Genomic DNA, 58,741 nt, shown 5'->3' with positions numbered 1-58,741 from the left:
ATAATTGTTGCTTTAAATTAAATATTTTTATTTTAATTCAATCAATTTAATTTGTATTTTCATAACAACAAAAATAAAATAATAATTTTTAAAAAATAACATAATTTTGATCACCGAGTTTAAATAGAAACTAATATTTTTGAAGAGTCAACTAATTCATAATCTGTTTCTATATAAATGTTCAAGAGATAACCTAACTAATAATTTTTTAAAAATGATAAGAGAAAAAATAATATGTAACAATTTAAAACCTAAATTATTAAAAGGATATTTTCTCTTTTCATAGTAAAAAAACAATTTTTTAGAGGTGATTCCAACCCTATTACTCTTTATAATTTTTTTTATTGTAATTAATCATTACATAACTCAAAAGCTTAGGTCTGGTTATGTTTGGGTTATTAAAATAATATAAAAAAAATAATAATAATTAGTGATAATTTTAAAAAAGTATGTATGTATAAATAAATAAAAATAATTTGATTAATTTTATAGATAAAAAGGAAAGTGAAATAATGTTTGAATTTTTTTTTAAGTTATCTGAATAACCTAGAACCGAACAAGACCTTAGATAATTTCATAAAATTAAATTACCTCCGGTGCAACAAAAAAAAAACCTTTACACTGAGCTATTTTGTGATGAATTAAAAAGTATCTATATTTATTAGGCTAAGAAAATAAATCACAGTTCAAAAAAATACTTTACATCATAATCCAGGAAAAATAATTGTTTTGTATTAAATTAAGCAAAAAAATGAACTTTATCTAGATCATAATATAAAAACAATTTATATAACATATATAAAAAAAATTCTAGAAAACCAATTTATTTATAAGAAAAAACAGATCACTTGAATTCTAATTTTAATAAGATGAAATCAGGGTGAAAAAATATATAAAAAAAGTGGATCATTTTTTTTGGGTCTAAGATTATTGTTTGATGTGGGTTCTTCTAAAAATCATTTTTACACAAATCACACTATTTTCAATATACATGGAAAAAAAGGTTATTTGAACCTAACCACTACCATACAATATGAGATGGTTGGTTACTAAATAAATCAATATCCAATCAATAATTTCCTCATAAATCAAATCATTTAAATTATCAATCAAAATATAAAAACTATTGCTGTTTTTATAAAAAAAATCATTTTACTCAAAACACCATTTTTCAATAACCCTTGAAAAAAAAACCTTTGAAAATAAGCATGGAGTTATTAAAATTAATCAAACAAGACCTATCTGTCTCAACCATCCCATTTGATGAGATCTCATTTTATGTGAAATCTTGATTTGAGTGGAGAAAGATTAGCCTATTATTTTCCTTAGAAATGGCCATAATAATAACAATAATAATGTGTTACTGGTCCCACTAAACATGATTAATATATAATATAAGCTTACAGACAGAAACATTAATATGCAAGCAAATTAAGAAAAACCAATGACAAAAAAATATTCAAAAGTATTTGTTGTCTATAAAGATTAAATATATATATGGGTCCAATTTATCAAATCTGTGTATATCAAAGAAATGAAGATGATTAATGGCCAACTGTAAGTAATAATAATAATAATAAACACTAAATCCAAGCAAGCAAGGCAGACTTTTCTAGTCTCTCTATATTTTATCCTCTATTAAGAAAACCAATAGCTTTTAATAGTATGTTTATTTTATAAGCAGAGATGATTATTTGAAACTTACCTTCATCCATTTTAGAGACCAGATTTCCTATCCTTAAGGCTGGAGTAGAATCCAACATTGCCCATGAAGAACAGGACAATGACGAGTACAGTGATCGAAATTGCCCAAATCCATTGCTGCATTCTCCTCTTCCCCTTGTTGCGAAGGGCTGGTGGTGGAGTCAGTTTTGACTTGGTCTGCTTCGACAATTGGATTGTTGCTGCTTTCATGGGAGCCGCTGACAACTTCTTTGTGTTTGTAGTAGTAGTAGTAAGAAGGCTGCTGCTGCTGCTGTTTTCATTGATCATCATCTCAGCAACCTCTCTTGTTACAGCTACATCTTTGGGTGAATCCCATCCGGTTTGGGAAGATCCCCATTCTCTGGTTCCTTCTTCCTCTGCCCCACCTGTTTTCTTCCTTTCTTTCTTCCTTAACTTCTTCTCCCTTTCCTGCACATAAGAAAAACCAACCAAAATGCAAAATCAATGAATAAAGCGAGCTGGGATACTTTCAAACAGGAACTGACTGACCCAATTGAAAACATGTTCTGTTAGGCAACTCACCTTCTCTTTTTGTTCAGCTTCCTTTTGTGCCCTTAATTCAGCTCTAACAGTTGCTTTCTCTGCATTTCTCCTTTTCCTATCTAAAGCTTCCTTTTCCTTCACCTTCTCCTCAACCTTCCTCAGCTCTTTCATCCTCACCATCTCCTCTTCTTTCCTTAGCTCCTCTGCTTTTCTCTCCGCCTCTATCTCCTCTTTGGTTTTCTCAGGCTCCTTCTCTTTCACATCTACTGGCTCACCACTCTTCTCCTCTATGGGTGCTGAACTTTGAACAGAGATGGGGGGGTTGTTGGCAGGAATTTCGGCAGGAACTTCAGTCTTCAAATTTTGCTCGATAAGAACGACATCCTCTTTTTCAGCTGGTTTACCTTTCGATTCACCGCCCTCAACCACAGGTAGTTTCTTACTATTCACCTTCTTCACTGGTGCAACAACTGACTGGTCAGTTCTTCTGTCCCACGCTTTTGGAATTATAGGCGGCTCTTCATCTGGGCCTAACGCTCGACCATCACGTGTCCCAAATCTCCTCAATATACTTCTCTCGTTACATCTGATATATTCTTTTCGGAACTCCTCATCCGTGTTCCACTGTCCCATTATCTTTGACACCTAAGAAGCATGATTTATGTTACCAAAGTTAAAATAAGTGAGATAGAGAAGGTAGAAACAATAAATTAAAGTAGCTAAAAAGTTGTGATAAGAGAATTAAGGAGAGAGCTAAGTGAAAATAGTTTACTAGTATTTATAGTAAAGAAAAAAGTAAACAAAAGATTACAAATAAATAACATTTAATGTTGACTCTTCAGTTTGTGTAAATGAAACCGATAGTCTCTTGAGAAAAACTCAGGAGTCTCTAAAGAAAAACCAAGAGTCTTTTGAGAGATGAGTGATTCATCTTGATTCTTGATCATTAAACATTGATGATATCATAGTCTTTAATAACCAACAATAGTGTTGGGCCTTGTTTAAGGTAGGTTATTGAAAATCAGGTTATTTGGATAAAAAGACATTTTGGGTATAAATAAAAAACGACCTAGCCTATTATTTTGGTTAATGATTTGAGTAATGCAACTCATGAGTAGATTGGTGATTTGATAATGGGATATTAGCAATTAATCTCAAATAAAACACCTCTTTTCAAGATGAGAAATATGCAGATAACCTACCTGGTTCGCGCAGAACAGATGGAGAACTTCTTTGTCTCCACTTGCTGCATAGCCATTTGCACATTCTTCCTCATCTTTGTACCTTCTGAACCACACGTTCTGCAAGATTCATGCCATTAGAGATGAATATGCGCCAATTGGAAATCATCCAAATTCAGAATTATAACAATAGTTAGAAGATGCGTGATGATATTTACAAACGAGTTACAATACCAATTCGGGAAAAATACTCAAATTTTGCAAATAATATTCCAAAAATTGAGAACCAACCTTATCCCTCAATTGCTTCTTAAGGTTCTGCAAACGTCTAAATGCTTCTTGACGGGTATCATCCTCAGAGGTGAATACTACATACAATTCCCTGATCTTATTCTTTACCTCGTCAAGTTTCTTCCATGCAGCTCTGGCTGCTTCTTCAGTATTTGATACAGTGTCCTTGAGGCGGTCAAGTTCCTTCTTTAAGATCTGCAATTGATGAAAAATCAGATTAACATCTGTACTAAAAAAAGCTATTTCCTAAAATTTAACCTTATATAAAGCACACTAAATTCACCTTCATGCGTTCTTCAGATTCATCCTTTTGGTTCAAAGCCAGTTGTACGTCTTCTTGGCTACCCAAGCTTGAAGATAACTGTTCGCGGAGATGCCTCAATTGTTTGATTTCACGAATATACTGTTTTTCGTCTTTCAGAGGCAATGTTTCATGTTGGATCATGTGTTCCATCCCGCGTATCTGCTCTCCAGATATGAAGTTTATTAGAGAGAAAATATATATATGTGAAAATGAATCAAAATAGAAGGAAAAGAGGCCATCTGTTTTTCTGAAAAAGGAAGTTGTGCTCACCCTGATATCTATATCATCCACTGTAATTGCATTCTTCACTTTGTTGATAATAGATTGAACAGCATCAATTTCTTGACGTTTTGACTTTACCAAACCCCTTGCTGCTTTCTCTTCTGATTTGGCAGATTCAAAAATAGCCTGTAATTCCTGAGACTTGACCTAATTTTTATGGAGGAGCATCATATCAGCCACAAAAATTATTAACTAGGTAATAAACACATAAGAGTACTACTAAGATAAGTTTGTTTGTGATAAACTACTACCTTTTTATCTTTGATTTCTGCTTTAGTGACATCTCTGTTTTTCGTCTTCTCCTCAACTTCTTGATGAGCGGATTCAATTTGTTTTCTAAGTCCATCATCTTCATATCTTGGCATTTTGATCAAGTAGTTGAACGGACTTTTCACAAATTGAAATCCAACACTCTCTTCCTCTGGTGCATTTGATTTGGATTCAGCATCCTCAGTTGTAGATGGTAAAGTAACGTCCCTGTCAGTCTGTTCCACCACATCAATCTTCGGTTCTTCATTTTGGCCGTCGGAGTTTTCTGTATTTGCACCATTGCCAACAGCCTCATCTTGAACATCAGACTTTTTATCATCAGTATCCACATCTTTAGGTTTACACACATGAGCATCATTGCTAGAGGAAGAGTTCTCAGTCTCATGTTCTAACTTCAGATCAGCTTCATCTCCATTTTCAAGAGAATCAGTACTAAGGGGTGCCTTTACTCCATTCAACATTCCAGATTCATTTTCTACACAAGGAGAAGATAGAGAAGGATCTGGAGAAGTTAAAACAGGTTCTACAAGCAAGCAATTATCTAACGGTACATTTTTGTCCTCAAGGGAGGCAACAGTTGGTTGATTAGGTACTTCTGCTCCCAGGTTACAGATCTCATCACTGGACAAGACAACTTTAATATCCTCGTTTGAATTTGTACTGGAGGTTCCACCGACAACAGGGACAACAGCTTCATTGGCTACTTTTGCAACTTCTTTGCTCAGATCAACCTCCAAAACAGATTCTTGAAAATTTTGGCTGCCATCAATTTTTTCTTGTTCCTCAATATTCTCTTCTCCATGCTCAAGTTGACTTGCCTCATCTGACGATTGTGGAGTTGTGTTTTCGGATGTTAAAGCTTCTTTCATCAAGATAGGTGGTTCTGCCTTGCTTTCATCCTCAACTTGTGGCTGTTTCCTTCCAGTAGCCTCCGGTTCAATGCTTTTACACTCCTCAATCATCTCTATTTTTCTATCTGATTCAATTATGACTTCCTTATCAGAGTTAACCTTGCCATCGTCAATCAAGGGGGCAGCATGGATCTTTTCTGTATCTGTATATGATCCAATTTTGGTTTCCTCAAATTGAATCTTAATATCATCAGTACCTGCTGATGCACATTCAGTAGATACCAAAGGCACGTCCTTTCTTTCACTCCCTTGGCCATGACATGTTGACTCCAAATTAGTTTTATCCTTATTATTGTCAATATCTGAAACAATAACTCCAAATTCGGAGGGCTCCACCAGCTTAGAAGCTAAGAAGGTCTCATCTAATTCAGGAACGGAGTCCTGTTCCGTTACTATTATTTTATCCACACCATTGGGAATCTTAGGATCAACAGCATTCGAAATCAAAATAGGAGAACTCACATCGTCTTCAGACTGAATTGGCTCGTGGTCAACTCCACTGTGTTCCTCCTGAGCCCCATTGGCCTTGATATCGTCCGGTACTCCTATTTTATCAACACCATTGTGAGTCTGAGGATCAACAGCATTCGAAGTCAGAATAGGAGATATCCCATCGAGTTCAGACTGACTTGGTTCGTGATCAGCTCCAATATGTTCCTCCTGAGCCCCATTGACCTTGCTATCGTCAATCAAAGATGGAATGTGGATCTTCTCTGTTTCTGTTTCTGAACCAAGTTTGCTTTCCTCCTCATATTGAATCTTCATATCATCATTAAGTGGTGGTGTACACTCAGTGGATCCCAAAGACACACCCTCATCTATTTCCTCACTCTCTTGGCCATGATATGACTCTGAATTGGTTTTTTCCTCTTTAATACTGCCAATATCTGAACCAATAACTTCAGATTCAGGGGTATCCCGCACCTCAGAAGCTAAACAGGTCTCATCCAGCACAGGAGATGATTCCTGATCCGTTACTCCTATTTTAGACACACTATTTTCAAGCTGAGAATCACCAGCATTCAAAATCGAAATAGGAGATTCCCCACCGCCTTCAGAAGCAAAGTTCAACTGAATTGGCTCGTGATGCTCTCCAATTTGTTCCTCCAGATCCCCATTAACCTTGATATCATCAATCAAGGGTGCAACGTGGATCTTCTCTGTCTCTGTATCTGATCCAGTTTTTCTTTCCTCCTCATACTGAACCTTGATCCCGTCGATAAGTGGTTGTGTGCATTCAGTGGATTTCAAAGACATAACCTTTATTTCCTCACTCTCCTGGCCACGACATGTTGACTCCAGATTAATTTTGTCCTCGTTAATATTGCCAACATCTGAACCAAGAACTCCAGATTCAGGGGCCTCTCCCAGCTTAGAAGCTAAACAGGTCACATCTAATTCAGGAGTGGATTTGTGATCCACTACTCCTATTTTAGCCATACCATTGTCAATATGAGGATCAACAACATTCAAAATCAAAGTAGGAGATAGCTGGACTTCTTCAGAAGCAGAGTCCAACTGAATTGGCTCATGATCAACTCCTTTATGTTCCTCCAGATCCTCATTAATCTTGATATCGTCAATCAAAGGTGCAACGTGGGTCTTCTCTGTCTCTGTCTCAGATCCAATTTTGTTTTCCTCCTCATATTGAATCTTGACATCATCAATAAGGGCTGGTGTGCATTCAATGGATCCCAAAGACACGCCATTTATTTCCTCACTCTCCTGCACATAACTATTGCCAACATCTGAACCAACAACTTCAGATTCAGGGGCCTCCCTCAGCTTAGAAGCTAAACAGGTCTCATCTAAATCAGGAATTGATTCCTGATCCACTACTCCTATCTTAGCCACACCATTGTCAAGCTGAGGATCATCAGCACTCAAAATCAAAATAGGAGATACCTCACCACCTTGAGAAGCAGAGACCAAGTGAATTGACTCGTGATCAGCTCCTTCACGCTCCTCCTGAGTTCCATTAGCCAATTCGGTATGACTCCCATCAATAACAGGTTTGACTGCTAAAACAACAGGTTCTACATTGCCGAATAAATGAGATTCATTGGCCTCATGATCGACTTTGCTCTCTTCAGATACAGCTTCTCCATTGTCTGCACTAAGTTTCTGGACCAGGACCTCCTTATTATGGTTCAAGGATCCATCTGGCGATCCAGGATCTCCTTCAAGGAGAGTCTTCTCAATAGAATCTCCATTGACAGAGTTGCTACGGCTTATAAAGACATACGAACCATCGGGATCATCCTCCCCCATTGAATTCCCATTCTTACCAGTTTCAGCTTCTCCGTTGTAGTCACTAACAGCCTCAGAAGCTGCTCTGTCGCAGTCACCACCCACTTTGGGCAGATCCTTGGTGTCAACCTGACAATTCTCGTCAACTCGAACTTCCGAGAGCACAGTAATCTCCTCACGAACCTCTGTTTCCGCCGCCATTGTTCGGATCAACTAGCTAATAAGGATCAGAGAGGAAAATTACGTATTTGTAGAATAAATTAAGATCTCAGAAGATCAAAAGGCAGAGATTTCAAAATGTATGTATAATAGTCTGGAAATCAAGAGAGAAACTTACAGGAATAGGTTGATCCAGATACGGAAATCGGATCGGACCTTAGGCGATGCAAATGCGTTCGAATCTTCACAAAATCTAAGAAATTGTCAACCAGAGTGAATCGATTTGATCGAAGCTTTACGGTTAGGGCTTCAATGGGAAAGAGAGATGTACAAATAAGAGAGAAGCGGTATGCTGATGTCGTCTCTCTCGTCGGTTCTCTTTCTCTTCTCTTCTCTTCCCTTCTCTCTCTCCGTCTCACAACAGTTGCAATGCAGGAAGGAACAGCTGGCGAGGGAGAAAGCCTTTTTTTGTGTGTGTGTGTGTATGGGCGTCTCTCCCTTTGAATTCAATTCAGATACTCTTCTTATGTGTATTTGTAATGTGATGGTGTTTATTTCAAATAACTTTATTATTCATTTTATTATTATTAATTGTTATTATTCAACCCAATTCTTCAATTGATTATGATAAGCCCTCTTTGATATCTTACTCAATATTTCTATATTTTCTTCACTTATCAAATACTCTTAATTCATGATTACATAACATTCAAACATGGCGGTTCGCGCGTAAAATTACCCGCGGTATATTGTTTGATGAGTCGAGTCACATAAGAAAACGAATTTAACTATTCTTCCCGCGTTTATTGATAATGAGCGGTAATCCCCGCTTGATTTGGGTTAGACGTGACCGATTGAATGTAAACATTTTTTTATTTCTGGATGAGAATCTCATATATAATTAACTGTCCATAGATTTTTGAATACTGGTCGCGCTCTAAATTCATATGAACGTCATTTCAAAAAATAGTTGAGGCCGGTAAATATTTTGCGCGAGAATGTGGCACAACCTAGCTACGACGCTATGACATTGAGAAATTTGTCATCAAAAGGTTTGTTAGGTAGCACCCGCAAGGATTGTTTCTGATTTCTAGGTCATAGACGACAAAACAAAATTATTAATAAAAAACTTATATAAAATAATATCGAATAATTTATTTGTTAATCAAGTACGTCCTGACAATAATAGAAGACACGCATATCACGTGTCCACAAAGGAATTCCGAACAATAGTCTCGGGAACTTGAAAGTTCAATCATAGCGAGAAATTATAGTATCGTAAATTAGATAGGTTAGATGTGCATTCAATCTTATTTATTTTTTTAAAATGTATGTACTTGGTTTAATTAACAAATGATACCCAATTTTCTATAAATAAACAAATTTATGTTTAATACAAAGTTTAGCCCTAATTCTAATGGGTGAGCCTCCCATTTTGGGTCTCACAATTTAATAGATTTTTTATATTTTATTTAATAAGTTATCTGAATAATATATTTATCATAATTCAGAAAAATAAATAATTTGTCTATATATATTTTTTTATATATATATATATATATTACTAGAATTTGTCTTGGATTACATCACATGTCAAAATTTGGTTAAGGTCATTTAGTATATAAGGAGTAAGAATCATTAATTTTATTACTTTTAAATTAAATATATTAATATTTGAATCCAAATTTAGGAATTTGTTTCACTATTTAGGATTTTTCTCAAACCATTATAAACTAATTTCGTCCACGGACAATAATAATATTCTATCCATAGTAATCAAAGCTCGTGAATAAATATTAATGACTAAAATGAGCTTAATTTGAATAAATATTTATAATTGAACTTATTTGGTATGTTATTTCATGTCATTAATTGTTTTCATTTTTGTTGAAAATCAAAATAGTATATTTGGTACAAAATTCAACAAATTTTTTAATAGCATTATCTAAAAGATTATCAAAATCTGCATTTATTTTTTCATCACTTTCTCACCTAAAAAGTTTCAACTACATTAATTATATATTTTATATTAAATAAAAATAAAAATAAAAATATTTTACTTTTTACTTTGACAATTTTTAAAAGTAAATATTTTTTTGAAAAAAATATTAATTTTCAAAAAAAAGATTATAATACCAATAAAATATAAAATAAAATTAATATAAGATTTGAGAATATTATTTAAGTAGATTTATAAGTCTTAGATAAAATTATACTAATACTATAATAAGAAAAACAATGCAGACCATGAAATGAACACATCTTGAATAATGATAATATTTGAAAATATTTTGCATTCTTAAATTGTAATATATATATGTTTGTTATTTAGTTCATAATGTTATTTTTTATTAATCACAAAATTATACTTTTAAATGTTATCTTAATTTGGATCATATTTTTTGTTTACCAACTAAGTCGATTATAGGGTTAATTAGTCGGTAAGTTCCTACGCTAACACGTTTTTTATTTTTTATTTTTCAACTTTTAAGCATTCTATTGTTACTTTTTTTCTCAATTTCTATACACTTCAATTCAACCCATAATTTTGTGTATCACTTTATTTTTTATTTATTTTTAATTATGAACTCTTATTTTATTTGTATGACTTCAAGAAAATTAAATTAGACATCCAAATATTTCAGGTTAATAATAAATTATGATATAATTTAAAATAAAATATATTTTATAATGTTTTACTATTTAGTTACAATATTCATAAATAAATAAAAATGAAATGAAGAGAATGTTATGAAAATTAATGAAAACATTGAGATAATTGTGATTGATGGTTAATAACAAACGGAGTGAGGGCGATTGATTTGGACAGCTACTCCTTTTCTCATAATTATTTTCTTAATTTTTCCATATTTTCATTGATTTGGATTTTATTTTTATTATTTATTTATAAAAAAAATACTTATTTAATCAACTAAATTATATTATTTTATTTTATTTTTATTAAATATAAAATAATATTTTAATAATTAATCAATTAAAAACTCAAATAATTTTTATCAAATAATATTTGGTTGGACAAAAAAAAAAAAGATGAAACCAGCTTTTGGCTTATTATTTTTTTAATATCCATTTTACTATTATTATTATTACATTTTCTTTTGTGGACAATTTAATCGTGATAACTACGCTTTTATTGCATAAATAGAAATCAATTAATTGCAATTACAGCTGGTTTTGGCAGCTTGTCTATGAAACAATCTTTATTATTTTTTGTTTGCTATATCTATTTATAGAGTATAAGAAATTCATTTTTTATTATTCTAATGAGATTTCACAAAAGAAATCAAGTCCTAAAATATCAAATTTATGATGATCCCTAACCTCTAATGATGATTTTTTTTTTATTATTATTATTATTGAGAAAGTTAGCAGGATTTTAATTTAAGGCTCACTAACTATGAATTATTTGTAAATATTTTAATTTAATTTTGATAAATTGAATTTATTATGTATGTGAAACAGACAAATGAAATGGGAATAATTGACGCGTGGGAAGGAAGGGTGGGTTTTAGCAAAAGAGTGGATTAGACTGGACCATTATTTAAACCTATAGTAGAAAACTTACGGTTTCTGACTTTTTTTGAATTGAAAGAGATGGTTTTGCTTGATGTTGTTTTTAAACTCTCAAGTAATTCTTTACAATTTAATATTATTATTTTTTTAACTATTTATTTTAATATTAAAAATAAATTAAGTTACCAACATTATTAGCCTAAATGAAAAAATACATTTTTATTTTATTCAGTAAAAACTGTTTTGATAACTAGGATAGACACGACTCTGGTATAGTTAATTGGTAAGATAATCATTGTAATAAATAAGTAAATATTATTTTCATAAAATTACGATAGTATTCATAATTGTTATATATTACCTTATGGATACAAATTCTCACATTAAAAATCGTTTGTAATTTCTTTTCAAAAGTTATGAAAAAACTTGACAGACTTATGGACTGATTAAAGGGATTAAATGTGGGATTCAAAGTCATTTAGAGCATCCGCAGCGCAAATGACCTCTGCCCTCTTATTTTGTCAAATTAATGTTCCACCTCAGCATAAAGCGGGCACATATTGAACTTGGGCAAAACACTCCAATGCTTCTGCCCGCCCTCTTATCTAAATAATTTAAAAGTGTTTTAAATAAATAACTAATTTATACTATTATAACTAATATTCCTATATTATAGATATTATAGGAAAATTTAAGAATTTAAACTTTAAAACGTGTTAATATAATTAATAGAAAAATATACTAATTCATTTGAAATATATAATTATTAATTAAATATATATATAACTAATATTAAATAAATTGAAATATAAAATATTTTTATAATTTAAAATATATTATAATATTAAAAACATTATAAGAATAAATTTGAGAATATATAACTAATATTCCTATATTATAGGAAAATTTGAGAATATATAATTAATATTTCTATATTATAATAAAATATAAAATATTTTTATAATTTAAAATATATTATAATATTATTATAATTTAATATATAATTAGTATTATTATAATTTAATATATAATTAATATTCCTATTTTATAGTAAAACTTTAGAATATATATTTATTTAATGTTATTATAATATTACTTAAAAATAGTAGAAAAAAATATTATAATTAAATATATAACTAATATTCCTATATTATATAATATATTATATTATATAATCATGAAAAAGTCAGAAGAGGGCATGACCGGCATAGAGGGCACTGCCCTCTTTTTCCTTTTATCTACAATGCAAAAAATGAAAAAAACCAATGACCTGCCCTTTTCCACACTGTCCGATGTGGGCACAGGTTATGCGTTGGAGATGCTCTTAGTGGATGATTCTTTATTCATGCTTAATGCTATTCTAACCAATTTGAGGACTTTGAGAGAATTATGATTATTTTGGAGGCTTGTGTGATAGTACAGTGACAATTTTTTTTTTTTTTAGAGATTCAATAAAATGTGGTTAAAGATTTCGAGTTTAATTCAAACTTTACGTTTTAAAATCAACCTATCTTGAATGACTCAATTATTATTTGAAACTCGAACTTGAATCGTTTTTATCAAATGAGACTCCAATTTTAAATTGTGTCATATGGACTCGAACTAACAAAGTTTTAGTATTTGAGATTTTTTTTCAAATGGACAAAATGTCAGTCATATTATTTTAGCGTATTATATTCGTTTTTCTAATTAATTTATAATATTTTTTAAATAAAATGATATTTAAAAACATTTTGGACGTATTTTTTAAAAATTGAGTATTATTTTTGAAATTTACGTATTTTAATTTGTTGAAGTTAAATAACTAAAAAAATATTTGAGAAATTTTTAGTAGAGGTATATTTTTTATTTATTTTTCAAAAAACTTTATATCGATATAGTACGGTTTATCAATTTATTCGTATTTATATTTTAAATTGACTTTTATTTTTAAAAATATTCACGTTAAAAATTGTTGAATACAATTTAAATATTAAAAAAATATAATGTGTGGAAATAATAATAAAAAAAAAGAGAAATGTTATTTTGTTTTAACAAATATTGAAATTAATTTAGAAAATAAAAATATTATGTTAAAATAAAAATACTAAACGTTCAATATTCTTGATTAGGTTGATGATCATATACTCGTCCGTCTCATTCTTAGCGGTAAGGAGACGAAATTATCGGATCTAAATTATTTTTTATTTTTTAAATAATAAATTTTTGATTTAATCTTTTATACGAAGGTTTTTACATTGTATCATTCATGATTTTATATGGTCTCAGTAATTCGATTATATATATATAATTTGAAATGACATTTTTATCGTTAATAACCAACAAAATTTTGCTAAGGATTATTACAACTAACATTTATAATATTTTGTAAAAAATATTTAGACACCGTTTTAGACTTGCTATATATTTCAACAAATAATTCGTTCTTAAGTGATTCTCTCACTCACCCTTCACAAATTTCTTGATTGTTGAACTTTCTTTTTTGAAAATTGTAATTTTATGAATTGCTCATATAATTAATTTTGTAAACTTTATTTTGTATTATTTATTATTATTATTATTTTTTTTGTGTGTAACTCCCAATTGAATTGAATTAAAAGATAACTAATTCATTATATGATAAAAAATTACATAATCATGTTAAATATAAAATTAATAACAAATTGAAGAGTTTTTAATAAAAAGTTATGTTTGATTGAAGTATATATATTTTTAAAATAATAATGGTAGAGATAAATATTTGAGGAAATTACATGCAACAAATAATAAATGAGTTGGTACCCTATAAATAATAAGTAATTTTTCTCTTTTTAAAATTATTATTATTATTTTTTAAAATATTTTAATTAAAATATAATAATTTAGAAAAACTTTTTTTTTTAAAAAAATCATTAATTTTAAAAAAAAAAATCATTTAAACCTAACGACAAAACATGACATTAAAATAACAAATAAAAAATAAAAAAAACGATATTTAATAACTTATCGAGCTCGTAAATCCTCGAAAATAACGATTAACTCCCCTATACACTTTTCTGGTTTCCTGAACGAATTTCAAAAAACATCATAATAATAGTATTGTGAACAGAGCCAACCCCGAGGTTTGGGCTGCCCTAGCCTCGGTAGAAAAAGTACGATATTTAATAACTTATTGAGCTCGTAAATCCTCGAAAATAACGATTAACTCCCCTATACACTTTTCTGGTTTCCTGAACGAATTTCAAAAAACATCAGAATAATAGTATTGTGAACAGAGTCGGCCTCGAGGTTTGGACTGCCCTAGCCTCGGTAGAAAAAATTCTAATATACTTTTTGTTGCCTTAAGTCTAGTTTTAAAAATTAATAATAAAAAAAGAAAATTCATTTTTAGTGAGATTTGTACCCCAAACAACATTGAAATTTTAAATACATATCTTGAACCACCAAACTACAACCATTTATGTTTAAAATTACAATAAATATAACTAAATATTTTAATATTTTCACACATGGGCTGTCCTGGGGAGTGGACTGCCCTAGTCCGAGGGCTTGCCGGGCTTACCCCATGACCGACCCTGATTGTGACTGATATATAGTTCACTAAAGAATAATTGAAATGATAATCCAAGTATATAGGTATGTAATATCAGCTGCATTAATCTATTAACCATAATATAACTTTTTTTTATGCACATATTATCTTTTAGAATTTCACCATGAATAACGCTTCATTCAAAGAAAAAAATCTTAGATAAAAAAATTTATCTCTCAAATATTTTTCTAATAAAAATTATATGAAATTATTTTAGCGAGAACTTGTTCGGAATACTATCTCTCTCACAAATTTTTTTTTTTATTTATTTGAAAAAATATAATATAACTAATTTCTTTGTTTTTTTAAATAAATAATAATAAAATAAAACAAAACAAATTAACTACAAATTAACTGAGTTATAATTGTAAAATATATAAATACTATATTTGATAATTTTACATAAATATTTAGGATACATGTATAATGCAAAATAAGTAAATAAATTGTGTGTCCCTTTATTATTGGGAGTATGTTTATAGTTATGTACAAATAACACTGTAATTAGTAAGTCTAAATTTATTTATTATGTAATTTGCTCAAAACATATATAATATTTTATTTGCAATTCCACTCTCACATGTAACCACGTGCTATTCACGTGCAACTTACATCCATTATCCTCATTCAACGGGACACATGCCCACTTTATTTGCAACTTTGTTCAATACTAAATTTACACGCAATTTCCCCTTCTTTATATATATTCCTAAAACGCGCAATAACTTATTCCATTTTATTTTATTTAAATTTAAATATATATATATATATATTATTTTTCAATAATTGGATAATCAAAGTTCATTATATTACAAAGATCATTGCTTCAAATTATAAATATTTAAAATTTAATTTTCATAGTAAATTGTAAATTCATCTTGTTAAAGAGTCATCACTATAAAAATTATATTAACTTCTTTGATATAATCAACTTTATTTTCAAGAAATAACCAGCAACATTTTCAACTGTCATTGACTCACTGTACAAATTGAATCTAATAAAAAATAAACAAAATAAATTAATTCAATAACTGCATTATTGAAATTCCTATGTATTAATTAATTTTTATAATATATATTAAATATTTAAATTCAATAATTATTATTTAAAATTATTGTTTTTCTAATTTTGTTTTAAAAGATTAATAATTCTAATATATATTGTTTATTTATAATGTTTAAAAAATTAAAATCAATTATAATTTAAATTTTTAAACAATAATTTTATTTTTAATAAAATTAAAAATTATAATTTATGTATAGAATACATTTATCTTCAAATAATTATTGAAATATTTACTAAGTACGTAGTCTATTTATTAGGTAAGTAGTGATAATTTAAAATAAAATATTTTATTCTTAATAATAATTGAATCATTTATATATTCTTATAAAATATTTTAAAATAATATTTTAAAGTATTTATTTTATAAGTTTAAAAAATGAAAAATAATTTAATAACTATTATAAATAAAATTATAATATAATTTAAAATGATTAATCTTATTAAAACATTTAAAATAAAAATTGTATTTGATATTATTTAATTAAAAATTATCATTACTTATCTAATTAGATATTTACTTAGTAAATATTTCAATAATTATATATAAAAAATATTATATACCTAAATTAAAATTTTAAATCTTATTAAAAAAATTAAAATAAAATTATTTTGTAAACATATTTTATTCAAATTGTCATTAATTTAACAATTATAAATAAATTATATATATGTATATATATATATATAATTTCAAAATATTTTATTATTTTAAAATAAAACTAATAAGTTAAAATATTAAATATATATTATGAAAAAAAGTTAATACACAAAGAGTTTGATGACTAATTCTAATTATAGATAAATATGATATTCTTCTCAACTATAAATTGTTTTAAAAAACACATAAATCATAATTAAAATTGGACTGGGCTTATTTTATGTGGAGAAAATGAAATAATTTGTAAATATTGCATTTTAACAATGAGGTAATTGAGAATTGATTGTATATGTTTTACAAAATAATATTAGGTATGAACTATTATGATCAGTTAGATGTAGACTGGTCACATTTAGCTTATTATTAGGAAACAGCTCATAAAATGCAAAATGAGAAAGTTGTTTAATTTGTATTTGGTATTTTAGCGGCCTACATTTGTCTATGGCTTGACTTTTGATATCAGTTTTTTAGTTGTATTTTTTTCTTTTAAATTATTGTCAATCCATTCAATTTATTACATACCTAACACATGATTAATATTAAGGTCAACATTTTTATATAAGTTATAAAATAAAATCATCTCTTATACTTTCTATCAAACAAAAAATTAAAATCCTTGCAGAACTTCCATCTAAATAAAAATAATTTATTTTAATTAACTTGAATGTTTGGGATTATAAAATATTGTTACAATTTAACACTTATTTTAAATGATCACAATTTGACACACATTTTAAAATGAGTATTCTTTAAAACAACATTTTATAATTGTCTATTGGGCTGCCTTATATATACTAATTTTTTTAATTGCTACAAATGTAGCTTAAGAACTATCCATCATATATTTAGATTTATTTGAATACATATAAATTAATGGTCCGAAAAGAATAAAGAAATAATATTTGGAGAGGTATTAGTTTTTGTTTTTTTTTTCATTATCTTAAAGATTATAATTCATATTCTACGTTAGGATTATAAACGCACGTGCCACATAATGGACTATCATATTGTTACAACATTTAAAAAAATATAATCTAAAATTTTGTCTTTGTTTTATCAAAATTTTGATATTCATCATAATCTTCTTAATTTTTCACGGGATGGGTTCCTAATGCAGTAATTAATCAATGTTTGTAATCTGATTCATAATCACCAAGATTAAAAATAATATAACTATATCAAGGATTGCTTCATCTTATAAATTAATGTTTTTGACTAAGAGTTTAAATTAATGTTTAGGGCTGAGAGATATATGTTGGGCTTTATTATCAGTTTGGGCTAAGTGGTCCTACAGAAAAACAAATAAAGGGAGCTGAATTTAATTAGAGGCCTAAGAGGTGATCTGCCCTGGAACTGGCTCATTAATTTGATGGGCTTACTCTGGTATATTGGACTTATTCAAGCCCTTTCTCATACTGGATTGATTAAAACTTTAAATAAATTTAAAAAGTTAATTCGTCAGTTATTTTATGAGAAGTTGGAAACCTTACTTTCCCACCATATATCAACTTATTGAATGATCAAATATTAAGTTGGTTTGGTTTGATATTTTTAATTATATCTGACCATGTACATTTAATAATTGATATTAAAAACTAATTTTAAAATAATTAATTAAACAAAGTTAATTATAAAATAATAACAATTTAAAAAAATCTTATTAAACAAAAGAAAAAAAGAAAATTAATATATTTTAAAATTTTCTTTAATTAATATATTTTAGTGAAGATAATATTAGCTCGATTATTTAAATAAATCATGTATATAATCATAATATTGGTTTTTATTTATCAAAACTTTGTTTATAGGAAAAAGAACAAAATTTTTAACTAAAATCGCAATTGATTAGAAATAGAATCTGTATGCATGCTAATCCATAATTTTTGGGTATGGAAAATCATCAATTCACTTTAAAAAATATTTGATTTAGTGTAAAATTTGGTTAGTTGACAATATTATTGTAAATAAATTAATTACTGAATCTATCCTTCATAACTTTTAACTATAAATATATATTTATTCAATATTAATTTTCTGTATAATTGTTTATAATAAAAGTTGGAAATTTTAAATTTTTTTATTCGCCCTATATATATATTTTTTAGTATAGATGCATTTTTTTTTAACTTATTGAATTTGTCATTAATTTGAATAATACTTGTCAATTTGTGACATTTTTATATGCATATCTCTGTATAGGGATGAGTTTTTTTTTTTTTTGTGTTTATTTATTTATTTTTCATATATATATTTTTTGAGTTACATATCAATTTGTAAATAATTATAAATTTGGTAAAAGTTTTAAATAAATTTTGCTTTATTTAAAAAATGTTAATTTTGATAATATGTGTATTTTTTTTTTAATAAAAAGACTTAAATGATATTAATATATAATGATAACATACCTATATTTTTAAATATAAGTTTATTTTAATATTTTGATTAACCAATATAATTAAGCGAATGAAATGATATTTGATTTGGTTGAATATTTTTTAATAAACTCAGTCGAACATGTTATAAGAATATTTTGTAAATTATTTTCTTATAATGTTTAATTGGTTTGTTTAACTTTATTTTATCATTGTTCATTATAGAATCGGCTCCAATATTTGAATTGCCCCAGTTCCATGGGATTTTTTTTATTTTTTTTTTTATTTTTTTTTTATGTCTAGTTAAAAATATTGATACAATTTTTTTTAGATTTGAATTATAGCTAAATAACTTTTTTATTTTATTTTATAACTTAAAATATTAGAATACAATATTTTATGTTTAAAAAAAATAAAAATGAAATAAATATTTTATATGTTTAGTAAATGGACTGTAACGAGAAATAAGTTGTCTTAATTTGAGGGTTTGTTGGACTTATTCTTTATATAGTTTGAATATTTGTAATTATAATTTGAATTATATATATATATATATATATTTTTATATTCTTTAATATTTAAATTTGTATTTATCGTTTTGATTTTATAAAATATTATTTATAAATTATATATATATATATATATTTATATGAATGAGATGTCATACTCTCAGTGCCACTACATGGAATTCCAGTGAGCTATAAGGTAGTCGATAAAAATCTCTCCCTTGAGGGCATTTTTCTATTGGCTGAGTGACGGCAACTTCGCCACATAAGCAGATCCTGTGTTACGCGTCTCATTTATCGTTTTTTTTCTCCAGATCACGACCGTTAATTATGCAGTCAAGAACGCGTGTTAATCGAAGGCCCATATCCACCCTTCATCTCTTTCTTACCTCGCAAGGAAACGCCATCTGTATAAACGAAGGCCCAAAAAAAAAAAAAAAAAGTTGAAAGGAAATCCCTTGGAATTTTCCAGTCAAGTTCTTAACTCTCTCTATATTTTTCGGGTCATTGCTCATTTATATTCTTCGTGATGGTGGTTCCTTCTCATAGATCGATAAACTTAGGTTAGGTTAAATCTTCTCAAATAATAGATATCATGTCACCAATTGATGATGATATGATTCTTTTCGATTTCGATGTTGATCTATCTTTCTTCTCTAATGATGTCCCCGTAGAACCTCCGAGTTGTTCTCCAGAATCAGGTGGATCCTGGTCCATGGAAGAACTCGAGCATTTGTTGATGGATGACGGAAACTTTGGTGATCACGATTCTGATATCTCCTATGATTTCTTATCGGATATCCTCCTAGACGCGCCGGCAGAGTCTGATCGCTCCGCCGGTGTAGTTGAAGAGTTGCCGGGGAATATATCGTCGAACTCCGAGGCGGAGTTGCAGGAAGATGACAAGGATGAGGAGAATAGGTTGCACCAGCAACAACAGACAGTTGATGTTCCCCTAGAAGAAAATGTGGATAGCGGTGGTGGTGATCCTATCTGCAAGAAACGCAACAGGTGTGTGTAAGCTTTGCTCCTCTCGTCTCTTCTATTTCCCTTTATTCTGCAGCTAATTACAGTTGAAATGGCTGGAATTGAATTGGAAGGAAGTACTGAATTATCGTTTCGCTGAAGATGTTCGTTTGTACTAATGTATTTTCCAGACAATTGAGGAATCGGGACGCTGCCATGAGATCTAGAGAAAGAAGGAAATCGTATGTGAAAGATTTAGAGATTAAGAGCCGGTATTTTGAGGGAGAGTGCAGGCGCCTAGGGATGTTGTTTCACTCCTGTATGGCTGAAAATCAAGCTTTGCGTCTCTCCCTTCAGAATGCCAAGGTTGCTGATGCTTCCAGGAACTATAAGCAGGAGTCTGCCGTGCTCTTGTTGGGTATGATATCTACTCTATCTATGCTTTAGGTTTTTTATATGTCTGTTATGCTACCATTATATGCTCTATTTATGTTTGGCTGCTTTAAGTGCGATTGTACAAAGTGATTTATTTGTGTAGGCCATGCATTCCATACTAATTAGTAAGATGGTACAAAATGAGAGACTAGTTTTGAGAATGCCATACATAACATATTGGAGAGACTAGTGTTGAGAATGCCATACATACATCATCATGCATTGCTGATTGCTAGTAATAAGAACTTCAAATGGCAAGGACAATTAGAAACCTTACATAATATTTATGTAGGCAAGCAAGGTCAGGGGAAGTGAATGGTGAAGTTTATTTCTAGATGAACACATACTTACAAACTATGAAAAGAATAAGAGACTAGTAGGTTTTGAGGATAGACATCATCAATATGTAAATTGAATGTAGATACTCTATTTCAATGGTGAAGGGTTATACTCAATATACAAACACTAATTCTTTGACCCATTATATAATAATAACATACCAGACTGTCAGTTATGAACTGGGGAATACTCTAGCTCTAGGGAGCACACGTTTACATAATACTTCTCTTGATGCTATTAAGTTTGGATGATGCTTCTTCTTCTGTGATTGTATTTTCATTAAACAAAATTTTAGTTGTTACTTTGTTTGGTTTACAAGAGGGTCTTATTCATCATGAGATTGATTGGTTTTATTTTTTGTATTGATTGATGATTAGAATCCCTGCTGTTGGGTTCCCTGCTTTGGTTCCTGGGCATCTACTGCCTGCTCATTCCATCCAGACTTCCCAAGTTGTATCTGGAAGCAATCCATCTTCTTCCAGAAAACGAGGGCAAACAAAAACAGGAAAGTCTGGGTCCAAGAAAGCCAAGAAGTGAGGGATTTGACCCTCATTTCTCTCTGTTTTGCTATATGTCTAAGAGATGCAAAGCTTCAAGGTGGAGGATGAAACAGAGTATGGCTGCATCAGCAACTATGATACTCTAAGGTGTTAAGACTGAACAGAAACTACCTTTGTTTTGGAGCTTTTGGATTTTGTGACTATTTCCTTACAATTTTCTTTGAATCATGAACCTGACTTTTCTCAGTTTAAAGTCTCTTTTGAATTTCTGTTGCTTGGTCTTCATGTTCACATATTTGTTGTAGCATCAGAGGCAGGAAAGTAGAATAATATGTATTGTTTGCATTGTTTCTGTTATGCTGAATTTAGGGTTGGCTTTCAGATACACTTTCCTACATACAGGTTGAGCTTGTTTGATCTGGGTTATTTAAAAACAAAAACTGTTTTGATGATTTTTTATTATTATTAATATTTAAATTTTATATAAATAAAGTAAGAGTAATTTGATATATTTATAGATGAAGGGATTAATGAATTGCTAAACTATACCTGCCTCCAGAAAAAAAAAAAGAATAATCATACAGCAAAGGGTTTCCTGAAAGAACTGGTAGTCTAATACTTGGGGAATTCCCTACTAATACAGGGCCCCTTTCACTATACAAGAAAAGGACCCCAAAATTTGATGAAATAACCATATATAGCATGCATCTACTAATTTTTTCATTTTTAACAATGTCATTTTTGCCCTTTATCTACAAAAATAAATAAATTGATTTCCTTTTTCTTTTCCGTTTCCCTTTTCTTCTCCTTTCCCTCCTTCTCTTCTTCTTCTTCTCCCCCGACGACGAAGCCACCATCTTCTTCTTCTTCTCCTCTCCCCCGACGACTATCCGGCCTCTGACGACGGAAAAAAGCAGAACGAACGAAGGTTAAGGTTGATGGTGAGTTTTCTCTGAAGCAACGAACTCCGAGGTTGAGCCCCCGATCCTGTCGCACGAATGCGCATTCGTCTGCGACAGATGCGCATTCGTCTGCGACAGCCTGCAACAGCCTTCGACATATACATTTTAAACCAAAACGATTCAATCAGCCAATAAACCTAAACCTAAACAATAAACACTAAAACCCTAAACCTAAAACGGGAAAACTCGGATAGAAACGGGAAAACATGAAAGATAAACTCACCTTCGTCGTTCTGATTCTCGTTGGAGGCTCTTATTAGTCGTCGGGGGCTCGTCGGGGTTCGGAGGAGAGGACGTCGTCGATGTTTCGGGGGCTTTTCATAGTCGTCGGAGGAGAGGAGAAGAAGAAGAAGAAAAAGAAGAGAGAGAGGGAAAGGAGAAGGAAAGGGAAAAGAAAATCAAATTTTTTTTTTTAAATAAAGGGCAAAAGTGACATTTTACCTTGGCAAAAGGTTAAAAATGAAAAAATTAGTAAATGCATGCTATATATGGTAATAACCCTTTTATAAGGGTTATTTCATCAAATTTCTCCTTGGTTTAGCCCCAGATTTACGTCACTTAACAAAGGCTTTTCAGACCAACCATGGAAGAGAAAAGGATTTGGTTTAGCCCCAGATATAGGGTTGTTAGAAGCGCTATGGGATAAGATTTATTGATGAGTACTAATTTGGGAGGATAGGGGTATTAGTCCAATAAAAACGGCATGGGGCTAAAGAGAAGCTGCTAGTGAGTGACAATCCCGGGCATTTGTTGATAATATTTTAATATTGGAGTATTTGAAGCTTAACAACTAGTATTGAAAGATGTCCGCCTTTGGAATATGAATAGGGCTCTTAGGTGGCGCGTTCGTTGAGGCAAATCGAAGGAGGAAAATAAAGGGAAGATTGAGTTTTCTATCTTAATGATTATCTGGTGTTATTGGGTTCTCATTCGTTTTTATTTAACCTTTTTTTAAAAAAAATTTGTATTATGGAAAGTATCAAATCACTAAAGAAGGAAGATTGTGAATAAGAGATTGGTAATATTAATAAATTACTTTAGAACGGTGACATGAATCTATTCCTTGAATTTCAGAATAGAAGGCATTGAACAAATTTTATATATGATATGAAAATAGATGAAGCAAGATAACAGCTGCTATTGGAGGGCAGGACAAAAGGTTGGTAAGGAAGAATGAAAAAAATTGTTGTCATCTATCTATCTTGACCAGTTGAACGAGGGGTTGGAAATCAAGACTGGCCCATCGAATTATGGGCGCTATTTAACCGAGTTTCGCCAACAAAGATGACTCTTAACGATTTCCCATTCCTTCCCTCCCCGCTGAAAAGGTCTCCTACTATTCCCTTTCTATAACATATACATACCCACTTTCCAATTGAAAGCTATATAGACTTTTATTATAGGATATAAAGAGGAGGTAAGTCATCACTTTTGAAAATATTTTTATTTTCTACAAACTTTATAATAAATTGAAAATATTTTTATTTTCTACTAACTTTATAATAGTTTTATGAGTGAGTAGTTTAAATGTACAAATGTGACATTATCCCTTAATTTTGTAAAAATTTTAATTTAATAACTATTTTATTATTTATTTTTTTAAAAAATGACAAAATTTAATTTTATTAAATCTCGTCTCGTTATTTTTTCAATTTCACTCCATTTTTTTTATTATAAAAAATTGTGGTTATATTCTAATCTCAATATGATTTTGTCAATTTCTTTTGGGAATGATATAATGTGTTTGGTAGAAGTGGTTGAATCACAGTTGTATTTCACAAAATAAGATTTTTTTTTCAATTCCTTAAATCAAAATAAGACCTCCAAAGTTAGGTGTTAGGACATGAAATATAAGTATACCACAATTAGATCACCCCTTAGTCACTGTCAATGATAAAATTTTGGATTAAATGAGTATATAAAATTAAATTTTATTATTTTTTAATAATTAAATAAACAAAACATAAATTATATTATTTTTAAAAAAAAATTATGTGATAATGTCATATCTTTATAGTTAAAAATAAAAAATATTTTTTTTGGCCGAACCCTACATTATAGATCCGCTCCACCAAACCCCCTACCTATATTTATCCCTAAATCACAATAATTCCAAAGTGAGATTCAGAAGCTTGAAAGTGTTAGATTCAAATTATTTTAAAGAAAAGAAATAAAATATTATTTTGATAAAAAAAACATAAAACTAAATTAAGCAGGGGAATTATTATTTAAATAATTATATAAAAAATAAAATTTTAATTAATTTAGCAAAATAATTATATAATTAAATAAATATAATTTATTAATGTCAAATAGTGTCACAAAACTTTAGGAATTTCATCCCTCAAAATTCAAATAGATGATGAGTTAAAATTTAAAAAGTATTAATTTCAACTGGTATCAGAACTTTGCGACCCAATTTGTTCAGCCGTACAATAAACCAAAGAATATACCCTAGATCTTCTTCTCTAAAAGAAATGCGAAATGGGCGTATCGTAATTACATTAAAGTTCGATGGCTAATATAATACATAGAGGTTAAAACTTAAAACTGACCGCTGGCTGGTTGGTTGCATTGTTAATATCGCTCGCTCGCCTTTCTTCCTCAATATTTAACCTGGCTTTGTAAGAAAGAAAGAGAGAAAGAGATACAGCGCAGAAAACTGCAAGAAAACGCACTCTACCAAACTCCACTACTATATATATATATATAGTAGAGAGAGAAAGAGCTTTGCATAGGTTAGGTAAGCAGACGAGTACAATACTATCAAGTGAGTGAAGCGATGGATTCAGATTACGGTGTAGCTAGAGAGCTTTCCGATTTGCAGAAGCTTCGATCTACCTACAAGGCTGAGCTTCCTCCATGTCTACAGGTTCTTTTCGCTTTTCCTCTATCTGTCTACAATTCATTTTAACAGAAGTTTGATCTTCGGCGCTTTGTTCAGTTTTCTTTTCAAATGCATGGGACTGTAGTAGGAGAATATGCGAGATCTCGTCTCTGCATTGCTTTAGTGATTGAATACTAGTTGATTGAGCTGGAGAATGATAGAAAACAACAGATCTTTGGAATTGTATTGCTTTGATGTTAATGTTCTGTATGTTTACGAGATGTTAGTGAAGAATCGTAATCTATATCGGTAAACTTATTGATCTGCGGACAGGAGGATCGATTTGTTCAGCAGATCGAGTTCTTATTACTTGTAACAAATGAACCGCGTGAGATGAAAATGAAAATTATAAAATGATCTCTGTCATCAACTTGTTCATAGTATAATAAGTTGAAATTGTCTGAAGACTGAGCTCAATTTTTAATTTTTGTGGTCAAATATTGAAGACTGCAATTAGTCTTCTCTGTCAAGATTCCACCTCATTTGATGGTCATATATATATATATATATATGTGTGTGTGTGTGTTTTAATAAATCCTATATGTAAATTATTGAATTACATGGACTATTATTTGGATGATTTTTTTCTATGGCTATATACTTAAAAGTACTTAGACGAGGTGAAAAATATCTGCACATCGAGTCTATATCTTTCATGTCATCTATGTAACACTGCTTCTAACAAGCTATTTTATATATTTTTATGGCATTAACATTTACTTGTTGAGATAAGGATGAATGTAGATGGATGCATGGTATTGATTTGTTTCACAACATTCTTTACTCTCAAATTATAACAAATGTTACTTTGGTAACCATGTATTTTCTTTTTTCCTTTTCATGTTAATCACATATATCTGGCAAGGCTAGTTACAAAATGTATGATTTCAGAGATCTAAAGCAATAATGATTAATTTGGATTATGCAGGGAAAGACTGTGAGGGTAGAACTTGGTGATGGAACTACTGCAGCAGACCACTCCGGTGCCCATACCATAAGCCGTTTATTTCCACACACATATGGTCAGCCTTTGGCTCACTTTATAAGGGCAACTGCACAAGTTCCGGATGCTCGGATAATTTCGGAACATCCAGCAATTAAGTATATATTCGTTTATACTCTGTAAAACTTTTAGTTTTCTGTTCCTTAAAATGTTTTTGTCTTCAATCCTATGGATCATTTTGTGCGAGCTTTTGTCATGTATTGCTCACATGGGATCTTAATTTCAGTTATGAGAGCAATATGACATGAGTAACTCATTATTGTTAATTGTTGTCAGGGTAGGAGTTGTCTTCTGTGGTAGGCAATCTCCTGGAGGACATAATGTTATATGGGGTCTTTATGATGCTCTGAAAACTCACAATTCCAAGAACATTTTACTTGGTTTTCTTGGTAAGTTGTCATTCTTGATGTTGATTATTGTTTTTAGCTTTTCCTTGAATCATGTTTCAATAGCATCTATCATTGCAGATGCTTGCCTCATTAACGACATTCCATGAATTAGCTACGATTATATGCTAATAATTTGTCATTGTCAGAATTTTAGAATGATACTAGAGTCCATTTTTCTATTTTAAAGAAATCTGCAATCTTTTTAACCTCACTCTTCATTGATTTGATCAAAAATCAAAATTTCTTCTCCCTGTTTGTCGCAGACCTTTCCTGTGAGTTGAAACATATATTGACATTATGTTTTCACTGCTGTTTGTTTTGTTTATATATAAGGAAAATATCTTGCATTAGATAGTAATATAAGATTTTATTTTGTTTGAAATCTTTGCCATCTTTTGTATGTTACCAGGTGGTTCTGAAGGTTTGTTTGCACAGAAAACCCTTGAGATCACAGATGCTATTCTTGAAACCTACAAGAATCAAGGTAACCATGACAACCTAGTGAAGTTGAATATAACAGTTCTGTTCATTCCAAGGTCCTAACTGATTATTATTGATTCCTGATAGGTGGATATGATTTGTTGGGTCGGACAAAAGATCAGATAAGAACTACTGAGCAAGTTAATGCTGCGCTGAAGGCATGTACGACTTTGGAATTGGATGGCCTTGTTATCGTTGGAGGTATATTAGTGGCTTATTGAGAACTTTATGCATTATGTACTTTGTAAACATTGTACTGTCCGGGGAAATAAACTACATAATTAGATTTTTTTTACAATAATAATGCATTTTTTTTTTCATATCTAAGGAGTAACATCAAATACCGATGCTGCCCAGCTCGCAGAAACATTTGCAGAGGCAAAATGCTCCACGAAGGTACCAAACTTGTTTTACTCGTGCATTTTGAGGTTATGTATCATGTCAGATGACAAATATTTTTAGATATTATCATATTTGCTACATCTCTTTGATTGTGCTGGGTTCTTACTAAAATTATCCAAATTAAAACAACCTTTAACATTTGAAACCATTTCTGGCTTTCCTTCAAGTTGATTTTGGAGTATTTATAGGTCTAAAGACGACTTCAGTATAAATCTCTAAACCCAATACATCTCATTTGCTGGAGAAAGATGTAGATATTTCTGAAAGTTAGTATCTATGTTATTACTTGAAAGTAAAAGATGCGTAAGAATATGTGCTTGTATTTTCCTTTTTAGTCTGCATTTCGTTCGTGATCCTTAATGCATCCAAGTTTAGCAACTCTAAAAATTAGCACATTTTTATTTCCTCCATCTAATGTCTTTTGTAGTGTCCTATCAGGCTATCAGTAGAGTTCAAGCCTATTACATATCTCCTATTTATCTATGCTGTTGTATAAAAGGCCCATCACATTTTACTACAGTCACTATTTTGTTTTTCTGTTTCCATAAACACAATCGTTAACTCGGCATAATAACTTCTTAATTTCCTCCCCACAAGCCAACCGGTTTCTCTTGCCAATAAGTATACTTTAATAATTATTACTAATTTCAAATATAATTCTGCCTACATGGCCCGACTAGATCTTCTTTTTCACTTATTTTTTTGTGCGGATGGGCGAATAAGCCATTTTGCTACCTGTGATTTTCACCAGGAGTTATGCTTGAATCCGTTTCTATGCAGAATGTAATTGCAGCTTTTCCTAAATGCACATTCTACAATAATCACATGCGTGCTTTGGATTTTGCAGGTGGTTGGTGTCCCTGTTACTTTAAATGGAGACCTCAAGAACCAGTTTGTTGAGACAAATGTTGGTTACGATACAATATGCAAGGTATTTGTCCTCTTCTCTTTAATGTTAAGAAATGAATACAGGATCTATCAGTCATTTTTTTCTTGTCTACTAAGCCAATCTTGGAGGTTGTTTTAGATTTTTTTTGTGGTATCAATATATACCATCCTTTTTCAGTTCTTTTGGCACCATAAGTTTTAGAAATCGTTAAATGCTTATTCACACTTGAAGAAAACTTGTCTAACTTGTGAAGCCTTTTTCATTAGCTTCCCAGAAAATATTGAACTCTTTAGTAGGCTTGCTAATCAATGTGCATTCTCTCCTTCCCTAGTTAAATGAATGCATGCTGTTATTTCATTCTAGAAATATTTTCTGCTTCAGTTCTTTTTCAGATGGCATTGACATGCATTTTGCTGAATCTTATAGGATCTCTTTTTCCTTGTTTTTTTACTTGGTGATTTTGCACATGTAATTCCATTTTGAAAACTTGAGGAACATTTTCTCCTATTTGGAGCATTGCAGGTAAACTCCCAGCTCATCAGCAATGTCTGCACTGATGCATTATCTGCAGAGAAGGTAATTGAACAGACATTCTGGTCATATGTATCTTCTGGTATTTCTTCATAGTTTTTCTTTGTCACTTACATGGTTGTTTCTACACCATTCTTTGCAGTACTATTACTTCATCCGACTTATGGGTCGTAAAGCATCGCATGTTGCACTTGAATGTACTTTGCAATCACACCCCAATATGGTTAGTCCCGGTTATGATAACACCAATGTATGGAATTACTATTAAGATTCATTTTTGTTAAGGTCATTTTTTGTGTTTTTTTGTAGGTTATTCTCGGCGAGGAGGTTGCTGCATCAAAGCTTACTCTGTTTGACCTGACAACACAAATTTGTGACGCGGTGCAAGCTAGGGCCGAAGAAGGTTTGCTTATTTGAATCATTACTGACTGTCTCATGTTAGTTTAGAATGAAAGTTTGTTGTTTGACGCACTAGTATTGGATCAGATAAGTACCATGGGGTCATTCTGCTTCCTGAAGGACTTATTGAAAGCATTCCTGAAGTGTATGCTCTCCTACAGGTATCTTGATGCAACTGTAGAGTACCTTCATTTATTTCTACAACCTTGTTTGATCTACAGCTGTTTGAATAACCAAGTGGTTATTTTCAAATAATTGTGTTTGATGTAGGTTATTGAAAAGCAGGTTATTAAGGGTATAAATATTAAAAAGAAATAGAGGCTATTTTGGTTGATGATTTGAATGAATGTAATTGGTGATTGGATAGTGGGTTATTTAAAATTAATCTCGAATAACCCGCCTCAAACAAAGCCTAACTCTCTATTAGTCATGTGGTTTATTCAAAGACAATGTGTTTGACAACTTATATATTCCAGGAAATACACGGTTTGCTGAGGCAAGGGGTATCTGAAAATAAAATTTCTTCTCAATTATCGCCTTGGGCATCCGCATTGTTTGAGTTTATGCCCCCTTTTATTAGAAAGCAGGTTTGCACACATCATAAGTTCATATTTTGTTTATTTTCCTGTGTTGGGTGCTCATGTCTGAAATCCTTTTATGTTACAGCTGCTTCTTTTCCCAGAATCAGATAATTCTGCTCAGTTGTCCCAGGTACTGGAATGTTAGTTTGTATTTGAATCTACAAAAATCCCAGAATGATTGTTAATGATTTCCTTCCTCATCTGATCTTTTTATTCAGATAGAAACAGAGAAGCTTTTGGCACATCTTGTGGAAGTAGAGATGAACAAGAGATCGGTATGTTACCATGTGCATCTTGTTTTATCTGCTCTCTATATCATTTAGAATGTCCATAATCTGACTAGTTTGCTAAATTCTTAGTAAGCATTTTGCTAAATTCTTAGTAAGCATTTTGCTATTTTTAATTAATGTTTCCATATTCTTCCTTGGATGTGGAGTCAAAACTGAAATAAGAACACTTACTGAGATTGCATGAAACATGTAGTAAATTTTCAGCATTATTGATACATGCAAAACTGTTCCTTTTCCGTAAGAAATGAACAAGCGTTACTTCAGGATTTGTCTGTAAACCCGGAATCTCTAGTTTTGGGCTTGAATGTCAAAATTCCTAGAATTCATGCTAGTTGTTGACAATGCACTAAGAAAGTTGTCATTCCGATATATTATATATAATCAACGTGGAACATTTAGAGCTTGTTTGATGAAGTTTTTATATTTTATTTTTGAAATAATCGAAGAGAAAAAAACATTGTTCGATTAAAAGTGGATTTTTTGGGTTAAATGACTAAAATATCTTTTATATTTAATGTTATAAAAACATAGTAAGTTATGATTTGATTCATTATATTGGATATGGATTCTGAGTGATGTTTGGTAATGTGTACAGAAAGAAGGTAGTTACCAGGGAAAGAAATTCAACGCAATCTGTCATTTCTTTGGTTATCAAGCTCGCGGATCTCTTCCATCAAAATTCGACTGTGATTACGCATATGTAATGTTTTTTCCTCCTACTCATAATATGTTATTGTTTGAAGTTAAAGTTTCCTCATTTGCATTGTCAATAACATGGGTTGAGTTTTTTTGACAGGTTCTTGGACATATCTGCTATCATATTCTTGCTGCTGGTCTTAATGGGTACATGGCTACAGTCACCAATCTGAAAAATCCCGTTAACAAGTGGCGCTGTGGAGCCGCACCAATAACTGTAAGATTGTTAAAAAAAAAATTTAAAAATCCTTTGAATAATAATAACCATTTTTTTACTGTTTCAATGACAGGCGATGATGACTGTAAAGCACTATGGGCGTGGTCCTGGTGCTTCGACTATTGCCAAACCTGCATTGCATCCTGCTACTGTTGATCTGAAAGGCAAAGCATACGAGTATGTTGTTCTTCTTCGCTGATTAATTTTAGATTCGGTCGAGATATTGTTCTTTTACTCGTTTCTGAAATGTTATGGTGTGTTTGCACAGTTTGCTGAGACAGAATGCTACGAAATTTTTGATGGATGATGTGTACAGAAACCCTGGGCCCCTACAATATGATGGTCCTGGTGCCGATGCTAAGCCTGTAACCCTTTGTGTAGAAGACCAAGATTACATGGGTCGTATCAAGAAACTTCAGGAATATATCGAGAAGGTAAAGGTTTAGTCTTTTATTTATAATAATAGATTGGTTTTAATACTTTTTTTTTTTTGTTTGGGTTGGGCAGGTGAGGACTATAGTAAAACCAGGATGCTCCCAAGATGTTCTAAAAGCAGCCTTAAGCTCAATGTCTTCTGTTACAGATATCCTTTCCATCATGGCCTCACCTGCAAACAATGTCCAGGCACCCTTTTGAAACTGTTTTGTTTAATCTTCCCTTCACAACATTGGAAACTGTATCTGCGTTTGGTACTTTATTAGACTTAATTTTCCTTACGGGCCTGGCGGTTTCTGCTGGGATATCTCGAAATTGTTTTTGAGAAGAAAAATATTATGATTGTCGGGAAATTTGAATATGAAGAATGTTGATGTTTTTTTACCCCTTAATTCATTCCACCCGTCTTCTAAAAATGCAAAAACTAACACAATTTAACAGTTTATGGTGCCACAAGCCACATGAAGAGTGTACACCAAAGGGTAAGGGAAACAGAAGCAAGTGCATATGTCCATAGCATGATAACCGAACATTCGCTCTCTCCAGCTCCAAACAGTTGAGTTATGGTCCCTGTACAGTAGTAAAATACACTATAATAACTAATAATAAAAGACCAATTGATTGCGTTTTGTCTCTACTTACCGATGTTTAATGCAGGTGGAAGGGCATACTGTAGTAAAAGAACAAATTGATAGAGTGGACTTGGTTGCACTACACCAAAATGAAGTGCCAATTTTACAATCCCAATTCCAATAATAGGCAGCATTATATAGCGAACAATGACGATGCCAACTATGATTGACTTTTCAAGTCCTGTTTCCTTCAAACCTGAAAGAGTTTTTTCAGATTCAATTTTACTAATTTACGCCTTGATTTAAACCCGACTAAACAAATCAAGGTAAGTAATTATATATACCTCTCAAAAGGTTCCCTCCTACAATTAAGGTAAGTGCTGGAATAGTTCCATCTCTGTCGTCAATAAAGTCAGAAATAATTATAATTATTAGTTCATAGATAAATCCTAACTCAGCTAAAAACTTTGACCTTATTTGAATTATTTAATCTTTATAAAGAGTTATGAAAAGCTAGGTAATTGGTAAAAATACTCACACAGTATTAATATTTAATAAAATATTTGTTTAAAAAAATTATAAAATATTTTAATACTTTAATTGACGAAATAGATGATAAGAAATAATACAATAGATTATTCAACATAACCCCTTACGAAACAAGGGTTAAAGTAGTAGTTCTGTCGAGTATTAGGTTATTAGGCATAAATATAGAAAATCAAATAATTTTTTTGTGAGATTATTTATATATAATTTTTATTTATAGAATATAATACCTCTAACTAATATAAATTAATAGTATCATAATCCTTTGGTTATATCTATATATCCCCGGGTGTTATATTTATACTCATATTGTTTTTCGTGATCAAAATAAATCGGAATCTCTTAAAGATTTTTTACCCATAATATTTTTGAATTATTATTCATCCCAAATCTAGTATGACGATCAAAAGGAAAATATATTTGAATTTAAGAGCATACCCGAGCAGAGAAGCGGAATCTTGGATCACACGTAGAGGAGCTTCATCACCAATCAACAACCATTTGATTTGAGGTATAAGAGCTATCACAAACCCAACAATCTGCAGAAAATGAAAATTAACAAGCAGATGGGTATTGGCATCACAAAATTTTGTCATGAAATTGAGAATTATTGATCACTTTCCCTTCATAGTGAGAACTGAGACTATAGTACTATGGTGATGACAAAAAATAATTAAAGCTTGAGTACTATTACATTTGCAGCATGGAAAGATACATTAAGGAGAAGACTTGTTTCTTACCATGTATTTACGAATGACAAATTCCTAAATACAGGGGAATTGATATGTATAGGATAAGTAAATAAATAATCTTACCGCTCCAGTAGTTGAAGGGGCAAATATTATCTTCAAATTGATCTTGTTATTCAACTTTTCCAAGCACTGTTTTACCCTCTTAACGATTGATATCTGTCACATAAATCTCAGTATTATAGAAGAAATTGTGTCAAAATTGTACAAAAAAGAGGGAGACTTAAGAAATGTTAAGATTGAATAAGACCTGGCCCTGGGGCTTGGTCTCAAATATAGTACAAGATTGACCATCATCGGCATCATATTCAGATACCAGTTGATCTTTTCCCAAAAGTAAAGGCTCTTCAATATCCCCTTGTTTTGTTATTGGGGATGAGTCATTTATGTGAATCGCTTTTGAACTCTTCAATGAAGATATTTGTACGATGTTGTACACATAAGACCACAAGAACACTGCACTTACCTATTACCAATGCAGAATGCTATTGTTAGGAGAAACAACTCGATTGCATAGAACTGAAAATCCCAACTTTTCAGTATTGGACAGAGGTGAAAATTAAAACATAAACCCTAAAACCAGATGTTGTGGTAAAAGAATAACTTACTGCCAATGACAGTGAAGCATAAGCCAATCCATCTTCATAACAAACATCAGGATTTCCAAATGGGCTCCCTTTTTCTTTGCATACTGCTGGGATTATAATAAGAAACAGGGTTCCCATGTTCCCTGTCAATATATATGCAAAAATAAAGATCATCACAAAGACATGTTTGTGTTAGATGCGTACAACTATTACGAATTGTAGACTCGTAGTACCTGCAGAGCAACATCCTATAATAAGGCCTTGTAGATGAGAAGGAGCTCTAGTAATATGTATAACCTGTTGGGTTTTGGGCTCATATTTAATTAGAGTTTATATATTGTAATTGGGCTTTAAGCCTTTATTGGGCTTAGGAGTAGTAATTTAGTCTTTTGGCTTTTGATGTACTCCTATAAATAGAGACATTGTAACGTAGGGTTACTTGGACCATTATTCCATGGAATATCAATAGAATGGACGACTCCCCGAGGATGTAGGCATTGTTGGCCGAACCTCGTTATATCTTGTGTTCTTTATTATTCTTTACCACGTTATCTTTATATCTTCCTTTTATCGTGTGTTTAGATTAGATCGTTTCTCAACAAGTGGTATCAGAGCATGTTTTGAGAATGTTTAACCTAATCTATTTGTGAAGATGTGATAGAAACCCTAACCACCATTGAAGAAGTTGTTGGATATTTGTGCTTTTGTTGAAGATGGCTATTGGAGAAACGACATTGGTTGTAGAAGAATTAGCCGCTGTGAAGATTTGAGTCGAAATCTTCAATTGCTAAGGAGATGTCTACGGTCGTTAAAATATTTCTTAGTTCTGGGTGACGAGGTTTGAGAAGAAGAGAGAAGAAGACAATGGTCTTTTATTCTTCTTGAAGGCGCCAATGGGTGCAGCCGTGCTTGTGACGAAAAGTCGTCATGTAAGCAGCGATACTAGAATGAAGAAGATGAGGTATATTCTTTTGACTTATTTTAATTTGGGACATATGGTCTATTAAAATATAAAAAAGGAAAAAATATATATCTCAATATATATTCCATATATATTCCATATATATCTCTCTATATATTCCATATAAATAGATATTATATTATGATATAATATAATATATATAGAGAAGCCAAGAATCTTTGAAGCGGTCAACAACTAAGATTTTTTCAGCTAAGACTTTTTATTTAAGTCTCGTTTGATTTTATAAAATAGGTTTAAGACCTATTTGTTCCAATTTTCACAAGTAAAGCCTTTTGATTTTAATCAAACTCTCAAAGCTTTGTGTGCTTTGATCTTGGATTTGTATTGAGGCTTGTTTGACTTGAATTTCTCAAATATGGAGATTTGTGTTTATCTTCTAAGAGATTTGAAAATTGGAGTTGAAAAAGAAGGTGGAGTGCTTATTCGATGTTGCAGATTGTGGAAGACAGTTGATGCAACATGTAAAAGGGTTTTCTGATTAAAGCAGGTGGCTTTAATGTTTGTTTGCAAGAGTGTATTTTTGATATGTGTGTTTAAGGGCCGGATTTGGATTTGCATCAACCTTATGAGTAGGTTTTGATTGGCAATCCCGGTAAGTGTTGGTACGAAGTTGTCAAGTGAGTGTTGATGCCTCAAGGGTTCTACCAAGAATGATAATTTCTAAGGTATGAGTTGAGGGTGCACTAATCATATATATGGTTTGTTAGATTCTTTCTATGCAGGATTTTGCTAGAAGAATGTGGAGAACAAACGATACATCTTCATGCTTATTTAAATTAGTTGGAGGTTTTATTATAACCGATTGTTGTCTTGGCATACATGGGTGACATTATTTCACTATGGCGAGGGCTTTGACTTGAAGAAATTCTCGGCTGAAATAAGTTTGGAGAGATTTTTCTTTGGTAACCGGTTATTGAAGAAGTCAAATTAAAAGAGGGGTAGAGAGAAAAACTAGTAGTAGATTTTCGCCTACAGCCGCACAGGGTTCATCAAACTGACGATGGGAGATTCAAACAGAGTCCGATTGCGCTGAGATTTTGTCGAGAGGGTTGGTAACTCATTCCTCTACATTTTCAACGGTCGGATCAAGGTTTGGACGTCTCGAAGTTTGTTTTTCTAGGGCTTAAAGTGTCTGCCTAATTTTAATTTTATTTGACTTATTTGGGACCAAAAAGTTTGTATCTTTTTGGTTATGACCTTATCTTATTGGAAGAGCTAATCAAGATGAAGACTGTGGTGAGATTATGTGCTTTTACACTTGACAAAAACATGATCGAGTATGAAAAGTTGTTATTTATATGGTGTTTACCGACGATAACATTGTCGACATGTTAACAGGGAAATCCTTTAGGCCAAATTGCAAGATTACATTGAGTTGGCGGGTGATTAAGGATTGAAACAATTCCAGTTAACACATATTATCAATGAAAGACCAGGAAGAGGAAGACTAATGAAAGACACTTATAAGTTGAGGTGGAGACATCTTGAAAGCAACTCTCAAACGACCGAGAAGAAATCATTGCATTATCTTCTAATGTGAGAAGATAAATAAAAACCTTGAGTGGGATTCCTAGTCATGAAAAAGGGGCTAGATGGGAGACTCGGTTAATTCGAAGGTGATGATTTTGTTACTTCTTTTGTTCTATCTTATTTGTCTATACATTGTGGATCATATATTAGATGAATGGGATGATTGAGACCTTGAATAGGGATTCCTAGTCATGAAAAAGGGGCTAGATGAGAGGTTCGATCAATTCAAATGAAAGGATATTCGATTTCTTTCAGAGAAACTATAGATGATCATTTGAAGCATGGGTGAAGACAATTGAAGAGAGAGATATTGAATATCGAAATAATATTCTTGGATTGCTAGGCATTTTTGGACTCAAGAAACTAGCATATTGCAAGTTAATGTGTTCAAGGAGAAGTATGAGGTTCAAGTTGGTTGAGTATGCAACGTTCAAGGCAAGATGGGTGACAAATACTTTGTCAGATCTTGAGCTAGAGAAAAGAGATGTCGTGATAGCCTAATTTATTTGTTATGAAGTAGACGATAAAGGTTCGTCTTGGGTCTTCTCGTTTTTTGATCGATATCTTATTTTGAGGAAGTAGACGATGGAAGTTCGTTTTGGGTGTCCTCAGTTTTCGATAGATATCTGATTTTGAAAAAGTAGACGATGAAAGTTCGTCTTGGGTCTATTCGGTATTTTGTTTTCAGTCGGTTGTTGGACTTGAAAAATAAGACACTCAATTTGTGGCAAACAAAGGTAAAGATTATTTTGACATAATAAAGAATTGTTAATTCTAGTTTCCGCATATGTCAACGGGTATGAACAAAGATTGGGAAGAGTTGTTGAATGTCTCTAGTCGCTGAAGTAGCGTAGTTGCCAAATTTACTAGGTGTTATAAACTCTATGATTTTATCTTCTAAGGGCTTTTGAACGGAAGTGGAGGTATAATGATTTATCTCGTGAATGGCTCGAATAGTGAAGATTGATGTGTGGCTCATAACTTTTTGATGGCGCGATATACGTAATGGCGGAGATTGTTATTCTTCTAAGGGCTCTTGAATGGAGTGGAAATGAAGATTGATGGGTACGGCTCGTGTATTTCCTAAGGGACGTGAAATTCGTCAAGGTGGAGATTTGTAATTTATTCATCACATCTCAATAAGCGCAGTATTCGCCCAAGGTGGAGATTGTTGGGTTTTGGGCTCATATTTAATTAGAGTTTATATATTGTAATTGGGCTTTAAGCCTTTATTGGGCTTAGGAGTAGTAATTTAGTCTTTTGGCTTTTGATGTACTCCTATAAATAGAGACATTGTAACGTAGGGTTACTTGGACCATTATTCCATGGAATATCAATAGAATGGACGACTCCCCGAGGATGTAGGCATTGTTGGCCGAACCTCGTTATATCTTGTGTTCTTTATTATTCTTTACCACGTTATCTTTATATCTTCCTTTTATCGTGTGTTTAGATTCGATCGTTTGTGTTAGATGCGTACAACTATTACGAATTGTAGACTCGTAGTACCTGCAGAGCAACATCCTATAATAAGGCCTTGTAGATGAGAAGGAGCTCTAGTAATATGTATAACCAACCATCCAAGAGCCGAACCAACAATAAATGTAAGGAGAATGTTGAAAGGCATGAACCACCTAACAATTCAGCTAAGAGACATCAACAAAAAATGAATTTGGACAAGTTTATATACTTTCTTAGATAAAGGAAGAACTCACAACATAATTACGCTGTCATATGTTATTGTTCTGGCTAAGCTGCTGCAAATAAGTGCGGGATTGAACACATAAAACACTATCTGTTCGACAACAATGAAAGAAAGGATCTGAATTCTTTTTGTTTGTTAAAATATTGTAACGTTTGAGTAGCTCAACTTACATTATTTGCATGCTTCCTTGAATCTTCTCCCATAATGTTAATGTGATCTAGAGCTAGATAGGCTCCCAATCCAGTAATCAGCAACAATTTTAGTACTGGCATAGATGCAACAATGAAAAGATCCAAAAGCGCCATGTTTGATAATAGAAGATATCAACAACACAACAATCTGAAACTGAATTCGTCTCCTGCATCAGAAATTACTGTTCATTTCAATTTTCAACCAAAATAAAGTTGATCTGCATTGCTTACATTCATAAGAACTACTATTGGATTGATCCTATTCCTATCCTACGAGGCTACGACTAGAAACCAATTAACCAAATAGGTCTGAATTCCTCTATGAGTTGAGTAGCAAGAAGAAAGTTCATAATCTTCCTTGGAATAAACAGAAATGAATGACGCGAGTCGATTAAAAGGAAGAGGAAGCAAAATCATCACCTGTGGGAAGATCGGCAAGACGAAGTGTGGGAGGCGGCTATAGAAGATATCAACAACACAACAATCTGAAACTGAATTTCGTCTCCTGCATCAGAAATTCCTGTTCATTTCAACTAAAATAAAGTTAATAAACTGTTTACATTCATAAGAATTAGTATTGAATTGATCCTATTCCTATCCTACGAGACTACAACTAGCAATCAATTAACCAAATAGGTATTTCCTCTCTCTGAGTTCATGAGTAGCAGAAGAAAGTTCATAATCTTCCTTGGAATAAACAGAAACGAGAGTCGATGAAAATGAAGAGGAAGAAAAATCATCACCTGTGGAAGATCGGCAAGACGAAGCGTGGGAGGAGGTTATAGAAGATATCAACAACACAACAATCTGAAACTGAATTTTGTCTCCTGCATCAGAAATTCCTGTTGATTTCAACCAAAATAAAGTTGATAATCTGTCTGCACTGTTTACATTCATAAGAAATTAAGAATTACTATTGAATTGATCCTAAATTCCTATCCAAGCTATCCTACGAGGATACCTACGACTAGCAATCAATTAACCAAATATGTCTTTCCTAATCTTCCTTGGAATACATAGAAATGAATGACGCGAGCCGATTAAAAGGAAGATGAAGCAAAATCATCACCTGTGAAAGATCTTCAACACGAAGTGTGATCTATCTCCTAAACGATGCGTTGAGTTCACTATGTAGTTGTTCGAGTAGCTGAGTTTACAAATGAGTTGTTGCTTTCATATGAATTAGTGCGCACGAAGAACTCTGAGGTGTCCTTCTTCTTTCGTCTGTAGTACATTATGAATGATGACGATAGATAGTAATGGACGCCAAAACAATTTCATACAGAGAACTGAACTGAACTGAACTGAACTGAATGAAGAAGAAGAAGATGATAGAGAGACGCCACGTAGGATTCCCACTGTGGGAGGCGGTTATAGAAAACGCCCTGTGATTGGTCGACACGTGCACTTTTTCTTTTCTTTTTTTGCTAGGTTGTCACTCTCACACAGCTATATTCAGATTATTTTTTATATCTATATATAAGCATATTGACTTTAAAATAAAATGTCATGTTAGAATCATTAGAAAAAAAAATCTAGGATAAAAATAATTATATTCAAGTTGTTAGAAATCTTGTCTTGAAAAATAACAGAAATATATATATAAATTGTGTTACAAATAGATGAAATAAATAAAATATATGAAAAACAATATCACCGAATAAATTATTGATTCGAGGCATGTGCTTAGCACATTTCCCTTAAAACAGTTCCACCGTCTCCCCATGTGCTAGAGCTTATCACAGATGGCTGTCTCCCAAGGTACAACGAATCTAGTAGTGATTCAGCACCGGAATCACTACACAACGAGCTTGATAAAGTACCTGAACTATCACCGGGTTTCAACGGAAAATATCGAGCGAAGAACTCGAAGAACACTCACAAAACAAGAAGAAAACTTTTGGAATTCTAGAGTGAGAAAGTTGAAGGATGAAGTATCTGTAAAATGAAATAATGAATGGGTATATATTGCTGAGAATTAAACCTGTAAATAAAACCATCCAAACGTTTAGTAGCAATAAATATTGCTCATTCATTTGTTAATTAATCCATAACTAATTAACATCAGCCTATACGTTGATTTGCAGAAATGCAATGTTAGACATTCAATGCTAATGCTAGCTAATTGAAGAGTCCATACGTTAGCCAATAGGCCAATTAAAGCTAAATGTTTATCCTAACATTATGCTTTAATTTTCTAATTAGGCATTAAATATTAATTAAACAATTAATATTTAATTATAATTTGGATTAAATTCACCGTTAATTCACGTTTGAATTTGTGTGAATTTTATTTGATTTTATTTATTTACAATCTTATTTCCATTCATTAATGGAATTAGCTTAATTCCAACAATCCCCCACATTAATGGAAATTGAAAGATTAACCCGGTGAAAGGTTCAACAGTTGAATTCTACATAGGATAGGTAGGTGTAACCCTTTGAACCTTCCCTTGTGAAAGCATATAACTTTACTAGCTGATTAGTAGACTCGATGTCCTTGAACTATTCTGCCTTTTGTGTAAATGATTACACACTTTCACATAGAATTCTCCCTAATACATGTCAAGCTCTCATGATTGTGTCCATTTTGGCCATGGAACACGCGCCTGGTTCTGTGAGAGGGTCTAGAATTGAGCCGTGCAATTCTTTCGAAGCGGCCCCACTTCTCCCTCACATAGGTGATCTCTTTGCTCACAAAAAATCATTAAAAGCGATATGCTTATCCTCGTCAAAATATATATTGTTTCGTTATAGAATTAATCCTCAACAATAACTTTCCAAGTTAGTACAATTAGGTTGTCCCATTGAACCTAGTTCTTGGGATCTCCAGTCTGCATAGGTTGGGTTTTCCTTCATACCAACTTATAGTAGGCTCATGTCTCACAAGACTTCAAACTATCTCTCTATTCAATAATCTGATTAGTGGATCCACAATGTTATCTTTGACTTACATAGTCAAATTTGATAACTGCATTAGAGAGTATAGTCTAATGACATTATGTCTAAGACGTGTATGTCTAGACTTGTCATTGACTCTAAGTTTATCTAATTTCAAATTATTATTACAATAATTAGAAATTTCTGATAATCTTGGAATATCTTCTAATAAGAAGCATAGTCATTCGTACATGCTTACCATTTAAACATTTTATTTTTTTATGAAAATATTGTTTACTTGGCTAACTAGTAGACAAAATGTCTTTGAACTATTCTGCCTTCGTGTAAACGATTATATATTTTACATAAAAATATTTTATTTTTCGACATAAGTCAAAAATATAGATTATAACGTTTAATCTATCCATCATAAGTTTATTAGAAGATTTCCATACGTAGATTGCACTTCTAAGTGTAAACATATTCACTTTAAGACGTAAAGTCTTTCATTTAATAATATCAATATATCATTTGATAACAACGTGATATTTCGTTTAGTGCAATTCATATCCTTTATGGATTTAACCATTTTTATCGTAATTTTCAACGATAAAAATATCGTACAAAAGACACGTAATGAAATAATTTTCATTGTCTTCATGATATATATAATTGTCACATCCACTTTTTAATAAAAGTATGATCAAATTTTTATATCATTATTATAAAATTTATTATAAGTCATATCAAGACTTTATAAATTTTCCTTTTCATTTATTTCATAAAATCTTTTTGAAGACATTGATTCTTCAAAAATTTATGAAAGTAATGTCAAAATATGACACGTTTCTTGATTTCAAAATCCTCAAATTTTAAATATCGATTTGAGCACCAACTCAGCAAATATAAACAAGACATTTTCTTGTTATTTTCTTTCTTTTTGTAAAGTTGCGCAACTTTATCTTTTATAGAGAACATATTTCTCTAACAATGAATTATCTTTTCATTTATCATAATAGACACAATTATTTTTGTATTATAATCAATAAAAATATTTGCCCCCACATTCGTGTTGGTATCCTTTAAATCACACACATTTGTATGATTTAAATCAATGATTTTCTAATCAAGAAATTGTCACACAATTCTTTTACAAATTTCTTTTGTTATACTTATCATACATTGAATAAGATAACTATATTATAAATATTTAATTGAATAAATCATAATTTCTATACAAGAGATTAGAATGTTTATTCATTTATAAATCATTCTTCACATAATCTCTACATAAGAAATTAAAAATATTTAATCAATTAAAATATTTATTTCAACACTTAATTTCTATAAAAGAAATTAGAATATTTAATCAAATAAATATTCACCGTATCACATGATTTCTACAAAAGAAATCATAATGTTTCAAGCACCTTTGACCGAAGTCGCTTAAACATTTATTTCCGGTTGCACGTTTGCATCCCGTAATATTGGTACGTTTGCCACATTATTCTCAAATCAAAGAAGACTTTACTTGTAATTATTTGATTTCAAAATTATCAAATTAAGTAAGTCTTAATGATGCAATTGGACAATGTATATCAAGTATCTTATATTAAACCAAAATTAATATATCTATATATATATGATATTATATATTATTGCTTCTTTTATTTTAGTCACCACGATGACAAAACAACTATAATATATATAGTCAATAACATAGAAACGTAATCAGATAAATAATATGTCATATATATTATTAAACAAATATATATACAACTTCATTTATCATTAAAAATATCGTTTAAAATATATATGATAATTAATTAGAATATTGATCATTTATCTTTAATCGAATATAAAACTAACTAATTATAAAAATAAATATGCATGTCATCAATTATTCGTTTCTTAATTAATTAGACGACCTTTAACATTCTATAACAATTCTTTGCCAATTAAAGAACACATGATTTGTGACAAATTTCAAAATTATCTATTAAAATAAAAATAGATAGAAAATAAATCTTAATTTATATATATATATATATAAATTTCTAGATAATCATACTTATTATGAATAACATGAATCATCATATTATTAGCTAATATGCATGATTTATATTAATAATCAATTAGCACATAATCAAATATTTCATATATTAATCGAAGCACTTACATTGCCATGTTTTGAACAATAATCGGCGTGAAGCGACTATGCATGCTCAAAATAAATCTTAGTAGATTGTTCTCACCGAGACAATTTTTGCAAAAAAAATTTCGACTAACATTGTCATGTCTCTTTAAATGCATGATTAGAATAAGTTCTAAAACAAATAACTTATTTAATCTCATTATACATATGACCTTCATTTTCTGTCATTATGAATCACATAATTTCTATAGTGCCCCATTTCATTTCATTTAATAATTTTTACACAAGAAATTATAATGATTTTCACATCAATGACTCAAGTCTGATTTCTATAAAGAAATCATTAACTACCTCATTCATCTCCAACATTAATGGATAGAGTCATTTTAACGAGTCTGATTTCTACCAAGAAATCATTGACTACACATTCAACTCATAACTTATACACAAGAAATTAAAATAGTTTTAATATCAATGACTAAAGTCATTTTAACAAATCTGATTTCTATAAAAAAAATCATTGACTACCCCCATTCAACTCATAATTTCTACAAAAGAAATTGGAATGGTTTCAACATAAATGACTAGTGTCATTTTATAACACATCAGATTTCTATGAAAGAAATCATTGGCTCCATTCATCTAATAATTTCTATACAAGAAATTTGAATGGTTCCACCATAAATGACTAGTGTCATTTTATCACGTCCGATTTCTATAAAAGAAACGTAAATGACTAATGTCATTTTATCACGTCTGATTTCTACAAAAGAAATCATCTTATCAGTTGGATTTGAACAGGGGACCTCCCTTCCGTCACGCATCATTGCGTCTGAACTTTGAACCACTACACCAATGCGCCATTTCATTGTTGTATCGCTTTTATGACCTTTTGTCTTCTTTCTAGAGAAACTTAACTTTCTCTTCTTTTTGACTTAAACTCTGTCAAACAATGAATATATATACATTTAAAACCATAACTTATTATCATAATAAAATGTAATATATAAAACAATGTATAAATAAAGATATCATCTCTCTTTATTTATTAAATCATCCTACCATATTCTTATTAATTATATTGTTTAATTAAAAAGAAGGTATATATTATAATTAATTATTTTAAAACTGAAACCATATGTTTCAATTATAATTAATTTTAACACCATAAATTTTATAAAAATTGAAAGCTAACATATTAGTTACTTTTTTATTTTCATTCATTATTATTAATAATTTTAATAACCAAACAAATCTTTAAATAAGACTAGAACAAATTAAATTATTGTGTTCTAATTTATTTTCTATATAACATTTGTATAATGAATATACAAATTAATGTTTCTTGAGAAAATTTTCATATAAAATTATATTAGCTTATAAAACTAAGCTTTAACAGCATAAGAACATATGTGTTAATAATCAAACATATTTATATGCAATAAAGACTTATCTTTATTTGTTGATTCCTTGAGATGAATCTTTTCCATTTTTTTTGAAATGAACATCATCTCTTCCGCAACACCGCGACTCGTATTTCTGAAACATCAAAGACAAAAAATATATTCGATGGTGCAAGCTCTTAAATAGCTTAGCACAAATGGAACTGTTTTAAGATTGTTAGAAATCTTGTCTTGAAAAATAACAGAAATATATATATAAATTGTGTTACAAATAGATGAAATAAATAAAATATATGAAAAACAATATCACCGAATAAATTATTGATTCGAGGCATGTGCTTAGCACATTTCCCTTAAAACAGTTCCACCGTCTCCCCATGTGCTAGAGCTTATCACAGATGGCTGTCTCCCAAGGTACAACGAATCTAGTAGTGATTCAGCACCGGAATCACTACACAACGAGCTTGATAAAGTACCTGAACTATCACCGGGTTTCAACGGAAAATATCGAGCGAAGAACTCGAAGAACACTCACAAAACAAGAAGAAAACTTTTGGAATTCTAGAGTGAGAAAGTTGAAGGATGAAGTATCTGTAAAATGAAATAATGAATGGGTATATATTGCTGAGAATTAAACCTGTAAATAAAACCATCCAAACGTTTAGTAGCAATAAATATTGCTCATTCATTTGTTAATTAATCCATAACTAATTAACATCAGCCTATACGTTGATTTGCAGAAATGCAATGTTAGACATTCAATGCTAATGCTAGCTAATTGAAGAGTCCATACGTTAGCCAATAGGCCAATTAAAGCTAAATGTTTATCCTAACATTATGCTTTAATTTTCTAATTAGGCATTAAATATTAATTAAACAATTAATATTTAATTATAATTTGGATTAAATTCACCGTTAATTCACGTTTGAATTTGTGTGAATTTTATTTGATTTTATTTATTTACAATCTTATTTCCATTCATTAATGGAATTAGCTTAATTCCAACACAAGTTAATTTGGCCAATTTATATTTATTGATAACATCCAACTCAATAAAAATTATTTATTTAAATGGGATCTGTAACCATCTACATTATATATATTTATACAAAATTACTTTATTTGTGATTTGCATAGATCCAATCCGATCCCATATCAATTTATCATGTGATCAATTTATTTAATTTTTTTTTAAATGATTAGACCATTTTAGATTACACCTTTTGTAATGCCATTGCATTGAATTGCTTTGTATTAAGACTTAAGAGTTGAGACTGATGAAAATATAAATAAATTTAAAGACTGTGGAAGTATGTAAAAGGTATTCTCATTACAGTCTGAATAATATTTATAAAGTGATCCAAATCAAATTTCTATTTAAGATAAATAACTATGTACTTTGTCTAAACATTAAATAAATAGCCAAAGGACAATTAATTGATTGGAAATAGATGATGATGATAATTATAATAATACAAATATAGCCGACCATGACCATGACATTGACGCCCAACAATAAGAGAGAGGAAGAACAAATATCCCTCATGATCTTCAAGTTCTAGTCCACTACAAGAAATTGTTATTTTACAATAAGACATTTGTATAAGAAAATAATTGCATGCTTACAATGAACGATTACAACTTATTTTTATAACAACTCCAATATATCAAATTGCAACTTCAACGTGTTACAGATTACATATTTCAAATTAAAAAAAAAAACTTCAAAACTACATTTTTAGCAAATATACTACCAAATTTGTTGCATAATACATCTTGTCCCTAGCGACAGTTAATGTTAGAGGAAAATAGTATGTTTCATATTTACACGTATTAGTAAAAAAAAAAAAAAGGGGGTAAAAATTGAATTTTTTGTTTGGCATTAGTTGACACCCAAAGTTTGATAGACATATAAACTGTTAGAAATCTTGTCTTGAAAAATAACAGAAATATATATATAAATTATGTTACAAATAGATGAAATAAATAAAATATATGAAAAACAATATCACCGAATAAATTGTTGATTCGAGGCATGTGCTTAGCACATTTCCCTTAAAACAGTTCCACCGTCTCTCCGTGTGCTAGAGCTTGTCACAGATGGCTGTCTCCCAGGGTACAACGAATCTAGTAGTGATTCAGCACCGGAATCACTACACAACGAGCTTGACAAAGTACCTGAACTATCACCGGGTTTCAACAGAAAATATCGAGCGAAGAACTCGAAGAAACACTCACAAGACAAGAAGAAGGCCTTTTGGAATTCTAGAGTGAGAAAGATGAAGGATTAAGTGATGTGGTTTTTTTTGTCCATCGAATGGTGTGAGATAGAATGCCTATTTAGATTGTTGAAATAATAAACTGTTAATTAAATCATCAATTGATCCAACGGTTGGCATTGCTTGCCTCTTCATTTGCCTTAATATTTCTTCTTAATGAAGGATAATTGTTTGCCAAAATTAATGAAGACATTTATTTTGCAATACTCACGTTACATGGTTTTTTAATCTGTTAATAATAATAATATTAAATTATCATAACAATTAATAATAATAACAAACTCATGTAAGTCACACTACAAATTAACAACATTTTGTTAATTGGTCATCAAGGCATTTTTGATTAATTAATTTAAATTAATTAATTCAAACATTTGGATCAAATTTCACCCTATAATTCACATTTGAATTTCACATGAAATTGATTTAATTTTATTACCCATATTCTAATTTCCATTCATTAATAGAATTTATAGAATTAGTTTAAAAATTCCAACAATCCCCCACATTAATGGAAATTGAAAGATTAACCCGGTGAAGGTTCAACAGTTGAATTCTACATAGGATAGGTAGGTGTAACCCTTTGAACCTTCCCTTGTGAAAGCATATAACTTTACTAGCTGATTAGTAGACTCGATGTCCTTGAACTATTCTGCCTTTTGTGTAAACGATTACACACTTTCACATAGAATTCTCCCTGATACATGTCAAACTCTCATGGTTGTGTCCATTTTGGCCATGGAACACGCGCCTGGTTCTGTGAGAGGGTCTAGAATTGAGCCGTGCAATTCCTTCGAAGCGGCCCCACTTCTCCCTCACATAGGTGATCTCTTTGCTCACAAAGAATCATTAAAAGCGATATGCTTATCCTCGTCAAAATATATATTGTTTTATTATAGGATTAATCCTCAACAATAACTTTCCAAGTCAGTACAATTAGGTTGTCCCATTGAACCTAGTTCTTGGGATCTCCAGTCTGCATAGGTTGGGTTTTCCTTCATACCAACTTATAGTAGGCTCATGTCTCAAAAGACTTCAAACTATCTCTCTATTCAATAATTTGATTAGTGGATCCACAATGTTATCTTTGACTTACATAGTCAAATTTGATAACTCCATTAGAGAGTATAGTCTAATGACATTATGTCTAAGACGTGTATGTCTAGACTTGTCATTGACTCTAAGTTTATCTAATTTCAAATTATTATTACAATAGTTAGAAATTTCTGATAATCTTGGAATATCTTCTAATAAGAAGTATAGTCATTCGTACATGCTTACCATTTAAACATTTTATTTTTTATGAAAATATTGTTTACTTGGCTAACTAGTAGACAAAATGTCTTTGAACTATTCTGCCTTCGTGTAAACGATTATATATTTTACATAAAAATATTTTATTTTTCGACATAAGTCAAAAATATAGATTATAACGTTTAATCTATCCATCATAAGTTTATTAGAAGATTTCCATGCGTAGATTGCACTTCTAAGTGTAAACATATTCACTTTAAGACGTAAAGTCTTTCATTTAATAATATCAATATATCATTTGATAACAACATGATATTTTGTTTAGTGCAATTCATATCCTTTATGGATTTAACAATTTTTATCGTAATTTTCAACGATAAAAATATCGTACAAAAGACACGTAATGAAATAATTTTCATTGTCTTCATGATATATATAATTGTCACATTCACTTTTTAATAAAAGTATGATCAAATTTTCATATCATTATTATAAAATTTGTTATAAGTCATATCAAGACTTTATAAACTTTCTTTTTCATTTATTTCATAAAATTCTTTTGAAGACATTGGTTCTTCAAAATTTTATGAAAATAATGTCAAAATATGACACGTTTCTTGATTTCAAAATCCTCAAATCTAAAATATCGATTTGAACACCAACTTAGCAAATATAAACAAGACATTTCTTGTTATTTTATTTCTTTTTATAAAGTTGCGCAACTTTATCTTTTATAGAGAACATGTTTCTCTAACAACAAATTATTTTAACATTTATCATAATATACACAATCATTTTTGTGTTATAATCAATAAAAATATTTGCCCCCACATTCGTGTTGGTATCCTTTTTAAATCACACACATTTGTATAATTTAAATCAAGATTTTCTAATCAAGAAATTGTCACACAATTCTTTTACAAATTTCTTTTGTTATACTTATCATACATTGAATAAGATAACTATATTATAAATATTTAATTAAATAAATCATAATTTCTATACAAGAGATTAGAATGTTTATTCATTTATAAATCATTCTTCACATAATCTCTACATAAGAAATTAAAAATATTTAATCAATTAAAATATTTATTTCAACACTTAATTTCTATAAAAGAAATTAGAATATTTAATCAAATAAATATTCACCATATCACATGATTTCTACAAAAGAAATCATAATGTTTCAAGCACCTTTGACCGAAGTCGCTTAAACATTTATTTCCGGTTGCACGTTTGCATCCCGTAATATCGGCACGTTTGCCACAATATTCTCAAATCAAAGAAGACTTTACTTGTAATTATTTGATTTCAAAATTATCAAATTAAGTAAGTCTTAATGATGCAATTGGACAATGTATATCAAGTATCTTATATTAAACCAAAGTTAATATATATATATATATATATGATATTATATATTATTGCTTCTTTTATTTTAGTCACCACGATGACGAAACAACTATAATATATATAGTCAATAACATAGAAACGTAATCAGATAAATAACATTTCATATATATTATTAAACAAATATATATACAACTTCATTTATCATTAAAAATATCGTTTAAAAAATATATGATAATTAATTAGAATGTTGATCATTTATTTTTAATCAAATATAAAACTAACTAATTATATGAATAAATATTCATGTCATCAATTATTCGTTTCTTAATTAATTAGATGACCTTTAACATTCTATAACCAATCTTTGTCAATCAAAGAACACATGATTTGTGACGAATTTCAAAATTATCTATTAAAATAAAAATAGATAGAAAATAAATCTTAATTTATATATATATATATATAAATTTCTAGATAATCATACTTATTATGAATAACATGAACCATCATATTATTAGCTAATATGCATGATTTATATTAATAATCAATTAGCACATAATCAAATTAAATATAACTACAAATATATTTCATATCTTAATCGAAGCACTTACATTGTCATGTTTTGAACAATAATCGACGTGAAACGACTATGCATGCTCAAAATAAATCTGAGTAGATTATTCTCACGGAGACTAATTTTCATAGTCGTGTCTCTTTAAATGAATGATTAGAATAAGTTTTAAAACAAATAACTTATTTAATCTCATTATACATATGACCTTCATTTTGTCATTATGAATCACATAATTTCTATAAAAAAAATCATTAGGATACCCATTTCATTTCATAATTTCTACATAAGAAATTGTTATGATTTCAACCTTCATGATTAATGTCATTTAGACAAATCATATTATATATTTATATATATATTATAAAAGTCATTATGAACACATTAATCTCATAATTTTTACACAAGAAAATTATAATGATTTCCACATCAAGACCTCAGGTCTGATTTCTACCAAGAAATCATTGACTACTCATTCATCTCTACACAAGAAATTAGAATGATTTCAACATCAATGACTTTAACAAGTCTGATTTCTACCAAGAAATCATTGACTACCCATTCATCTCATAATTTCTACACAAGAAATTCGAATGGTTTGAACATCAATGACTAAAGTCATTTTAACTAGTCTAATTTCTATCAAGAAATTATTGACTATCCATTCATCTCATAATTTCTACACAAGAAATTGGAATGGTTTCAACATGAATGACTAGTGTCATTTATAACAAATCAAATTTCTTATGAAAGAAATCATTGGCTCCATTCATCTAATGAATGGTTCCATCAAAGAAATCATTGGCTAAATGGGATTCGAACTAGGGACCTTTCGCCTCCTCACACCTTTGAGTCGTCTGAACTTTGAACCACTATGCCAATGCACCCTTTTCTTGTTGTATTACTGTTTACGACCTTTTGTCTTCTCTTTATAGAAACTTATTTTTCTCTTATTTTGACTTAAACTCTGTCAAACAAAATTGATAACTTAGTATCATAATCAAATGGTAAATATATAAGATAATTTATATGTACATATATAAATAGACTATATTTCGTTAATAATCAACATATCACATTCTTATTAATCATATTGCTTAATTAAAAAGAAGGTATATATTATAATTAATTATTTTAAAACTGAAACCATATGTTTCAATTATAATTAATTTTAACACCATAAATTTTATAAAAATTGAAAGCTAACATATTAGTTACTTTCTTATTTTCATTCATTATTATTAATAATTTTAATAACCAAACAAATCTTTAAATAAGATTAGAACAAATTAAATTATTGCGTTCTAATTTATTTTCTATATAACATTTGTATAATGAATATACAAATTAATGTTTCTTAGAAAATTTTCATATCAAAATATATTAGCTTATAAAGCTAAGTTTTAACAGCATAAGACATATGTGTTAATAATCAAACATATTTATATGCAATAAAGACTTATCTTTATTTGTTGATTCCTTAAGATGAATCTTTTTCATTTTTTTCCGAAATGAACATCATCTCTTTCGCAACACCGCGACTCGTATTTCTGAAACATCAAAGACAAAGATTTTCGACGGCAAAAGCTACTAAATAACTTAGCACACGGAAGTGTTTTAAGATTGTTAGAAATCTTGTCTTGAAAAATAACAGAAATATATATATAAATTATGTTACAAATAGATGAAATAAATAAAATATATGAAAAACAATATCACCGAATAAATTGTTGATTCGAGGCATGTGCTTAGCACATTTCCCTTAAAACAGTTCCACCGTCTCTCCGTGTGCTAGAGCTTGTCACAGATGGCTGTCTCCCAGGGTACAACGAATCTAGTAGTGATTCAGCACCGGAATCACTACACAACGAGCTTGACAAAGTACCTGAACTATCACCGGGTTTCAACAGAAAATATCGAGCGAAGAACTCGAAGAAACACTCACAAGACAAGAAGAAGGCCTTTTGGAATTCTAGAGTGAGAAAGATGAAGGATTAAGTGATGTGGTTTTTTTGTCCATCGAATGGTGTGAGATAGAATGCCTATTTAGATTGTTGAAATAATAAACTGTTAATTAAATCATCAATTGATCCAACGGTTGGCATTGCTTGCCTCTTCATTTGCCTTAATATTTCTTCTTAATGAAGGATAATTGTTTGCCAAAATTAATGAAGACATTTATTTTGCAATACTCACGTTACATGGTTTTTTAATCTGTTAATAATAATAATATTAAATTATCATAACAATTAATAATAATAACAAACTCATGTAAGTCACACTACAAATTAACAACATTTTGTTAATTGGTCATCAAGGCATTTTTGATTAATTAATTTAAATTAATTAATTCAAACATTTGGATCAAATTTCACCCTATAATTCACATTTGAATTTCACATGAAATTGATTTAATTTTATTACCCATATTCTAATTTCCATTCATTAATAGAATTTATAGAATTAGTTTAAAAATTCCAACATAAACTTTGTGTTTATTATTTTTTAAATAAATATAACTAAATCAAATACTATACTTCCTTGATGCAACATGGTCTATTTTATTTTATTTTTCATTAAATGATCATATGAATGTTCGACCTTCTACCAATGAATTAAACAAATAAGTTTTCACCACCAGGCTCTATATTTGGGATGATAAACTACTTTTGAAAAATGTTTGTTTTATATAAAAACAATTATTAATTATTAATTGTTTTGAGTCTATACTCTATATATATAGGTGATGAAAGCATGCAGTCCCTTTCGCCAACCACTTCCAGATCTGTTATTAAATATATATTACTGGTGAAGTATCAGATCTTCTTTCCTATTTTTTTATGACTAATTACTATTTATAGTCTTAGTTAGCTAGGCCAATTATGAAAACATTATTATTTTTTGGTTGAAATGTTTAGTTAAAATCATTAATTATCTTCAAACAAGGCATTCTAGCTATATAGATTTCAAGTCACTTGCCACTTCAATCTACATCAGTATGAATTGGTCATGAATCAAACACTAAGGAAAAAAAAATACTCTCCTTATTATACTGTTTTTTTTTTTATTTGGAATGACTATCATGGCTTTGTTCGAATTGAGGTTATTTGAATAACGTAAAGAGAAAAAAAAATAATGATGGTCAATGATTTTGGAGGTGATAATTATTTTTTGGTAAAAAGACTTAAATGATATTGATAAATATAAATAAAATAAAAATTAATAATTTAAAAGAGAGTATTTTAGTATTTTGATTAATGAAATGAGTGATATAATTGGTGATAAGTGATTGATTGAAAAATTGATTTGATATAGTTTAAAATAAAAATCCGTAACCAATAAGACCCAAGACACTAAGACACCTTTAATTAAAAAGTTCTTAATTAATAGTTATTGAGCCTTAGGTTATTAGTGAACAAAATAAGACCTATTAACACTTAAGTTATAGTTAACCTATGCATATACATAAATGTTGAAGTTAATTGGAGTTCACCAAATTTAAATTATTAGGCTTCTTCGTTCTTACAGGATTAATTGAGATTCTTTTAAAATTTACGATTTGAGATAATTTATTGTTAAAGTTATACAAAAACAATATTTTGTTTTAATGGTTTCAAGGGCCGTTATCTTATTATATACTTATTATCTACGTGAAATTTATAAATAAAGTATAATGTTATTAATTTAACTATCGAATTTTAGCAAATTAAGGATCTTTTCTATTGAATTTCAAAGAATCAATAGTAGCTAAATATTATGTAGATAATAAGTTAATGGTTTTTAAAGTTGTTAAAAATAAAATCTTGTTTTGTATAACTTTAACAATAAGGAATCTCAAATTATAAAATTTATAAGAAAATATTAAAAAAAAACAATGAAAAATTTGACCGTTAGTTCGACTATTTAAAACATATCTTCATAAAAATGCGAAAAGAAATATAAGAACATTATCATAAGTTGGGCTTGAATTAGAACAATTGAGCAGCCCATTTGAAGGAGTACACATTGGAGAAAGTAACATCTTGATTTTAATGTGGACCTAAGAGTCTGGGCTTTTCTGCAAATGAATAAGGCATCGAAATTAGTGGTGTGAATTGTGAAACATAAAAGTTTTCAAAATAAAATAAACTAAAACATATTTTAATGAAATAAAACATAAGTCTTAAACAATCCCGGTCCAAAAGCCAACTTTCATCCTTCATTAATTGCATTCTTCAGCAATTGTTAAAACATGAAAACAAATAACATTATCAATGACATTTTTTTTAACAATTGTCCAACCCTTAACATAAACCATAAATTAGTTCATCAAAAACCAATTACCCCAAAGGCCATGTGTAAAAATGACAAAGATTATTGTTTTTTCTTAATAGCATTCTTAAGCAATACAAAAATTCTCAAATCATGAATCTAATACTTAAGACAATTCACACAAAAATAAACAACTTAGTCCTTTTAGCAATTGTCCAAACTTTAACCTAAAACCCAAAATAGGTCATGAAAAAAAAAGAGCCAAAAATACTAAAAGGAATTATATAACACACATTTATTTATTTTTTAATGTTGGAATACATTCATTTTTGCTAATTCAAATAAATTAAGTTTACCTCAACCATTGTAGACAACGGGTCAAGGAGAAGTTGACAATAAGAAAAAAAATCCACTTAAGAAGAATCAAAGTCAAGAAAATGTAGATATAGTTTATCTTAAAAACAATTTATACAACTAATATACTTTTTTGTTTTTATTTTGAATATATATAAAGATTTGATAATAAAATTAAGGTTAAATACTTTAGTTTAATATAAATAAACCCCTAAACTTGAGAGCAGGAGAGCTGTTTAGTTGATTAGAAGAGAAAAATCATTTTTTTTTTGTTCAAAATATTAAATAACAGTGTAATTGAAAAAGAATAATAATTTTTAAATATAATAAAAAATATATAATAATAAATTTATAGTAAAATAAAGATGATATAATTTAAATAAATGATAATTTCATTTTTTAGTTATTTTATAAATATTTAGATTATTTTATAATATTGTTGGTAAAAGTGGAGTTAAATGTTAATTCATTTTTAAATTATACTGAATAATTTATCACCCTACAAGTATATCTAGTTTAATGTTAAATATTTGTTTTATTTAATAACTCAATTTATGGATAAAAATATAATTTATTTATTTTTTTTTATAAAATTTAAATATAAAATAATATTATAATGATTAAATTTCCATATAATATATTTTTGTCTACTAAAATTTCCTGCCAAAATTAAAATCTAATAAATAATCTTAAATTAAAATATAAATTAACTTAACAAATCATTTACATGTTGATGGTGTAATAGTATTTTGACTAATTTGTTCAAAAATAAATTATTTTCATTTTGACAAATATATTACTAAATTATAGAGTTGAACATCTGGAACTCGAGATCCTTTCCTAAGACCTGGATCAATCATTAGTGTCGTGAAATTTGTATTCATAATAGTATTAAAGGAGTCGTGTCACATAATATGATTTTCTTTTATTTATTATTTAGTTTTTAATAAAATTGTTTAATGCATTTTAAATTAAAATATAAGTTCAAAAAGTTTAATACACTTTAAATTAAATTTATTTATTTATTTATAAATATACTAATAAATAGATATATTTTTTAGAGTCACGTTCTCCTGTGCTTCTCTACGCATAAAATTTGATGAAATAACATTAAAGATGCCCCTAATTATTAAAAGTGTCAGCCCATAAAAAAATGTTGGTAACACGTTTAATTTTTTTCGGACGATTTTTACCATGATGCGAGACATCCACAATCGCGAGACGAAAATATTTTTTTATAAAAAAAAAATAAATCGTCCGCGAATGCCGGTTACGTCTCGCAACAGGGGCATTTTCGTCCAAAAAAATAAAAGTGTTCCCAACGCTTTTTTTTTATGCGCGGACACTTTTAGCAATTAAAGGCATCTTTAGTGTCGTTTCATAAGATGTATATAACATAACTATCAACTATAACTATAAATAAATATATATATTGTTTTATTTAATATATTATAGGTAAATTTTCAATGTTAATTTATCATTTAATCTTAAATAATAAAACCATTTCATTAATTAATTATTATTTTTTAAATAAAAAATAACTATAATATGTTTCTTCATTCAAACAAAAGAAATCATAAAATAAAGTTTGATATTAAAGTATCTCAACAATAAAATAATAAAATTAATAAAATTAAAATTAAAAAACAATAAAATAAATATATTATATAAGTTATTTATAATTAACAAAATTATAATATTAAGTACGATTATTAGTATTTACAATATATGGATTAGTTTTCATTAATATTAATCAACCATTTGATTTAGATAAAATCAAAATAAAGTCTATGGTTGAATTGTTTTCCTTTACCCTGTTCGGTCACCGACTAACAGAGACGTGCACCGCTATCGTCTTTCATTCCATCCGGATAAGTCTCCAGACAAAAATTTCGGCACAGGAAAGACCGAACTACCCCTGTCACCTAATCGTGCTCCGCCGCCAACTCCGGTCACCTCCGACGACTGAGATCCATCAGGTTTCCCCTGAACATGTCTCGGCCTTTCCTCTTCTTCTTCATAATCAGGAGGCAATCTTTCAAAAATAGCATTAGCAAAAGAAGCAGCTATCAAAGTGACCGGTCCAAAAGCAATTATAGGCCCAGCCACACAACCTCCGACCACTTGCCCTTGCCCTCCGGCCATAAATATAGACAACCCACCGGCGGTCGGAGGTGCAGGAGGGGGTAAAACGGTCCCAGTTAGCGATAAAATATCAAACCTTCCTTGAAGTGTAACCACACTCCCTGGTGGAGCCTCCCCCACTTGTTTAACCGATACTTTGGAAACCGATCCGGTGCCGCTAATTACAGAAACACCCCTGCCCCTTCGTAGGGCGTAATTAGAGACGCTCTCGAGGACGTCGGTTCCTTCTGAGATCTCTAGCACGTGAGAACGAAGAGAGTTGGGGCTGTCACGTGTGATTATAATCGGCGGTTTCGGTTTGTTCCTCGAACCGGTAGGGCGGCCACGAGGTCGACGTATAGTAGCAGCGGTTGCGTCTGCTTCGGCGTTAGAGGAGACCGGCGGCGGGTGCAAGTGAAGGTCTTGAGGTCTTAAAAGTTGATGATGAAAAAATGGACGACGGGAAGAAGAGTTGTCCATGTTTGATTTCAGTATTCATGCAAACTAATTATAATTAAAGAATTGAAGAAGATAGACACTCATATATATATATATATATATAAATGAAGTCACTCATTTAGTTCAAGAGATCCGCTAGAAAGAGAAGATACTGCAGTCAGTCTATAATGCTGGCAGAGAGGAAAAGAGATGAGTGTGAAACTATGATGAAATGCCCAAGTTCAATGTATTCAAATATATTAATAATAATAATATTTATTAGGTGAGAATATTATAATAAATCAAATGTCTAATTGCAACTAATGTCCCACCTTTAATATTCCAATTTATTTTCTTTTTGGTTGGTTTATTACCCATTGGATACGCAGTTGATCGGGACGACACAACGATAATGATATTTAAGGATCATAATTATAATTTGCACGAGTAATAATATAAAAATCGTGAAAAAAAATTACGAATAACATTTTAAATTTTATTTTTAATCGTTTTAAGTTTATGGGTGGGTCAATCCACAATCCGACCCAAGTATCCATTTACTCAACATCATTATATATTAGTGAGTTAAAAAGTTGAATTTATATTAATGTTAAAACATCCCGCGTTTATCAAATTTGGTGTTGAATTTAAAATATAAAGTCTTTGTAGCCTAGTTGGTTAAAGAGTTGTACTTATTTTGTTAGGTTGCAAATTCGAAACATACCTCTAGCATTTTTTATTTTATTTTTAACCGTTTTAAATTTAAAAACGGGTCAACCCACAATCCGACCCAAGTATCCAAATTAACCACAGCTCTCGACCCAGCAATCCGGACACTTTAAAAATTAA

General features: G+C 30.1%; 5 protein-coding genes across 6 annotated transcripts; 2 read left to right on the top strand and 3 right to left on the bottom strand.

Annotated features, from left to right (window-relative positions):
• Window positions 1-1,458: 1,458 nt before the first annotated feature.
• LOC124931269 lies at window positions 1,459-8,350 on the bottom strand. Of its 2 annotated transcripts, none has more exons than XM_047471700.1 (8): window positions 8,035-8,350; window positions 4,518-7,914; window positions 4,255-4,413; window positions 3,964-4,143; window positions 3,681-3,875; window positions 3,411-3,509; window positions 2,248-2,853; window positions 1,459-2,133 (listed from the first exon to the last, which is right to left on the bottom strand). In XM_047471700.1, exons 2-8 carry the CDS (start codon window positions 7,896-7,898, stop codon window positions 1,717-1,719), a joined length of 5,037 nt encoding a protein of 1,678 aa, XP_047327656.1. In that variant the 5' UTR covers window positions 7,899-7,914; window positions 8,035-8,350; the 3' UTR covers window positions 1,459-1,716. The 2 variants fall into 2 exon arrangements, with proteins under 2 accessions (XP_047327656.1, XP_047327657.1); XM_047471701.1 differs by having other exon boundaries at window positions 4,518-7,910.
• Window positions 8,351-20,074: 11,724 nt separating this feature from the next.
• Window positions 20,075-22,130, top strand: LOC124930205 (bZIP transcription factor 60). Its single transcript, XM_047470564.1, has 3 exons — window positions 20,075-20,574; window positions 20,721-20,947; window positions 21,681-22,130. Exons 1-3 carry the CDS (start codon window positions 20,159-20,161, stop codon window positions 21,947-21,949), a joined length of 912 nt encoding a protein of 303 aa, XP_047326520.1. The 5' UTR covers window positions 20,075-20,158; the 3' UTR covers window positions 21,950-22,130.
• A 3,245-nt stretch (window positions 22,131-25,375) lies between these two features.
• On the top strand, window positions 25,376-32,356 carry LOC124929204 (pyrophosphate--fructose 6-phosphate 1-phosphotransferase subunit alpha-like). The gene is made up of 19 exons (XM_047469505.1): window positions 25,376-25,637; window positions 26,581-26,753; window positions 26,932-27,044; window positions 27,454-27,528; window positions 27,612-27,725; window positions 27,853-27,920; window positions 28,774-28,857; window positions 29,338-29,391; window positions 29,489-29,569; window positions 29,656-29,749; window positions 29,833-29,906; window positions 30,222-30,332; window positions 30,412-30,456; window positions 30,545-30,601; window positions 31,212-31,316; window positions 31,413-31,529; window positions 31,603-31,706; window positions 31,798-31,963; window positions 32,037-32,356. Exons 1-19 carry the CDS (start codon window positions 25,548-25,550, stop codon window positions 32,163-32,165), a joined length of 1,854 nt encoding a protein of 617 aa, XP_047325461.1. The 5' UTR covers window positions 25,376-25,547; the 3' UTR covers window positions 32,166-32,356.
• Window positions 32,357-32,376: 20 nt separating this feature from the next.
• On the bottom strand, window positions 32,377-38,995 carry LOC124929205 (protein PIN-LIKES 3-like). The gene is made up of 10 exons (XM_047469506.1): window positions 38,806-38,995; window positions 38,646-38,725; window positions 38,440-38,564; window positions 34,440-34,561; window positions 34,082-34,297; window positions 33,898-33,990; window positions 33,521-33,621; window positions 32,881-32,933; window positions 32,607-32,792; window positions 32,377-32,534 (listed from the first exon to the last, which is right to left on the bottom strand). The coding sequence occupies exons 1-10, from the start codon at window positions 38,938-38,940 to the stop codon at window positions 32,407-32,409; spliced, it is 1,239 nt and encodes a 412-aa protein (XP_047325462.1). The 5' UTR covers window positions 38,941-38,995; the 3' UTR covers window positions 32,377-32,406.
• Window positions 38,996-57,073: 18,078 nt separating this feature from the next.
• On the bottom strand, window positions 57,074-58,053 carry LOC124932395 (AT-hook motif nuclear-localized protein 25-like). Its single transcript, XM_047473014.1, has one exon. The coding sequence runs from the start codon at window positions 57,932-57,934 to the stop codon at window positions 57,179-57,181; it is 756 nt and encodes a 251-aa protein (XP_047328970.1). The 5' UTR covers window positions 57,935-58,053; the 3' UTR covers window positions 57,074-57,178.
• Window positions 58,054-58,741: the final 688 nt, after the last annotated feature.

This window comes from Impatiens glandulifera, chromosome 3, assembly GCF_907164915.1.
Source record: "Impatiens glandulifera chromosome 3, dImpGla2.1, whole genome shotgun sequence".
In the NCBI taxonomy this organism is placed as follows: Eukaryota; Viridiplantae; Streptophyta; class Magnoliopsida; order Ericales; family Balsaminaceae; genus Impatiens; species Impatiens glandulifera.
This window is presented reverse-complemented; position numbering and strand designations above follow the sequence as displayed.

What these genes read in the sequence shown, in the direction of transcription:
- LOC124929204 (XM_047469505.1), top strand. Translation starts at nt 25,548, where the DNA reads ATGGATTCAGATTACGGTGTAGCTAGAGAGCTTTCCGATTTGCAGAAG. An exon ending in AGCTTCCTCCATGTCTACAG is followed by an intron (nt 25,638 to 26,580) that starts GTTCTTTTCGCT and finishes TGGATTATGCAG; the next exon opens with GGAAAGACTGTGAGGGTAGA. An exon ending in TTCAGGAATATATCGAGAAG is followed by an intron (nt 31,964 to 32,036) that starts GTAAAGGTTTAG and finishes TGGGTTGGGCAG; the next exon opens with GTGAGGACTATAGTAAAACC.
- LOC124930205 (XM_047470564.1), top strand. Translation starts at nt 20,159, where the DNA reads ATGTCACCAATTGATGATGATATGATTCTTTTCGATTTCGATGTTGAT. An exon ending in ATCTGCAAGAAACGCAACAG is followed by an intron (nt 20,575 to 20,720) that starts GTGTGTGTAAGC and finishes TGTATTTTCCAG; the next exon opens with ACAATTGAGGAATCGGGACG. An exon ending in GTCTGCCGTGCTCTTGTTGG is followed by an intron (nt 20,948 to 21,680) that starts GTATGATATCTA and finishes ATTGATGATTAG; the next exon opens with AATCCCTGCTGTTGGGTTCC.
- LOC124931269 (XM_047471700.1), bottom strand. Translation starts at nt 7,898, where the DNA reads ATGGCGGCGGAAACAGAGGTTCGTGAGGAGATTACTGTGCTCTCGGAA. An exon ending in ATCTGTTCTGCGCGAACCAG is followed by an intron (nt 2,854 to 3,410) that starts GTAGGTTATCTG and finishes CATGCTTCTTAG; the next exon opens with GTGTCAAAGATAATGGGACA. An exon ending in AAGCTGAACAAAAAGAGAAG is followed by an intron (nt 2,134 to 2,247) that starts GTGAGTTGCCTA and finishes TCTTATGTGCAG; the next exon opens with GAAAGGGAGAAGAAGTTAAG.
- LOC124932395 (XM_047473014.1), bottom strand. Translation starts at nt 57,934, where the DNA reads ATGGACAACTCTTCTTCCCGTCGTCCATTTTTTCATCATCAACTTTTA.
- LOC124929205 (XM_047469506.1), bottom strand. Translation starts at nt 38,940, where the DNA reads ATGGCGCTTTTGGATCTTTTCATTGTTGCATCTATGCCAGTACTAAAA. An exon ending in TATAGGATGTTGCTCTGCAG is followed by an intron (nt 34,562 to 38,439) that starts GTACTACGAGTC and finishes ATATATTGACAG; the next exon opens with GGAACATGGGAACCCTGTTT. An exon ending in CCCCTTCAACTACTGGAGCG is followed by an intron (nt 33,622 to 33,897) that starts GTAAGATTATTT and finishes CATTTTCTGCAG; the next exon opens with ATTGTTGGGTTTGTGATAGC.